This window comes from Simochromis diagramma, unplaced genomic scaffold (assembly GCF_900408965.1).
Source record: "Simochromis diagramma unplaced genomic scaffold, fSimDia1.1 OVJJ01000413.1, whole genome shotgun sequence".
Classification (NCBI taxonomy): Eukaryota; Metazoa; Chordata; class Actinopteri; order Cichliformes; family Cichlidae; genus Simochromis; species Simochromis diagramma.
The window spans coordinates 3,594,383-3,653,545 of record NW_024386948.1 but is presented as its reverse complement, the minus strand read 5'-3'; the positions used below and the strand labels follow the sequence as shown (position 1 = coordinate 3,653,545).

Genomic DNA, 59,163 nt, shown 5'->3' with positions numbered 1-59,163 from the left:
CAGTGACACGTCTGAAAACTTCTACAACTTTCTGTAAAGACAGCGAGTGAAGCAACAGCACAGCAGATACCAAAGAGCTGTGAAGACCACAAACACTTTTTATAAGTTTTTGCTTCCTTCCTTTTACACAGACAAAGAAACAAGATCTGACCACAACATACTGTCACATGTTTATTGTCTCCTGCTGCTGCAGAGACATGTTAGGCAGATTTTTTTTATGAGGAGATCACAAGTTAAAGTTAAATGTGAAGTCCTTTATTTTACACCCAGAAACACAACAAGAACAGAGCTCTGGCTGCACCTTCACATAACATAACATACTCCCTCTTGCCTCAAATACCGGGAACATTTTGGTTCTACAAGTTAATTGTTTATTTCATAATTACTTTGTGTAGTATGAATGATCATACGGGAGGTTTTTATCAGTAGGAAAAAGTGTAAAACCTGTGAAAATATAAATAAAAGTCCAAAAAAAATTTCTACTTGCTTGTTTGTGGTGAGCAGCAGATCAAATTGAGTAAGAATTATAAATGGCTTCATGCCACATTCAGGCCAGTGACTCATTTATGCACTCAGACACGAGCAATACCTCTGTGCTACATGCACACATTTCTGCATCTCTGCCATTCAAAGACACTTTGTACATAGTTTATTTTATGTAATATTCAATACTGAACTGTAAATTTAGTCTTTTTCAAGAAGAAATTTTTTATTCAGTGTTTTCATAAAAGCCTTGTTTTTATGCATTCACTGCTAATAGGGAGGACGCATGAGGTTTAAAGCCTGGAAAAGTTTGAAACCTTTTATTCTCCACAATGGAAAATGGCTAAAAAATAAAAATGCGTATCACATTATCCATCTCCTAATTTTATCAATCCTGCATTCAGCTTTGCAGTCTCCAACATCAGTGAAATGTAGTCAGATGCTGCTCATTTTATGTGTTCACTTGTTACTTTTTCTGACACGCTTGCATTTAAATGCGGCTCCCCGTCTCTCTGCATACCTGGCCTGTACCACCGTCTTCAGAACGTCTGCCCTTCTTTCACATAATGGTGTGATCTCAGTCTTTGCATGTGATTGGCCGATTGTGTGCCCATAAAAATGAAGTTCCACCTCTTCCTGCATGTATTCTCTGCAGGACTGAAGACTCAGCTCCCACACACCGACGGGCCAGACACATGAAGCCACTGTGGATGACTGTATTTTTTTGGGATAGACTAGAACATCTTACCAGAGTTATTGGAAAGGTTTTATCGTGGCTGAGATTCTACCTGTTCGGGTGATCTCAGACTGTTAGTTTTAAAAATGATCTCTCTCAGACCTGTGCTGTGAGGCATGGGGGAATAAATACAACAGAAAAACACTGGATAAGAAGGTTCAACATTCAGAAAGTTATTTTATTGTAGACAGAACACATGCCTCCATAAACACAGATTAGGAGAGATGGCTATCGTATAACAATATGGTGACCAAATGAAAACATGAGAGTCACTACAAAGTAATGGAGCAGTCTGGTTGCAGCTATAAATATGTTTGGTTTTTTTTCTACTGACTGAAAGAAGCAGAAAAAAATTTTCTTCACACAATTGTTTTTTAAAAATTGAAAGTCTTTTCAAAATAAAGCACTTAGATGCCATGTCCAAAGCACTGTAATGCAAAGTTTTCAAAGCTTGAAAGTGATTTGCATCTATTATAAGCACTTTGATTTTGAGTTCATATTATTACAATATTTAATGTTATGTTGCATAGGTTCTTCTTCCCACCCATAGTTACAATATTATGACCAAAAACCTTAGGGGGAAAATGAGGACAAGATCTACTGTTTTAATTACACTCTTAAAGTAAGTAAAAGTTTAATTTACTTAATAACTTAGGTTAGAATCTACATCAGCTGTTATGAACTACACAAGTATAGGGTAAATAAATTTGCTGGGGAACGCAACAATCTTTAAATAATCTGTTTCCATCCATCAGCTCTACAAACCACTATAACCACTAATGTTGCAGTAAAACGACATTGGCACTTCTGCACTCAGCATCCTGTAAAGAGAGGAAAAAACTTTTCACTGATTGTTTGTTTGTTCTTTTACTAAATTACTTTGCACAAAATGATTGGTATGTTTCGAATTAAGGTTAGCATGATATATGCTCCCTGTACGGAGGCCTCTCGTACCCGTGTTCTCAGTGGTCTTCAACTGAGGTTGAAATACACGTTTATATTTAAGTTGGACATCAGTCACCCCTTGATCTCTCAGGATTGTTTCCAACTAAAAGAAAAATACAATCAAAGAAAAAGAATTGTTTGACATACTCTCCAGATTTAGCACACAGCTTCATACCTGTCTGTGTAACATTAAGATAACTATAATAATTAAACCATTTTTAAATCATCAGTTGGACTTTGAGGAGATACTTAAGTGTTGAATTTAAATATTTTTATTTAGTTTCTATTACTTTCAAAAACAAATGCACACAGACCATAATGTATTATGTATAAAAATAGAATTGACAGTCTTGCTAGACCTCAGGGATGAGTTCATGATGTCATAAATAACAAAGTGCTTCAGATGTGCTTCACTGAAAAATTACTCTTTTTATATTTTTGACTCTACTCAAGACTTTTTGCATACTGGTATTATTTTTTTCTGTAGGTAGTTTTTGGTTGATGTTCTGTTTACTGTAATTTTATGAACTCTTGCAGTATAACCAGTTTCCCCTGGTGGACCCTTGAAGCTATGTTTGTACCTTCTGTAGGAATAGGCTGGAAGTAGTAGAGTCAGTGAGATCCACATCAGACTGCACCTTCATCTTTATGACCATCTTCTTTAGCTTGAGACCTGCAGAATACAAACCCAGAAATATAATCTCAGCCATTATTTCGACTGTCTTGATGAATGCTCTTACATCTAGGAAAGGAAGAAGAAAGTTGTTTTGGTTCATCTGAGCGTTGTGTTGATTGCGATCCTTATTATGAATATTATTATTTTTCTATCCGAGTTTTGACATCACACTTTTTCCAAGAAATGACTTATTACTTGTGTATTTCAGGAACTTACCTCCTTGACACATGAATGTTGCTTTCTGGTTACAGTCAGCTGGTATCCAGCGTCCCTGCTGTGATGCTTCCACAGAAACGCATTTTCCACTATAACTTCCGCCTCTTTTCCAGTACCTGAAGGAGGTCTTTGTTCCATCTGACCAGTACCAGGAATCTTTAAACAGACCGAACCACACTACGTTTGTAACTGCAGCAATCGCTAAATTTTCCTGTGCTGTATGCACACATGCCAGATCAGTGTGCTTCTGCCTGCACAGATCTTGACTGTTTGGCCAGGTTTGTCCCTGTGTGTAAACCACATACTTCTTGCTGCCATCCTGCTGAACTAAAAACATACAAGGAGAGAGGAATAAAGGGAAGTTAGACATCTTTTTTCTTCCAAGAAAAGTAGAAATCAGGTAAGATTTTTAGAGCCAGATTTACATTTAGGAGGGCCATAGTGTGGCTAAATGCCTTAAACCATTGTAATTGTGTATTGATTCATATATGTGCACACATTTAAAAGAATCACACCTGGGCTATCATTTTGTGTGCTACCCAGCTAATGATTTTTCTTTCTTTGTTTTAGATATAAGAAATATAAATTTATATTTATCTTCACCATTAAATAATTCATATCAAAATCCTGAAGGTTTTATTTCAACTTAATCAGTGTATGTAATTGCATCAGTTTACATTTGCTTTAAAGATCACTGTGTCATTTACTCACTTTCATAACACACATAAGCCATGGCTAATCCACACTGAGCATCATTCCAGAGGCCGTTATCATACATCTGTCCACATGCCTCAACCCCTCCAGAGTTGCTTGGTTCACCAGGGCTCCATTGGGTGAAGCTCGTTACACCGCTGCCATCAGACCAAAGCCACCTGTTGGTCTGTCCATTGTAAAGTCCAATCCATGATGATGTCACGTCCAGTGTGTTGATCAGCTGGTTTTCATCATCCATGTTATTTATGGTTGCTAAGTCGGTGTACTTTAATCTGCAGAAGCTCTGAGCCTCATACCAGGTCAGGGATTTATTGATGAAGTGATACTGCTGAAGCACTTAAAAAAACCCAGCAGATTAGCCTTTCTTTCTTCAATTAAAAACAGACAAACTGCATCACCAAAGAGCATTAACTTTCTCATGCATAAATACACATCTGATTACTCAAGTTAAACCTACCAACCAAAAATATATTTTGTTTCCCATCTCATAACTGTTTTATTCTAAAATACATTTTTTTCAGTGAGTTTGTTCCAATGAATAATCTGTCTCGTGAAATCAAGAAATATGAAATAAGGAATTTAAGAAACAAGCTGGTTTTAAGAGATGAAAAAAGTCTGCAACTTTAAAATATTAATTGGTTGGTAAATCTGATAAACACGTCAAGGTCTCAGGAATATTCAGTCAGAAACAGATCTGCAATAAATGCTGGCCAAGAATTCAGTTCAGATATGGTTCGAAACCCAACCGTGTCTGGCTTGAAAAAAACAAACAAAACAAAAAACTGGAAATTATTAGATTAAGCTGATCTTACTACTTTTGTCTACTTTTAGTTTTCCCTTTAAGTATGACAATGTATTAATGCACTGTCATTACAATCACCAAAAAATCTCCTCAATTTTAGTAAAATCCAGCTGGGTTTATCATTGCTCAAAAAATATAAAAATGTATTTGAAAGAACTAAAAGACGGACTCTCCTCTCCAGCACCCTGGCATAGACTTTCCCAGAGAGGCTGAGGAGTGTGATTCCCCTGTAGTTGGAACACACCCTCCGGTCCCCTTTCTTAAAGCAAACCACGACTATTATGACAAGTTACTCTATATATGTTACAAATTATGTCCCCTACATAAAAACATACTTGAGAATAACTACAATTTTTTTGTTATTCATTAAATGTTTGTTGTTTAAAACTATTTTGGAGCCATGGGAGAGGCCATGTTTTTTCGCACACAACGTATTCTGGGACGATGACGTGTATTGGTTGTCGGCTGTATAGGTGCTCTCATTCAGCTAACCTGTTTTGTTTTTTATAGTGTAGCAACCGTATTAATTAACTTGCCTATTAGTGACCTGGTGACGACTTGGTAGACCCGCACTATCCGGTATTTGAGTCTGACGTTATTAGCCATGTCTGGGCCCAAACTCTGCTGCAAAAGTCAAATGACCGCTGCAGCATTACTGACAGTTCTAAAACTGTCTCAGATTGTTAATTTGTAATAAAATGGTCAGTGTGGCTGCTCTGCCAGGTGTAACAATTAAGTTTGATTGTTAATTAAGTGTAACATCCAGGCATCCATGAAAACGGAATTTATGACATTTAACGGAGTTAGAAGTTAGCAGGGAGTTAGCTCGCTAGCTTCCATCTAAATATAATATACCATGTTCTGACTGAGAGATTTATTAAACAAATTAAAATGTACAGCTCTGCTATCACTTCCAACATAAATGATGGCAGGAAAGTAAAAAGCAGCGACGTTTGTAGGGTTACTGAAGTTGGGCAAGCTGGTATATAATGATGTGCTACGTGATCTCTAGCGCGACAAGCTATGTTAGCATAACATAAACAGTAAAGCTGGAGGGCGAACACTAACGAACGGAGGAATTTTTCCACTCGATAAAAGTTAATGTGAGGGTCCCCACGTTAGGGGCCAATGCAATCGCATGGCAGGATGCTGTAAACGGACGAAACGTCAGTCAGGAGAACCACCGAGATAATCCATCCACAATACAAGGTTAGTCATTAACATACTGCTGCATGGGCTGGGCTGTAGTTACATCGTAAGGGTTTAAAAACTGAGCTTTAAAATGATTAGCAGTAATAAAAACCGTGAGAAGCCGACAGTGATCACTGACTGTTTTTAGGGACTTGTTGAGATTAAATCGAACAATATACAAAGCATTAAAATATGTTGAAAACACAACACTCTTATTAAATGAGAATACTTAGGGCCCAGAAACAGGATTCATCACGTTATCACTTAAAGACTGGATACTGGTCATGGAGGCTAACAAGGGCTGCACAAAGAACATCTGGATTAAGACATACGGCTTCAAAAAGTTATGTGTTATTGAAAGCACAGTACATATTTTAGCGCAAGAATGTCTTAATAGCCGGGGTTCCCTTTAAAGATGGGAACCACCAACCCGGTCTGCCAATCAAGGGGTACTGCCCCTGATTTCCACGCAACACTGTAGAGGAGTGTCAACCAAGACAGCCCTACAACATCCAGAGCATTAAGGAACTTGGGGCAGAACTCATCCACCCCAGGGGTTCTGCAACCAAGAAGTTGCTTAACTACTTCAGTGACCTCGCCCCCAGAGATTGGTGGGTCATCCCCTTCATCCCCAGACTCTGCTTCCTCCACGGAAGATGTGTCAGTGGGATTAAGGAGGTCCTTGAAGTATTCCTTCCAGCGCCCGAAAATTTTCTCAGTCAAAGTCAGCTGCGCTCCACCTGCAAAAAATACAGAGTGCAGGTAGAGCATCGCTTTCCCTTCCTGAGTCGCCTGACTGTTTGCCAGAATCTCTTTGAGGCAGTACGAAAGTCTTTTTTCAGCTTGGTGTCTCCCCTCACCTCTGGTGTCCACCATTAGCTGGTACCAGAGCCCAAGCCATGCGTTGAATTCAGCCCAACTATATCTAGCCGGTACCTCTCAAACTCACGCACTAACTCAGGCTCCTTCCGCACCAGAGAGGTGACATTCCATGTCCCAATTGCCAGTCTTGGTAGCCGGGGATCGGTCTGCCAGGACCTCCTCTCCTGGCCACCGCCCGGCTCAAAGTGCCCCTACAGTGCCTCCTGCGGGTGATGGGCCCGGCCAAGCCCCATGGACTAAGGCCTGGCCACCAGAAGCTCACCCTCGGGCACCCGCCACGGGCCTGTCTCCAGGGTGGGGCCCCGGTAACCCTATCCCAGGCATTGTGAACTGTTCCACCAATGGTCTTGTCATAGGGGACTTCTGAATCGCTCTCTGTCTGGTCCCTCACCCAGGACCAATTTACCATAGGAGACCCTACCGGTGGGGCAAAGGCCCCCAGACAACCAGGTCCCCTGGGATCCCTGGGAAATACAAACCTCTCCACCAAAATAAGATAGCGATTCACGGAGTTAGTTAGTTGAACCTCGGATACAGGAGGAACAATGCAGGTTTTGTCCTGGTCGTGGAACACTGGATCAGCTCTTCATCCTCTCAAGGATACTTGAGGGTGCATGGGAGTTTGCCCAAAAAGTCTAAATGTGTTTTGTGGACTTGGAGAAGACATTCGACCGTGTCCCTCGGGGGATGCTGTGGCGGGTGCTCCGGGAGTAATGGGTGTCTGGCCTATTGTTACGGGCCATTCAGTCCTTACACAACCGTTGCAAGAGCTTGGTCCGCATCGCCGGCAACAGGCCAGACTCGTTCCTGGTGGGTGCTCCGCCAGTGTCCACTCCGGGTCAGGGACGAGTTCCTGTCCCAAGTGGAGGAGTTTAAGTACCTCTGGGTCTTGTTCACAAGTGACGGGAGAAGGGAATGGGAGATCGACAGACGGATTGGTGCTGTGGCCGCAGTGATGCGGACACTGTACCGGTCTGTTGTGGTGAAGACAGGGCTGAGTGTAAAGATGAAACTCTCAATTTACCAGTCGATCTACGTCCCTACCCTCACCTATGGTCACAAGCTGTGAGTAGTGACCAAAAGAACAAAATCGCGGATACAAGTGGTGGAAATGGGTTTCCTCCAAAGGGTGGCTTGCATCTCCCTTAGAGATAGGGTAAGAAGTTCAACCTTTCGGGAGGGGCCCAGAGTAGAGCCGCTGCTCCTTCACATCGAAAGGAGCCAGTTGAGGTGGTTCGGGCATCTGACAAGGATGCCTCCTAGGCGCCTCCTGGATGAGGTGTTCCGGGCATGTCCCACAGGAAGGAGGCCCCGGGGCAGACCCAGGACACGCTGGAGAGATTATATCTCTCAGCTTGCCTGGGAACGCCTGGGTGTTCCCCCGGACAAGCTGGAGGAGGTGGTTGGGGAGAGGGAGATCTGGGCTTCTCTGCTTGGGCTGCTGCCCCCACAACCCGGCCCCGGACAAGCAGAAGAAAATGGATGGATGGATGGATGAAAAAAACTAAACAAAACACTGACTGAGCTACTGCAGTGCATGCTTGTTTACCTGTTATATTGGACCCTGCTGAAAGCAGTGCAGTTCTGGTGGTGGTCATCAAATGCATTATGAAAATTCCTGCAAACCAAAGAAGAATGACTAGCACTCATCTACTGAATATTGCCATATTCAGTTGATGATATATCCAAACTGAATGTATAAATATATCATCTTTTTTGTTATTTTCTATGACGTTACAGAAAGAGTAAAAAGAGTAACAATTGTTTTACACATGTATGATAATTAATTAATTTAAAACTGAACACATATCTTGACATATAGTCTTTGAATCACCTAACTAAATTCTAAGTAATTCATTATTCAATGATGCAGTAGGTAGTAAACATGAATAATAAAAAGAATTGTTCATATCTAATGTATTGTAAAATGGAAAGTTACAAAAATCCTAACTTTGACATAATAATTTACCATCCATTTTTTTTCTTCTTCTTTCTTCCCCATTTGTACAGGACGGCTAAATCTTTCTATAACGATTACACACAATAACTCTCCTTTGATGTCGATGACACCAATTAACTGAGCAAGCTTAACATTTCCTATAAATTGTTTTATACTGTTTTTTTATTTAGGCTTGCAAAAACCTTGGTGTTAGATTTGTTATAAATGCAGAGAATCGTATCACATTTGGTCTCTTGACATGTCTTTTTAATGGGGGTTTTTAGAGTTCTCTAAATACCGTTTTCAAATCTTGGCTCGTGTGATTTGGCATTTATCAATAGTTGGTCCACGATCCTGTCAGGGACACTTCCAATAGGGCTTAAAATCTGGGACACTCCACCAATTCTTCTCAGAATGGAAGAAGCTTCTCAGATGATAGATGAAACATCGTCAAGAAACTTAAAGAAGTCCAGACTCTTTCCAAACTCCTTAGATTGCACTGTACTCTGTCATAACACAGTTAAACTCTATTATTCTTGTGGAGTTTCAATGACACTGTGGGAATTGTATGTAAAATGATGCAAATGAGTCACTGGATGAAAAGATCTCTCTGACTGTGACAGAAATTGCTTCTTAAAACTCTGAAAAGATGAAGTTTGCAAAATTTCAGTGTTTATAGACCAAGCTCACTGTTTGTTTCAAAAGTTTGGTAGCGTATTGTATCACCAAGCTAAACTCTACCATTGTTATTGAGTTTCTATGATACTGTGGACTTGCATGTAAAGCAATACAAATGAATCAATGAATATAAAAATCTCTGTGACCAGATGTCACCCACTGTTCCAACCCTGAAAAGATGTTTCTAGGTTTTGCAACATGTTTATAGACCCATATCATTGTTAGTTTCAAAAAGCTTTCAGTCATAATATTTTCACTAGTGATATTCGATGCAGTTTTTCAGCTTCTTTACCACGAAACTGTTTTTCATTCTCAGTTAAAAAATAAGTAAAAAATTTATTTCATTTATGAAATCTTGTGTTTTTTTCCCTCTTTAATGAGTTTATAAGACTAAATTTGCAACAAAATTTTTAAAAGAGTTTGCTTTGATTTATTTCATAGTTAACTCTTTTTTATTTTCATCATTACTTCACAAAAAAATGTTTTTACTGTTTGGATTTACCTGCACAAATGAGAGTTTTATGACCCATGGTTCAGAAGAAGTAGTCTAGAAAAAAAAGCAAAACAGCAACTTAATACTCAGTTTTCTCAACTACAGCATACAACACCACATACACCATTTAAATATTTTGCAACCAGTACAGCAACAAGTACCAACAAGCAAAGAAAGTTAACGGTTGATCTATAAATAATTTATACTCAGATATATACAAGTACCTGATGCGATTCAATGATTTGATTTGCTTCTGAAACCTTCTGTGAATCTGAAGGTCTTTTGAATTACACACTATGCAAAGAAATTATGCAGACACTGAAACTTATTTGGTTATAGGTGTGCCAAAAGAGATTTAAAGAGCCAGTGACAGTCATTAGGCTAGTCTAACCGGAGCATCTGACATTAAGAAAATGAAGTAAGATTACATTTTAATATTTTGCTGTCTGCAATTATACATTAACACTACACTCGTGCAAAATCATTAAGTGATTCAGAAACAGCTAACATGACATTATAGCATTAAAGCCTGCACGTTGGTGTTACATGCTTATCCAATGTATACATGTCTAGATGAGTCAGATAACACACACCAATTAGTTAAACTGCAGGAATGTCTGAAATATATAAAGACCTGGATGGCCGCTAATTTTATGCTTCTAAATTCAGATAAAACTGAGGTTATTGTACTCAGCCCTGAGAATCTAGATATATGGTATCTAACCAGATTCTTTCTCTGGATGGTTTTACCTTGGCCTCCAGTAACACTGTGAGGAACCTTGGAGTCATTTTTGACCAGGATATGTCTTTCAATGCACATATTAAACAAATATCTAAGACTGCTTTCTTTCCATTTGCACAATATCTCTAAAATTAGAAATATCCTGTCTCAGAGTGATGATGAAAAACCAGTTCATGCATTTTTACTTCTAGGTTGGACGACTGTAATTCGTTGTTATCAGGAAGTCCTAAAAACTCCCTGAAAAGCCTTCAGTTAACCCTCTGTGGTCGCCGGACGCACCGGCACGTCAAAATCAAATGACCAATTTAAGACGACACAGCTACAAGATGCAGCGATTCAGAGTCTCCATTTCAACTTGGGTTGAAAGGGCGGACCTCAAACTACATACCAGTTTTTGAATTGTATCGATGGGCCACGTAAAACAGAGGTATGATAAAAACTACACGTGATGTTTTTTTCTGAACAAAACAGTGGTGTTTACAGCGGGAAGAATGGTAAAAACTGCGTTTTCTACAGACATCGCTAGCAAACACTCTTCCTTTGCAAGTGAAAAAAGAAAAAGAAAAAACACCCCTTCCCGATAGAGATTGACAGACCACAAGACTTTCGCGCGTTGCATGCCAGGAACTCGTGGCAAAACAATCCAAGTACCGCATCAAATGCAAGCATTTGCAGCACTGCAAAACGTTCATTCTCCGGTTCCAATACCTTCTTGCTTTCAACATATTTTAAAGGTGAAATATAGAGGTAAGATCAAAAGTAGTCAAAAACGGCCAATTATACCCTGGACCCCAGAGGGTTAATGCAAAATGCTGCAACAAGAGTACTGACAGGGACTAGAAAGAGAGAGCAGATTTCTCCTATATTGGCTTCCCTTCAGTGGCTCCCTGTTAAATCCAGAATTGAATTCAAAATCCTGCTCCTCACATACAAGGTCTTAAATAATCAGGCCCCATCTTACCTTAATGACCTTATAGTACCATATCACCCCATTAGATCACTTCAGGTTTCTGCCTGTTAAAAGAGAGTTTTTTCTTTCCACTGTCACCAAAGTGCTTGCTCATGGGGGGGAGCTCATATGATTGTTAAGTTTTGCCTTTATGTATTATTGTAGACCCTAGGGTCTACCTTAAAATTCAAAAAATGTGTCTGTTGTTGTGATTTGGTGTTGTATAAATAAAACTCTATGTTTAGATCCCAGGGACCCATCCCTGTTTCCCGGTGAAGATCCCCAGTATTGGATTATTGGAGAATAGCTGGAAGCAAGCAGTGAGTGAGTGAAGAAGAACGAATGCTTTCCCCCGTCCTCTCCACCTTGGATTCCCTGGAGTCCTGACCCCTGTCACACGTGTATATAGCACAGTTCCCTGCACTGTCTGTAAATACACCTGGTGAATGTGAAATAAACCCCACTGTGTCTCCTCAAACCGAAGAGTTCCATGTGTGAGTCCTCGGTGAACCGTGACAGTCACACATTGTACAGGAATTTTCACCCACTTAGCTGTCAGTCTCACATTTTTAGCCCTTAATGGCTAGAGAAAGTGTAAACAGACAGGAAAGTGGAAAGAGAAGGGAAAACATTTAGCAAAGGGTCACAGGTCAGACTCGAATAAAAAAAACATATTTTGGTGTTCATAAATAATAATTCAACTAGAGCTTTTAATTTTACTTAGAAATTATATTTTGAAATTTCTTATATGAGTGAGCTTGGAGGAGTTAATATGTTCTCCCTCCTTCAGCTATCTGAGCATGTAAACACATGAGCATTTTGGTGTGGCTGATTCAAGTATTGCACTTGTTAAATCTGTCAGAATTAATGCACAATGATACAATAATAATAAAACCAAAAAAACCAAACAAAACCCATATATCATAAAAAAAATTAAATTCATAAGTAAAGCTTTATCCACCAGAACTGAAACTGTCACCTTATTTGTAATTCACATCAATAAAACAGGGTTTACTAAGGGCCAACAAGCTAATAATAAACATATATTGTTTAATAAAATTCATCAAACAAATCACATCTACAAAGAAACGATAGTAACTACACTGGGGGCAGCAACGTTTTTGATGGTGTCAGCTGTAAATTACTTCTACATTACAAAATTTGGATTTGGAAAAGTCTGTTACCATGGATCAAAACACTAAAACTCACCACAGACTGTAGTCACAATCACTGGGTTAACATCTTCAAGCACCGCACTTCACAGGGGAACAAGACAAGGGTGCCAACTTTCTTCTGCCCTTTTTCCTATCTAGACTGCACTACATAACCCACTGAACCCACAAGTATGGACTGATCTTTATATCATAAGTCCTGCACGAGAAAAAAAAACTTAATTTGAGCAAATCATTTCGTTTTAAGGGTGCAACTGAATTCCTTGTGTGCAAATTGAACAATCCGTATGGGTAGAAGTCACCAACAAAACACTGCGCCCATCAGAGTTTCTCCTTTGCTCGCACTGCAGTAGTTTTACAGTGGATGTGGGCAGTTTATCTGCTCATGAAACTCAACTTTACTCGCACAGATCACTTTGACTTTTGACAGTTTGGAGGCGAAGCCCAAAGAAGGCCAGGGTCCTAATGTGATTGGTCACTTTGATGGACCCTTCAGGTTACTGGGTTAAAATGAGTTACACTGTGACAGCGACAGAAACGCTGTTTTAACCCTCTGGGGATATAAACATATAGTTCACCAGGGAAGACACAAAAGATAACAGTTTGCCATTTTTGGAGTGTGGCATGTGCATTGAGGAGAATGGAAACCTCAACACTGAAGTTTACCGGAAACCCACACACACGGACTAGTACCTCCTCTTTGACTCCCACCACCCTCTAGAACACAAACTTGGAGTAATCAGGACCTTACAACACCTGGCAGAAAATGTTCCCTCGAAGATAAGAAGGGAAAACACACGCAAAGGAAGCATGTGGTTATCCTAATTGGGGTTTCATCAAATCAGCAAAGATGCACAGAAAAGAAGATCAGACACCAACTGTCAGAAAGACAAGCGCAGCAATACTGTCCTCCCCTTTGTAGCAGATTTGTCAGAGAAAACTTCCTACACTTCTTTATTGATAAAGTGCTATCTGTGAAAGCGCAGATTCCCAGTCCATTATCGACCCTTCTACCCCTGTCCCTAGCTCTGCTGTCTTTGACAGGTTTGAGCCAGTTTCTTTGCTCTGCCTGCAGGAGTTGGTTTCTCGCCTGAAGCCCTCAGGTTCCTCTTATGATGCTCTTCGTCCTCGATTGTTCAAAGAGGTTTTTCTAACTATAGCGCTAGTTGTACAATCCATTGTAAATAGCAGTCTTTCCTCTGGTGTTGTACCTGTCAATCTTAAACATGCAGTGATTCAGCCTCTACTCAAGAAACCTGCTCTTGATCCTGATATTATTGCAAATTACAGACCTATTTCCAAACTGAATTTATAACAAAAATTCTCGAAAAGGTAGTTTACAAGCAATTAATGTCCTTCCTAGAAGAACACGGTATTTTAGAAGTTTTCCAATCTGGTTTTAAAGCTCTACATAGTACCGAATCTGCCCTTTTAAGAGTTTTTAATGATGTGTTTTTAGCAACTGACTCAGGTGACTGTGTTATTATCGTGCTTTTAGATTTAACTGCTGCTTTTGATACAGTGGATCATAATATTTTAATTTCCCGTTTAGAGCAGTTGGTGGGTGTTAGGAGTACCGCACTGCAGTGGCTCAGATCCTATTTGGCAGAGCGAACTTTCTCTGTGAACTCGGTGAGTTTGTATCCTCTGCTGCTTCTCTTCAGTGTGGGGTCCCACAGGGTTCAGTTTTAGGCCCGCTTCTTTTTTCCCTATATCTCCTACCCCTTGGGTCTATTTTCAGGAAACATGGGATTTCTTTCCACTGTTATGCTGATGACTCCCAGATTTATTTCCCACTTAAAAAGATAAATGGCTTCTCAGTAGACCCGCTGCTCAGATGCCTTGATGAAATAAGGGCCTGGATGGCTTTGAACTTTTTACATTTTAATGAGCAGAAAACAGAAGTGATGGTTCTTGGTGGCGCTTCTGAGGCCACTATTATAGATCTTGGTTCGCTGGCACAGAATGTTAAACCAGTCATCACTAATCTGGGAGTTAAAATGGAGGCAGATCTTAAACTTGAAAGCCAGGTCAGAGCTGTTGTAAGATCTTTTTTCATTTGAGGCAATTAGCCAAAATAAAGCCCATCTTATCGAAACAGCATCTTGAGACAGTAATCCATGCCTTTGTTACTTCTAGGCTGGATTATTGTAACGCACTTTATTGTGGGGTTAGTGATGCGTCCATTAGGCGCCTGCAGGTTTTGCAAAATGTTGCAGCTCGTCTTTTAACTGGAACAAAAAAGTTTGAGCACATTACCCCCATTTTAATTTCATTCCACTGGCTACCTGTACATTTTAGGATTGTTTTTAAAATTCTCTTATTTGTTTTTAAATCTCTTAATGGCCTGCCCCCCACCCCCTTCCCGTCTCTGAGCTACTACAACCATATACACCTGCCCGTTCCCTTAGGTCCGCCAATCAGCAGCTCCTTTAGGTACCGAAACTAAGTATAAATTTAAAGGTGATCGTGCTTTTGCTGTAGCTGCTCCAAAGTTGTGGAATGATCTGCCCTTGTACGTTAGGCAGGCCTCTTCTCTTCCTGAGTTTTCTTAAAACATATTTATTCGCTGAAGCCTTTGGCACTGATTAAAGGGATTGACTCAATTTGTTTTAACATGTTTTCATTTATTTTAGTGATTTAATCTATTTTATCTTAATTTTATTCACTTTACTTATGCTATTTGCATGTACAGCACTTTGTGAACTCTGGTTTTATGTTAAAGTGCTTTATAAATAAAGGCAGTATGGTAATGTTCTCTAACAAACCACCAAGGTCTTCACAGAGCAGGTGTATTTATAATGAGACTAAATTACACACAGGTGAACTCTATTATCTAATTTGGTGACTTCTGAAGGCAACTGATTGCACTGGGTTTTATTTAGATGTATCAAAGTAGAGGCGGCTGAATATAAATGCACACTTTTCAGATTTTGATTTGCTTAAAATTTAGAAAACCCATGTATCACTTTTGTACCTCTTCACAATCATGTGCTACTTTGTGTTGGTCTATCACAGAAAATCTCAACAAACATTTAAGTGACAAAATGTGTAAAAGCTCAAGGGGTATAAATACTTTAAGGCACGTACAAAGATTCAGTAGCAGGAGAGCCACTTCCACTACCTATTTTATTAAAAACACACTGTGCCTCATGCAGAGATATGCCAAGTGTTTAGCCAACAGTTCATTAAGAACCACTAAAGATTTTTTTTCCAAAAAAAACAAAAAAAATTCACTATTTTGTCTATCAAACTGTTCTTTGGTATTTTTCACATAAAACAACATGAAATGGGAACAAATCACATATTTACATCAGGCTGCTAGTAACTAAATGACTAAAGATACAATTTTTAAAAAAAATGGTTCTCTGTGAAGTCGTCTCTCACGTAGGAAACACTTGTTCACCCTTTGAGTTAGGCTAGTTTTTGTGTTTGAATGACTCACAAGTCAGCATTTTCTTAAGTGGCTTAAGAAACATGTTTCTCTGAAAACGGTCGGGTACAAGGACTGGAGTGAAAATGAGTTTATAAAAGCAGCCTATGTCCCTCCAGAAGCCTGGAGAACTAATGCTCAAGAGCACTGCTCTTAGCCCACGACTGAAACGAGGCAGTGGTCTACGACACCGGCAGTAAGTACACAACGACTAATCTGCAAAACTGAAAGTGTGTGAAAGAGAGAAGAGTGAAAACAAACTACAGTTCCTTTTAATTTTATTACAAAAACAAAAACAGGATTTTCAGAATTAACAGTACAACATATCTACTCAGACTGACCAAAAAAAAAAAAAAAAAAAAAGGAGGGGACAGAGAGGAGGATAAGTGCGAGGGTGAAGTGTGTCTGTGTCCAAATCCATTTATAAATCCCACTTTAAAAAAAAAAGATAAAATAATTAGAAAACGTGCATCTGCCCCCTCCCATCCCTAAAAAATAAAGGACATTTCCCCCATCTTATTACCACAATTTAACAAACATTGACAAAAATAAGAGGGAGAAAAAAAAAAAAAAAAAAAAAAAAAAGTGGACATGGTGGGGAAGACGAGAGGAAAAAAAATCAGATTTCTGTTTATATAAAACACTTGGCAGAGGAGATGTCAAGTCTTTTTATTTATTATCCATTAGTTAAGAAACTCAGCTTTCTTTAACAGAAAATAAACAATGCTTGCAATAAAAACCCATTTAACCACACTCGCACGCACTCGCAGACACACACACACACAGACAATAAACCCTGATGGATGGATGAACGAAGGTGGGAAAACGAAGGTAACGAATGAAGTGTGGCTGTCCTGCTGGTTCTGCAACATGACACTTCACCGACAACAACTAAAAAATAAACAAAGGGGGCGGTGTCTACGTCTATGTACACGGTGTGTGTCTGAGCGCAGGTGTGTGTCTGTGTGAAGTGTGGGGAGCCGGCCGTGGTGGGAGGGAGGGTCAGGTTTGGCAGTATGAATGGATGTTTGGGACGTTTAGTGCCGTCGCTTCTTCTTGCTCGGCGGGGCTGATGACCGCACCTTCCTCTTCCTGTTGGAGGTGTCCTCGTCCTCATAGTGGCTCTCTCTGTCAGCTGCAGGGGAGGAAACAGAAACAACCATGAAACAGCCCTGTGCTGTGATCAACCCTCGTGGCTGATACTGCAGATTCCTCCACCACATCCCAACATGTGCGTTCAGAGATGCTCGTCTGCATAACGTCTGCAGCCTTCAAGCAGTCTGACCAACAAGGCAGTTTCTCTCAGAACTGCCGCTCACTGGATATTTTCTCTTTTATTTTTATATATAATTCTCTGTAAACTCCAGAGATATTTACGTGGGAAACAACAAACACTTTTCTTCCTCATTCTGATGCTCAGTCTGAATTTCGGCAGGTAGTGTTCACGCCTGATTGCATCGAGTTGCTGCCATGCGATTAACAGAAATATTTAAGTAGCCAATGGCCAACTAAAGAGGTGTGACTATTGAAGTGAGTTAACAGCCATATTTAAATCTGTGATTCCTGAAGAGACCGTTTGTATTCAGTCACATGACAGTTAGGTGCTGCAGATGTGAAAAGTTTGCTTTTAGATGAGTACTGTGGGGTTTGTGTGCATTTGGTGCCCTCTAGTGGCTGATGCCAGGTTTATTTTGAGTATGTGGACACTGACAGCGAGCCCTGAACGCTCTTCAAGTGCAAGTTTTGAAAAACCAGAGTCTACAAATACAAACCTTTCCTGGCTTCTTCCTCCAGTTCATCCCAGTCTTTCCCGCTCTCCTCCTCACTGCCCAGTGACGCGCTGTAATCTGTATCACACACCCAAAAAAAGAAAATCTGGTTCATCAGTGTGTACAAGTGTGAGTTCAAGGCAAAGAGCTGCTCGGGTACAAATCATTTTCTCAAGCTTTTATTGATCTTTTCATTCATCAGAGGTTCAAACTGGCCCATGGAAATCATACCAGAGTCCTCCGTCTCTGAGCTGTAATCCTCATCACTGTCTTCCTCTTCCTCTTCTTCTTCATCTGCAGATGGGTTGAACGTCTCATCCTCCATTTCTGACTCTGAATCTTCCTCGGCGCCGCTTCCCTGAGGCAAAACATGGCACGCAGAGAGGCGTGTAATCACAAAACTAGCCGCTATTTTATTCTCAGCACTGTGTTACGACGTGAAAGGAGTTCTTGAAAGGAAAAACTGGGAACATGGACCATTTTAAAACTGTAAATGTCTGCTTAGGTTATGAAACCATGAACTCACCTCGCTCTCTGGATCCAAGAAAGACCAGCCCCCCTGCTCGAAGAACCCCTCTGGGTCGTCAACGATGGTCTTCATGATCTTGGTCCAGTTCAGAGACTGGACGCCCTCTGTGTACTTGATGTCACAAGAGCTAAAAAAGGAGAAAATGGAGAAGAGAAAAAAGTATTAATAATTCATCTGAGATATTCTTTTAGATGCATTAAAAATTAAGTCACTGATTAAATCGACTGGCCTTACTTGAGCCACTCTTTGATAGGGGTCAAGGGAGTTCACGGGCACAGCGTTGATCATGGTGACCTTCTTGTTGTAGTCCTTGTAAACGATGACCACGTCAAAGTTCTTCAGGTGGAACTGCACGCGCTCAAAGTGAACCAGCTCCACCTCGTCTAGAGTAACTACAAACGGCGGCTGCAGACGGAGGAAACAGATTTTTAACAGACTGAACTGCCGGCAGGTCACTGCACACATTTCAGCTTTCTTCTTCACAGATTAAACCTTTGAACCGTCTGCAGCTCAGTGCCAGCTGCTCACTCACCCATTCAGTAACATTGACAAGAGAACTGGACGTGGGTTGTAGCAGGCAGGTACTCCTGTAGGGGGCGCCCTGGAACCTGTAAACAAAAGAAGCATGGGCCACGAGCTCACAGGGGTGTCCACATTGTCCTCGCACGTTTGCGTTCCCGACGGCCTCGTTTACTCACCCCAGGTCTCTGAAGGGCACCTCGAACTCCAACTCCTCTTTAGTCAACGTCTCCACCTTCTCGATGAAGTTCTTAAAGGCCGACTTGAGCTTGTGCCTCATCTCCCGCTCCATCTGCTCGGCGTACAGGTCGTCTCGGTCGTGCATGTGTTGGTGTTTGCCCAAGTCTGTGGTGATCTCGCCCACCTCTGTGTAGAACTGGACGTCCGTGTGGCGTCTCTTACCAAACATGATGGCGTTCTGGAGAGAAACGCAACAGTTTTTAGACCATTTTCAGAATATTTAAAGGGAATCGCTTAAAAACAATGAGAGACAGCCGATGAGTGAATACACTGAAGAATTATAGATCACTGAGACACTTATTTAGAGTTCACATGAAGCTCCACCCAGCAGAGTGCTCAAGGTTATAAAGGGGAATGTGGGGGTGGAGTCCCCTAACCCTGCTCAGATGAAAGGGAACAAGCCCGCCTTCAGCTACTCTGAACCAAAGGGGGGGGGGTCACCGACCGGTGTCTAGGCCTGTGCGACTGAGGCCTAATACAATAAAAGATCAATTAAGCGCAATCTCAAAAAATGCCAGACTTTTACAAGCCTCTTTTTTATTGCAAAGTGTTAAGTCTCTGCAAAGTACTGCAACTTAAGAAAATATCAGCAAATAAAAGTAAATAAATAAATAAATAAATAAATAAATAAATAAATAAATAAATAAATAAATAAATAATGCTGCAAAAGCTCACAAAACACACATTTCTATGTTGAAGAACCATGTGTGTTTCAATAACATTAGTCATAAATGACTGTAGATGCATGTTTGCCCTCAGTAGTTCACCACAGCTGTTCCATCTTTTTATTGTATCCATCTAAATCACTTCAGTTCTCTTTTGTTTGCAATTTTTTGGGGAGCTTTGCCAACATTTTGTTTTCTGTTTTCTTTTGTTGTGCTCTGCATGTTTTTTGCAGTGTGTTTACCCTCTTACGGCCACCATAGTTACTGCAGGTCTCAAAAAGTTAAACTCCTTCATAAGAGGTGAAATTAACATCAGCAACACTCCCACAGGGCTCAAATCTGGGACTCTCCACCATTTGACCCTAAACTGAAGAAGCTTCTCGGATGAGAGCTGAAATGTCTTCAAGCAACTTAAAGTTCAGACGCTTTTCTTTCCAAGCTCCTTAGATCAACAACTAACCTGACACTGTAAACCATTTTATTTGTCATCACAGCTCAACTCTAAGCTCTGATGATATTACATCACTGAGCGTTTGGGTTTGTAATATTGATTTTACACAAATATACTTATATATACACACACAATGTTAAAATAAATTAAAGGAGCACATGACCATCACAGTGTGGAACAGAGTCTGTGAAAGTTCAGTCTGTCGAGTGAGGAAGCAGAGAGCGCTGTCAATACACTTCAGTTGCTTTGGTGCAAATCAAACTGACAGGAGAGGAAAACAGACCTCCTAGCATAGTTGTTGCTACAGTCTCGTGCTGCCATCAGTGATAAGGACACAAACAAAAACTAAAGAAAACTCAGTCAGCAGGTCTGAGCAGAGAGCTCTGCGGACACCTGCTGCCCCTGTGATGATCGAGCCTTGCCCTAACCACAGATGAAAGTGAAGTCTCCAGATATTTTAAGGGTGTATTTTTGAATAAGCATACCTTGAGGTGGAAGTGCAGTACGATGATCATCTCACCGTCACACGGCTGGAAGATGGCGTGTTTGATGTTGTTGTAAAGAATGTCCACTTTATCACCTCGGACTGACGTGAAACGGAAACCTGCGCAGGGGAAGGAGGGGAGGGGGAGAGAGAGATTCCCAGTTTTAACGACAACATTTCCGAGATTTGGGCATCCTCGTTTCCCAGCATTCCCACTGACTGCTGTCCTCACCATTAGTATGAGCCTCCAGCGAGCCCTGCATCCTCTTCTGTGCGATGTTGGGTCTGATGTAGAGGTCTTTGAGTTTGGGGTTGCTGCGGTTGAGGTTGATGACCAGCGAGTCTTGCTTGACGATGCCCTCCTTCTCCTTCTCTTCGGCCTCTCGTGTTTTGTAGCGCTTCTGCACCTCCTTGATGATGCGGAAGGCGTTCTGCAGGTTGGTGGAGGGCACCGATGTGTCGCCGGGAGCCTTCAGGTTGGACGCCCGGTACGTGCTGAGAGGCGAGCGAGGGAAAGAAAAGGATTATTGGAACATCTGCTCCTTCAAACACTGCAGCACAACAAACACACACAGTGACCTGCCAAGGTGCGAGCAGAGAAATCTACACGCATGCTGATAGAAAGAGCTGGACAGACTCACATTTCTTTGACGAATGTGGCTTCAGGGTTGGGGAAGATGTTTCCCTCCTGTCGGCCCAGTGAGCTGCCAGGGACGTAGAAGTTGATCCTCAGGTAGGTGTAGTCTCCTTCTACAGACATACTGATGTTCTAAAAAGGCACAAACGCAAGAAAAATGTCTGTAATTAAAACCAAAAAGGTAACACAGACTCTTGGTGTACGTAAGTGCAACTGGTTTGGATGTAGTTGTGGTAGACCCCCCCCATAGAAGGCATAAGCTAAGAGTACCTTGATGGTGGCGATGTGAAATGGTGTGGCGATGCCAAAGACAGGCATGACGACAGTCTCATACTTCTTGTCGATGAAGATCTTCATGTCCCGGATGTCCTTTTCTCTGGGCATCTGAGACACGTTCTTATAGGAGACGTTAGATTTCCTGGCCCTGAGAGGAAGCAGAGTGGAGTCGCTTAATCAGGAGAAACTTAATTAAAAGTCAGAATTTACAGTTCTGCTGCCAACTTCTCTGTCCTGGGTTTATTTATTTAAAAACAAAAAAAAAAAAAAAAAAAGAACACAAATCTAGGCACTTATTAAAGTTTCTTGTGTGGCGTGCAAAAAACAAATAAAGCTAAACACCCCACACATCTTTTCGCTCACACTCAGCTGATGCCGACATCGATCAAAGCAGCAATGAGACAGCCTGTCGCGCATCACTTCAGAGCAGTTCATAACACGTCTTGCACAAAAGCGGACCGGCACGTTGTAAAAGGCACAACTTTTATTTTGATGGCAAAAGGGTCCCACTTCCTGCTTGTTTTGCACTTTAGTTTCACTGAAGCTCGAAGAGTAACAAATCAGACTGCAGAGCAACACTATAAGCGATTTTGCCAGCTGATCAGGGAATGCAGGATTTTTTTCCCCCCCTAGCAACAGGTGGGGTGCGAGAGGAGAAAAAATAATAATAATAATAAGAGTCACAAACACAATCAAGGCTTTTGTGACTTTGCTCTTATTCACATGATCCAATTCAGACACCAAAAAGGTCCACAGGTTATTAATGTCACACAGGACCAAAGTCTTTTACTACCGCCCCTGCTGGCCTTTAAACACTTTTCCCTAAAGGTTTCCACTTTTCAGCTTTTACTTCATCTTTGGCAGGAGCCTTCAGCTCAAACTTAAGGAGGTCCAGTTAGAAAAGTAAAATTAAGATGAGTTCAACACTATTTATTATTAATTATCACAATGACCTCGAGGGTCCGCCGATAATAAAATATTTATCATTTCAAGTTAAATAAAGTTTACATTAAAAAATAAATTTACGCCATTTGAAAAAAAGGTCTAGTTTGAGTTTCTTTCACACGTAAACCATCTCAGCTTCACAACTTCTTCCTCCCGTTTCCTCGATTTATCGCGTCTCCTCGCAGAGTTTTCTGTTTTCGCAAATGCTCTGAATAAACGATTTGATTGGTTGAGCAGCATCGTGTGGGATGAGTTACAATGTAAGTGATTGGTCTGTGCGTTTCCTCTGTACAGACCAGTCTGGGTCCAGATTTGGACTGCGCTACACCTACTGGTGACCTACAACCTACAGCAAGCATTTGCGTGGTTGAGCACTACATTGACTCACCCCACTCTAGTTTAACCGGAGTGGATCTCTTTAACACATTCATGCCGTTTCTTCACCTGATAGCTTCAGTTCATTATGGATGGTGAGAGTACCGACTCACTTCTGGATCTGCTGCTCTCCTTTCTGCTCCGTCAGACGGCGCTTCGCTTCTTCATTCAAGTGATTGGCCAACTCCTTCTGGTGAGCCCGCCTCTTCTCCTCCGCCGTCATCTCGTTCTAAGTTTGACAAAAGACACAACTGAGTGACCACACGGAGACACCAGGACCACGTTTTGTTTTAAAAACTATTTTTAAAAAATAAGGTGGAAAAACACAACACACATGCAGAGAACAGATGTGTTAAAGCTTTGGATGGACAACAAACAGAAACAAACACAAAAGTGTCACTCAAATAAAAATGACAACTTCATTCCCATCAGCAAAGGGATTTTTGAGACTAAACCAGTTCAGCTGATGAGATTTTAGGAAAAAACAATGAATACTTACCTTCCCAAGTAGCTGATAGAGTACAAAGACATTCACACTCTTAGTTATCAAAACTCCGTCAAGGCGGCAAAAATCACAAAAAAAACCAAAACACCAGTCACACACTGAGCAACGCACGCGCCCGCACTTACCCTGGTTCTGTCTGCGAGCAGAGCGGCGCTGCGCGCGCCTTTCCCCAGCAGCTCCTCTGCGTCGTCGACCTCTTCCTCCTCATCCTCTTCGTCATCATTCTAAAAGAAGCGAAAACAACGTTCACTTCCTGCTCTCCGTCTTATTCAAATCAGATTCACAAGAAATCCACCACACTAACACTTAAAACATAGATGGTGAAAGAAAAGGTGAAGCACCACAGAAAGCATCTGTAACCATGTAAATGTCAAACATATCTATGAAAAGTCGAGAGCTGCATCTCAGGTGCTGCTGCTGAGAATGCACAATATACAAACTATGAATATGAAAGGATAAAACCCTAACATCTGGATGGCACATCAGCATTTCCCCACTTCACTCTGCTAAACTGCCCAGGTGTATTTTGTCCTTGTTTTAGCATTTTTCCACACACTTTTGAACCCCTCCCTCTTATTTTGAAAGTCCAGTTGCTGCTCCTTCCCACGTTCCCTCCAACAAAGAAATCCTCTGCAAGCCTCACGGTCTCCTTTAACAACAACCTGCAGCATGTTGATGTTGCTCTACCACGAAGCTCTCAAAGGGGCAACAAACTGCATTTCCAGAGCTGGAGTCCACACAACAACAACAAACTGACCAGAGTGAAAGCTCAGCACTGACAAATTAAATATTATCACATATGCTGTTTATAAACTGAAAGCAGGGCTGTACTACAGGCATCACCAACCCAATCACACACGTACAGTGCTTTTAAAGTGCACCGGGAGTGTCCAAACACTTTCCAAAAGTACCGCATTTATTAATGGGGAAGAAAAACCCCACTTCGTTTTCAGTAACACAAGAACTGTCATGATGGCGATCACTTGTGTTCAAGCCTAAACACAATAAATCTACTTTTTCGCTCAAATGTGGAGAATAAAATAATAACGACAAAGCGGTCAGCAATACGTGAAACTTCAGTGAAGCTGCTGAACATCAGCGTCTCAGGCTCATGTTAAATGTGAGTTACTATTGTGTGTATTGTAAGTCTTATCCTTATTTTGGTTGCAACATGGATCAGATGGTGCTGCCACCATGAGGTGAACAGAGAAATTACACTTTATTAAAATCTGTGGTGGCAAGCCATAAATATATGGCTTAATAAATAATACACAGGCAGGAGTACCATTCAGTCAACCACCAGGGCCACAGCAACCCTGAGAGGTGTGGCCCAAACACCTCTGTCCATATAATACGTGATTATAAATGTATAAGGACGCAAATACTCCTCTTCAGCTCCTGACTCTCATAGAAAGCGGACACAGTGACCACGCACCTTTAGGAAGATTCCCACGTTTTTGATCTTTTTCTTCACCGGTGTGAGGACTGTGGCGGCCTCCTCCTGTGATACACACACACACACCAGGACATCAAAAAGATTGACCATCATGCTTCAGCATCAGCATGAAGACAGCAACTTAACCAGATGCACACGTATGTGTTTAACAGTGTGTACAGACCAGTCATTACCGTTTTTTTTAAATAAACATTTATATTTTTGTTGCTTGTCTGACAAAGTCTGACAAAGACGTTTGCTGGGATCTACTCCAACAGGGCTGCTTACCTCATTGATCTGTATAGTGTCACCAAGAAACAAGGCGTACTTCTTCTGCTCTTCTTTCTTCGCATCTTTATTCACCAAGTCAGAAAAACCCAAACTGACGCTGAGCACTATCCCTGAAGGACACAACGTCTCCTTTAAGAAACTTTCACTAATGCATAAAACCACCCGTGTGCTTAACACAGTCGACAGTCTCACCTTTTTTTAGTCTGTACTGATTTTTGGCGTTCAAAACCAGCGACCCTTCTCTGAACTCGATCCCCATCGCAAAACTACAACAAGGAAACAGACATAAGTGCTCTGAATTTGAGGACGTCCGAGAGAAGAAAGCCCCTGTGGGTACTTACCCGAGGTTTTTGGTCAGCTTCTGCGCGAGCTCCGGCTTCTCTTTCTTCACGTACTCCATGACTGCATTGTATGCGTCACAGATTTTGACTCCTGTGGAGGACATGCAGGAGGTTTACACACAGACAGCACTGACACACTTCCCTCCTGCAGCCTAAAACTCATTAACAAGTTACAGTTCAGGTTCAGTTAAAATGTAAAATATGTGATACTGATTTTCATAATGCAAGACAGCCTGATTTTATTTATTTTTTTATAAAAAAAACAAAACAAAAGCACAGCTCCCCCCAAAGAGCCAGCACTAAACCAATGTCTGACCTTTGACCTTGAAGCATTGCATACGCATTTCTCTGACCTTTGGCGCTGTCAATGAAGGTTAATAAATATCCTCATCCAGTGTTAGCAACTTGAGCTGTTATATGCAAAACTTGAACATCTTAGACTGTGAGCACTAGACTGCTAACAAACAAATCCACCAATGGAACAGATCACATCCCTCCAAGAAGCAGCAATGAGCATTTTTTAAAGATGCTACTCAGGTGACCTGAGTTTTTGCATTTGCACAAAGACTTTATTCCCAGTGCTTCAAACTCCGAAGCCCTGCACTGCGCAAAGATTACAGAACAGAGCACAAACCAGCTCGCTCCCAGTTATTCCACTGCCATTCTCCTAAACTCACCGTGCTTGAGCTCCTTGAGCAGCTCCTCTTCCACCTGCAGCAGGAAGTTGTAGTTGTCCTGCATCTCCTGAGAGGGGTCCACCATGAGTGTGCGCACCAGGTTGGAGCAGTACGACTTGTAGCGGATCCCCATGGCACACGTGATGGCACCAAAGTGCATGTGGTTCTTATCGCTGCGCAGAGAGGGAACGATAGAGGGTCATTGATAACTGGTCTCTGCTCCTCATCTTGTCCTGTTGACTGAATCTATAATCTGTGAGCTGTACTTAGGCAGCATTTAATAAATCCTAGTGTTTTCCTACCCCATTTAAAACAAACAAAATGTTCAAGAGCAGCATATTCCCATTTTAGGGAATATGCTGCTTTGTTTCTGAGTTTAGAGATGATTAGCACAACTCGTCTATCTGGGTGCTAAACAGGTGTGTCGCCAGGTATGTTAGCTCTGCACTGAGATCCACCTGAAAGCATCTCTGAAGCTCATTAACACTCGAATACTTTAATTCACATCAAAGATTAAACCGTAAAAAACATCAAGCTGTGGCTAAAGACTCATAAATCTACTCATCTAATGCTGCACTACATGTTTCCCATAAAATGTAAACTTTCTTTTTTTAATATTAAAGGCTGCTGGATTTCTGCAAAAATCCTGATTTTGGATTTCTTTAAGTTTTTACTCCTTGAAAATCAACTAGGACCAACCCTGAAGCTCTTGTGAACGTGAATCTTAAAGAGAGCTTTGTTTAAAAAATTAATTTTAAAAAACAAAACAATAAATTAATACATTTCCAGCACTACCAAAACCAATTTATTTAATTGTGACAAAACCAGCTGCAAATGCCTCCTGGCTTTAAGTGAGACTGGACCTGCACACACCTGACCACGCTGAACTTGAGACTGTAGTTCCCGCCGCTCTGGATGATGGGAGGATAACACATTTCCACGGTGGACGGATCCGCACCGCCCAGGTACTTCTTTTCCTCGATGGCCTTCTCCACCGACTCCGCCAGCTTGCTGTGACGCACTTTCTGTTGGAGAGGATCAAAAGATACAAATAAAGACGTGTGGCGGCTGCTCCAGTATTAGTTACACCTTCAGGGACAGAGTCTCCAAAACTAATCTGAGAGTGTTTGTGCGTTATTACAAACTGTGCTACACTGGACCGTCATAATCTACAGATATACTGATGACCGAAAAGTGATGCAAACGCTATGATATGACATGGATAAATTGTGTCTTAAGCTGTTCTGAGCACTGAAAGCAGACAGCGACACACAGCAGAAAACACAAAATGACACCAAGTCCAGCTGCTCCTCCCCCCTCACCTCATCAGCATCAACAATCTCCATCACGCGCTCCTTGAAAAACTTTGAGTAAACCTCGCTGGTAATGGCTGCCGCTTTCTTCATCAGGGCCAGCTCTCCGTCTTCCTTCACCGCCATCGTGTAGGCGACCACAGCACTGATGTCCACCTGCAGACATAAGCAGAGTACATCTGATCACGACTGAAACGGGAGCGTAACATTCGCAGAGCTGGCCGATGTGTTGGGATCGCGCCTCACCTTCTCCAGTCCCTCAGCAGAAAGCGTGTCATTCCAGCTCTTCATGTACTCTCCTGGGAATTTGTCTTTGCTGAACACACCCACCGTCTTGCCCTCTTTGCTACCTCTGATCGCCTCGATCATCTTGTCAAAGTTGGCCTTGTTGCTCTCGTTCTGAAAGACAAGTAATACACTAATAAAAGGATGAAAGGAAAGAGAAAATCATTTTTAGCACACTCCGCCTTCCCCTCCTCCAAGGCTGTTCGATTCATAACCTTTTAAATCCCACACAAGGCATGTGTTGACCACCGACGAGGTAGAACACAGGCGCTAATGTTCCTGTTTAACGTTCAGCACATTCACAGAAACTTTGATTCCTGCCAATCCCAACATAGTGCTCTCTGCAAGAAACCTGCCTCTCCCATCTCCACCCGAGTGCAAAACCATCACATCTGAGTCATCCTCCTCTCCACACGACCATCTCCTCTGTGCCGGCTGCATCTGGTGTGGTCTCTCGTCTCCAGCTACAGCCTGACAATTAACCACAGTCCTTTCGTGGAAGTGGCAGCCACGTGCATGAGAAGGATGCAGTTTTTGAAGTATGACTACTCCACCCTCTACAACCCTTGCTTTTCTCTGCAGGAGGCCCTCCTGAGCAGTTCGAGCATGCAGGGGGTGTCCAAAGAGGAGGAAGGACGTCAGATAACAGCGTCAACCCAAGATGTTGACGTGACAGTTTGTGCAAAACCTCACTGGACTGCACCTCTTTAGAGCAGTCACAGTGTAGTCAAAGTGCAGAAAAAGGTAGAAGAGGAAAAAGTGCTATATGAAAAAAGGCTTGTGCTAAAAAGCTCAAAATAGAAAACTGATACAAGACCAGTCCATCTGCAGGATCACGACCGCTGCCTGAGTCCTGCTCTGCTCCTCTCATGGAGTCTTTTATCACCTATGAGTACGACTCTGTTACAAAATAAACTGCCTTGAAATTACTGCTGTTGTAAATTAAAGCAAGTAATAATAACAACGCACATGCAATGAAACTAGATTTGAAGATGAAGTCAGCAGATACATACGTGGCTAAAAATCTTCACACCCTCCAAACTGAACCAGCTATTAGTTATTATCAATCTCTGGGTCTCTTCTTCCTTTCACCACCAAATATTCATGGCAGATCGCTGCCCCTCCCTTTGCCTGGTTCTGCCAGAAGTTCTTCCTGTTACAAGGAAGTTTTGCCTTCCCACTGTCGCCAAATGCTTGTCATGCAATTGTTGGGGTTTTCCCTGTAGTACTGCAGGAGCTTTACCTTACAATAAAAACCACTTTGAGATGACAGATGAGAAACAAAACTGCATTGGATTGAACAACATGTGACTTATAAAGAAAAAAAAAAAAAAAGTCTGAAGAACTCAAACCACAAAAGAGGAAGCTTTCGATTTTTCTCAAGCACTCGATAACAAATCAGATTCCTCTTTTTGGATAAACCTAACCATTAACAAAAAAAACAAACAAAAAAAACATCACACTCTCTCACCAACTTCCATGTGTGTGTATATGAGGCGACTTCACGTGCGTTACCTTTTCTCTGGTGAGCAGGGTAATGGGCGGGACACCATTGGCATTCTCGTTGCCTTTAGTTATAGCCACCTGCTTGAGGAAATCCACCTTTTTCTTGCTGGCGAGGAAGATGATTTTGGTGTCACAGAACACCATGATGGTGTCGGTCAACTCGTAGCCAAACAGCCACGTCTGAGAAAGAGGAAAAAAAAAAAGGGGGGGGGGGGGGGAATCCCAGTACAAATTTAAACATGGACTCACTGGAGAAGCTTGAGGGCTATTTTTTATTTATTTTTTTTATTTTGGGGGGGATTGGGGAGGAGGGAGTAAATTCCTGCATTTGGTGGCGTTTTACTGTTTTGGAGCTAAATAATAATTTTCTACTTGAATAACCCTCAAGGACAGCTGGTTGTAGATGCATATTGCATTTGCTTTTCTGGAGGCACAGGATGCAACAGCTCTGTAAAATGTTTATCTAAGATATAACAGATACAACGTGCTTGAGGACTTTAGGGAACTACAAAAGAGATTTAAGCCACACCCAAGGTCAATTTTGTTAAATTAAGTTTCAAATACTCAATGGCAGCTGAGATTCTTGCAAAAAACAAAAAATAAAAATAACAACTCATTAAAGTCATTTGAATAGCTCAAACTGACTGCAGTCACTCTGCAACAACCATTTCCCTTCCTAAATGCACAGAGAGAAAGGTGTTGCCTTCCTTTCACGTGCTGCTCCACACTTACCTGTATGGCTGTGGATTTGGCATACACAATTTCCTCATCAACCCCCACAGACACCACGATAGCGTCGACTTTGCCAAACTCATCTTCTCCCTTCTGCAAAACACAAACATACACACAGTTTGATGTCACGCATGAGATGATAAAGAGCATATAATGAGGTCCACAGTGAGGTGCTCCTACTCCATCTGGACTTGTTCTTTGGGGAAGTAGTGGCACAACCACACAACTCAAAGCTAATCCAGTTTATCATTCAGGATATCTGGCGATATTATATTAAGTCCCATTAAAGGTGCTTCAGAGGCTTTAAATGGCAGTTACAATGCACATGAAACAGTTAAGCAGCCTGAAAGCGTGACATGGGGTCAAATATGAGCTGAAAAGTCAGCAACAAGAGCCAGCAGCTCTTAAAATGTACTTCAACCTATGAAAAGAGTGTACTTAAGATTAAAATAATTCACGCAGGAATCTTTAAACAAAGGTGAGAGCGGTAATAAAGAAAGCAGCTCTGGACGTCTTGCACATGTCACCAGGATGCTGGCGTTACTTTCATGCTAACTAGCCAGCTAATGTTAGCATGCAGCCAAGTGCGAAGTGGCAGTAAATGTAAACAAGTGGTGCAGTTAGCCACCTGTCAGGCACATCTATGTGCCTGACGATCGTCACAGCACGGCTTCATCTCAGTTTAAGTGTTAAATCAGAAGTGGCTGGTTTATTACACAGTTAGCCGCTCGGCTAATAAGTTAGCTTGGAGTAAAGTTAACATGCTAGCACGCTAGTTAGCGTGGTGAATGGGGCGATTTTGGTGCGCTAACCAGAGGCAACCAGCCTGCCAGTAGAGACAAGAACAAAACAAAATAAGGGTGGTGCAAAGGTTGGATTCGTGTGTGAAATAAAAAGGAATAAAAGAGCTCAGGTGGCGACCAGTGTTCGCCCTGGTATTGAGCGAGGGACACATCACCGCTCATCCTAACAACAGTGCGCTCGCTCGGGCAAGAAAAACGCGGCTAACTAGTCGCCAGCAGCTGCACTTTTCTCCACTAAAGCACACCGAGCGGACACACGCCTCACATCAACTCCCCCTTTACTATATTTTATTTATTTTACCTTCCAGTTGCTGTATAGTCTCTTGATCCGGCGGTAGTATGCGTCCTTATCCAGGTTTACCGCCATTGTGAGCGCTCCGTTTCAAACTCCAGCTCCCGGCTTCGCTTCGCAGCAGGCCGGATGAGGATGAGGATGATGAGCAGTGTCAACTAACAACAACGCACTTTCTTTCCACGCCTGCTGGGCTCCAAATACCACCACGAGATGCTGCTGCTTCCCTTATAATTATACAACAGCGGCCCTCTGAGCTGAGGAGACATGTAAAAACACAGCGCACGCTAACCTTACAGCCCGCTTTCACCTGCTTTAAAACTCGCGAAATTATTAAAATTGTATTTTTTCCCACCTCCTACTCGACACACACGACCACGTACACACCAATCTGTTATAATTAAGTCCACAGCACCCCCCTCCCCTCCAGTCTTTTTTTCCTCCCTCCCCCCTCTGAGACTTCACACATCAGATTTTATAAAACCGTAAAACATAACATAACGCTTCATTATATTTTCACACCAACCGAAACATAATAGAAAAAACAATCGCGTTATTTCACCTCGATTCAATTTTTACTTTCTTATTTTTTATTTATTTTATTTTATTTTAGTATTATTTTTTGTGGCGCATTTCACACATTATCTGCACAACAGCACCCCCTGTCTAGTGTTGACCACGCTGCATTGCCCGCCACCGCGGTTTTCCCGCCACCGTCATCAAACGACTCATTTGACGTAATTCTCGCGATACCAGCAGTGGTTACGTATGGCCCGTGATGCTCTCCCAGTTTAATTGTTTTTCTCTGCAGGGTGATGTTTTATATGACATTCTTTGTCGGGTTTTCATTGACGTATGAAAAGTACATCAATACAAAATAATAAATTGCATCGATATAGGAAATCTTCCTTTTCAGTGACTGAAAGAGCAAAATACCCCAATAAATTATTATTGGGATAACATGTTCATCAACGTTAATTGAACAATTCAAGAGCAATGTGATGTTACGGTATAGAAAGTTGTGCATGTGTGGCATGGTGGCCAAGTGGAAAGGCGTTGGTCTCGTAAACCAAAGATCATGGGTTCAATCCCCATCCGTGCCTTTAGTACAGAACCTGTTTGGTTCTGTACTTTGGTGATCAAGTTGCTTTGAGTGGTGCAAACACTCTACTCCCAATAACCAGAAACATTAAACATGACTGTGGTGCAACAACATCACTATTGTTGGCGCTTTACTCAGTGTGAATATCAGTTTCCTTTACTCACAGGTTTAGATATTTAACAGAATATAACTCACGTTGTGAAGAGTCAAAGTGGACGATCCAAACAGGATATCTGACAACAGGAGACATTCACAAATGCATATTTACACCGATGATTCATATTAATGTTAATAATGACAAATTAAATAATTGGTTGAAACAATAAAGGGAAAGGAGAGTCTTCTAGTACGACAATCATTTTTGCAATTGTTCATCCAAACACTTTTTTCTCTGTTTCCAACAAACCCACAAAAAAAAAAAAAAAACCCACAAACACACTCATCTAAAAGAAATTCATTGGATTAAAGTTTTAATGCGCCTGCAACATGTTTATTAAAATTGTCTAATGTCTGCGACGGCATCTTCTCCCACGTCAGCGGACACCGGAGGCCTTGTGGGGTCTCCTGCGTCTGCGAACGGGGCGAGTAGACCTCGCATGTTTGCGTCAATACCTGCGTTGTGGCATTGTCCGAAACAGCGGTACCTGCTCCGTCTCATGGGTTCTATTTCACCTGACAACATCAGTGATGTCACTGATGTTGTCACTATTGGTGATGCTATACCTTGTTTATAGCATAATATCTGAACTGTGATGTCATTGTGAAGTCACCCTGCAATGTGATATCAACTGAAAGCTCATAACCGAAGCAGAGCAGTCATTTTGTTGTGACCATGTAACCAAGAATGGATGCAACCCTTTCTCCACGGCGACTTTGGTAGAATAAGAAAAATCTTCTCTGTTAATTTAATCTTCTGTTTAATCTTCTGATCAGAAGCAAAGCAGTGTATAAACACACATCCATGCAGAGTGTGGTCATTAACAGATTAAAGTTTTCCATCACATTTTAAGTCAATATTATCATTTCAGAATAAACTTTGTCCAAACTAAATTCAAACCTAAATAAAGAGGAGGATTCTCACTCTTGGTCTCAGACTCTCAGGGCTCCACTGTCAGAAAAGATGTTATACCTCCTTCAGCACACTGATATGACAAATTCAGCTGATGTTTCATCAGAAAGAGTCTTTCTACAATAAAAACCTCCAGGAAGTATCGGATCAGTATTTAAACTCAACTTAACATCATGGAAGCAGTAAAGCAGAGGGAATAGGAATGAATGGCACATAACAAGAGAGGAGATGCTTCAAATGAAGTGAAAGGTTTTCAAAGAAGGTCAAGATTCATTCATTACTGAATCATTAAATACTACACATGAATCAGAATCAGAATACTTTATTGATCCCTAAGAACATTTGTCATAGTCAACACAATACCCGTCATAATCACAAACAGAGAGCAACAGAATTATCATAAATCCAGTAACTCCAAAAACATTAATAACCTCCGGCCTCTTCAAAAATATCAACATCCATTCAACTCTATTGTCAAAAATCCACCAGTCTCAATCAGTATGGCACTTTTAAATGTACGCTCTCTGTCAAACAAGTCTTTTATTATTAATGATTTAATTTTAGATAATAAACTTGACTGTTTATTTTTAACTGAAACATGGCTGGGCTCGGATGCACCAGTTGTTCTCACTGAGGCCTCCCCACCAAATTTTAATTTCTCTTTTTCTATTAGAAGTGGTAAGAGAGGTGGTGGGACTGCATCTTTAGCCAACAACACACTCACCTCCAAACAAATTTTATTTGATCATTTTACCACTTTTGAATTCCATGCTATTGTTTTCAGCAGCCCTCCAGTTTTATCTGTCACAATTTACAGACCACCTAAAGACAGTGCTGCTTTTATCAAGGAATTCTCAGAATTTTTAACAAACATACATTCAAAATATAATATGATAATTTTAACCGGTGATTTTAACCTGCACATAGATAATCCTTCTGACCCTGCAACAAAAGAATTCTTAAACATTCTTCACTGTTTGGATTTTACCCAGCACGTCACGCAGCCGACTCACAACAGAGGACACACTCTGGACCTGGTCATCACCCATGGGCTGTCCACCAGCGTGTCCTCTGTTGTTGACTTGGCTGTCTCTGACCACTACTGTGTGTTTTTAACATCACCGGTTTTATTCAGCAGAAGACCTCAGTGTGAACTGTGAGGAGGCGCTATCTAACCTCTGAAGTGGCTGCAAATTTTACCAGGGTTTTAGTCAAATGCCCCCCTGTGATTTTACCTGCACCCTGCGATTTGATTTTTAATCATTTCAACAGCAAACTGAAGAAAAGCCTTGACTCCGTTGCTCCACTCACCACCAAAAAGATTAACGTAAAATATGCATCACCCTGGAGAAACGAAGAAGTCAAAAAACTGAAAAGAAATTGCAGGGCAGCAGAAAGGAGGTGGAGGAAAAATAAAAATACTATCAACCATCAAATATTTTGCGAGCAACTTAAAATGTACAATAATACATTAAGGAACTCAAGAAATTCATACTTTGCCAAAATAATCAGTAATAACAAAAATAATCCCAAGGTCCTCTTTTCCACCATAGATCATTTATTTAACCCTGATTTTAAAAGCTCCAAAAGAACCCCCACAGACTCGCTCTGTGAGCAGTTTGCAGACCACTTCAGGGGAAAAGTCAGCGCCATCAGACCTGATATTTTATCTAATCGCGATATGATTGTAAACACATCTGAGGGCTCGATTGTACCTGAGGAGACACTGGACAGCTTTGTCCTGGTTAATGCTGAGAACCTTCAGAAAGTTTTCTCCACAGTGAGACCCACCACATGTCTTTTAGATCCAATCCCTTCTTCACTCTTTAAAACACTTTATGGATTTTTTGAGGCTGAGCTTTTATACATGATGAATTGCTCTCTTCAGTTGGGTGTCTTCCCTGCTGCCTTTAAAACGGCGGTGGTGAGGCCCCTTCTGAAGAAGAGCAATTTGGATTGTAATGATTTTAATAACTACAGACCTGTATCCAACTTACCATTTTTAAGTAAAATCTTAGAAAAACTTGTTTTTACTCAGATTACTGATTTTCTCAATGATAGACAGATCCTGGAGATATTCCAGTCTGGATTTAGGGTGAACTACAGCACAGAGACGGCTCTCCTAAAGGTTTTAAATGATCTTAGATGTAACTGGGACGCCCAAAAGCTCTCAGTCCTGGTGCTACTGGATCTAAGCACAGCCTTTGATACAGTAGACCACGCTATTCTTTTAAACAGACTGAAACACATGGTGGGCCTCTCTGGTGCTGTACATAACTGGTTCACTTCCTATCTCTCTGACAGAACTTTTATGGTGAGTATGGATACATGCTCCTCTAAGATCCATAAAATGACATGTGGTGTGCCTCAAGGGTCGGTTCTAGGCCCTGTACTTTTTAATTTGTATATGCTCCCTCTCGGCAGTGTCATCAGGAGGCATGGAGTGAACTTCCACAGTTACGCTGATGACACGCAGCTGTACATCTCCGTGTCTCCTGATGACACCAGACCAATGGATGCCCTTTTTAACTGTATCTTAGATATACGATCTTGGATGGCAGAAAACTTTTTACAGCTTAACCAGGACAAAACTGAAGTTTTAATTGTCAGTCCCGAGGCTCAGAGAGAGAAACTCTTGTCTAAATTAGAGGCATTTTCACTATGTCCTTCGCTACAAGTGAAAAACCTGGGTGTTATTTTTGACTCTGAGCTTGGTTTTATCCCACATGTTAAACATGTAACCAAAATTGGATTTTATCATCTAAAAAATATAGCCAGAGTCCGCCCTATTCTCTCTCGGGCCAACACGGAGATGCTGATGCATGCTTTTATTACCAGTCGCATTGATTACTGTAATGCCCTGCTCTCTGGTCTTCCTAAGAAGAATATTTCAACTTTACAACTTTTGCAAAACTCGGCAGCTCGTGTGCTGACGAAGACCAGAGGGCGGGCCCACATTACACCGGTTTTAGAATCGCTGCATTGGCTCCCCGTGTGTTTCAGGATCGATTTTAAAGTTCTTTTATTGGTTTTTAAATGTCTTAATGGTCTTGGGCCTTCTTATGTCTCAGATCTGCTTTTACCATACGAACCCTCGCGGACCCTGAGGTCCTCTGGTGCTGGCCTTTTGATTGTCCCTAAAGTCAGGACACATACTCACGGAGAGGCAGCTTTTCAGTGGTACGGTCCTCGTCTGTGGAACAGCCTGCCGGAGGAGCTCAGGGCCGCAGAGAACGTGCATGTTTTTAAGAACAGGCTCAAGACCCACCTTTTTAATTTAGCTTTTACTTAGCGTTTATTTATTTTATGCTTATTTATTCTATCCTGTTATTCTATTATTAATTTAGACTTTACCTAATATTTATTGATTTTATTATTATTCATTTTTTAATCTTCTTACTCTATTTATATTTATATTGTATCCTGTTCTTATTTATTTTATCATTTTACCCTGTATATATCCTATTGTGTCATATCTCCAGTGTTTCCTCAGAGGGCGCTCTCTGCACCGGGGCTGTGATCGACCGTGGCTGCTGGGGCTCTGGGGGTCCTCTCAGCCTGGTTGGGGGGCTCCTTGGCCTCCCTCCTGCTGTGTGCCCAGCCTGGAGGCTGCGGTCTGTGACCGGCTCCCGGTGCAGACGGCTCTCTGTTATAGTGTTTCCTCACTTGGCTCATGCGAGCCCAGCCCAATTTTTACTCTTTAAGTGTGCGCGTGTGTGTATGTGTGTGTGTGTGGGGGGGGATATGTGTGTATTCACATCATTTATGTTAATGAGAGTGTGGGGAGTGAGTTGGAGGGTGGGGTGGGCTGCTTTTAACTATGTAAAGCACTTTGTGCTACATTTTTTTTGTATGAAAAGTGCTTTATAAATAAAGATTGATTGATTGATTGATGCAGCCAAGTTACTTACACTGGAAACAACATCAGCAAGAAGAGATATAAGGCTGTGTATAACTGTAAAATAAAATTACTATGATTTATGTGCAATAAAATAATATAAATCACACACCAAAGTACACACAGGACGTTTTATTAGTAACTTACAATGCAGACACATGCACTGCCAAGGACATTTAAAAAATAATGCAATGACATTTCATCATGTTTCATTTAAACAAGTTAAGAATCAAGCAGTGAATTGAGAAAACATTTGTTCTGTTTATAACAATTACAAAATGTATGACTGAACACAGATGATGCACTTTACTGCACATAGAAAATAAACCTAACTGTAGAAAAACATACCCTTTTCTTTTGACAAACACTTGATGATACAAATGTGTTTGCAGTGACTGACTCGCCTGAGCCACAGGTTAAAAGGTTAAAGGATGTTTATCGTCTCACACAGCATGCTCTTTGGAAACTTTTTCAGCGCAGCAGTTTGAGAAAATATCATAAGCTGTCTGGATATCACCGGTGAGTGTGTGAGTCAGCGGTGATATCCAGTTCTCTACCATCTCCAGATATCTGTTGGTGTGCTCCAGACATTTTCATTCAGGTAAGTTCTAAATAAGTTCATATTACTCTTTATAGCCTGTTAGTTTTATTTGCGATGCGCTCTGAGGTCATAGCAAATTAGAACAAACATGCTAATGAGTGATTTTGTAGATATACGTTCTGTTTATGGAGTTGCTAATTGTTTTTCATTATTGCAGGCAAACCAGCCTGTGAAATGGATGAAACACATCGTGACTGGGCTCCAACACTACACATGGGGCACTCCGAAATCCCTGCTTCAAACTACATGCTACATACCACCCCGCCAATCAGATTACTTCTTCCATGTGAGGGTGAAGAGCTGACCCTTCTGGATAAGATGGTGAAGGTTTGCTGCCGTTTTGGTGAACATGTTCCCCAGTGTGGTAGTAAAACCAGGGAAAAATGCTCTCGTTAAATACTCTTAAAGGTCTTGTGCTGTATATGTAGTGATACGTTTTCAAAAGAGACAGTAAATGACAGAATGCTAGTAGCAGATGATATTATTTAAATGCTGTCATGATTTTATGTGAACATTTTGTCATTTGTAAACTATAAACAACATGGATTCTACATTGTAACTGATGTGATGTTCTACAAAGTGCTTTTGATAATAAAAAAAAAAGGCAAACATTAGTTTCTTTATTCAACTTTTTGAACAGTGGTACTTAGTAAGTACATATTCAGTAAATGCAAATTATTTACATGCCCCCCTAAATACAACATTATGGGTTATTCAGAACAGAACTCTGCTTGGAGAAATATTTTCCCATCAGTTGATCCAACTCCTCCACAGTAGCAGGTGGAATTTTTCTGTTTTGAGGACGGCTTCTTGTACCTGTCACTACGGATGGTCTGCTTATGTTTTGATTGAGAGCCTTTTTTTGGGCAGCTGAAGAGAAGAAGTCTATCTTATGGCCAACCTCTGGCTGTATCTTGGTCATATCACCCAGCAAAACCCAGTATGCAGGTTCATCCGTAACACTCCTTGTGCCACGGATCAACACTGTTGCTTCTACATTATACAGAAGAGCAGCGACACGGCTGCAGGTCTCCACGACTCCGGCCATACAGGTGCAGTTCAACCTTCCCTGTGATGCTCACTATGACCCACGCCCACAATGCTGGTTCATTCAGTCTTTGAGAGTGCAGTACCTGAAACACACAAAGTTAATTTAAGACAACAACTTTAATGAGCCAAGACCGACACAAATGTATTTGATCTACTTTCAAATCCATTTATCATAAATGTAACAAATAAAGTGTTTAGAAAGTTGCCACATACATGTAATTTTTTAAATCTTTTTATGTATCCATCTATAGAACGCTGCATGTTATATTCTAAATCTGCCTGTTTTGTTTTTGTCTTGTTTTTTTTTAACCTGCCAGCAAAAAACGAATCTAAAGTATGTAATGCAAGGATGTAATCACTTTCAAGAGGGAGCATAAAGTTTGACTTTAAGTGACAATTATGAATCACAGATTCTGCAGGTCATTAATCAATGTAAAAAACTAAAACAATGTATTTTTAGTGACACAGCACACAAATATGGAAGCAAGATGTGTAATTAGGATTTATTTAAAATAAATATGAATTAATTAGTGCAATATCTTTAACCATAGAGAGAATGACAAAATCCTTCAGGACATTGTCACATCAATGCACTGAACTCACTATGTTATCCATCTAACAGAGCCTCAACATGTTCTCACTGTAATTTCCCCTCACGAATGAATTTATGCTCTAGAGGTGGGAATCACCATACATCCCACAATACGATATTATCACAATACTTAACGCACGATACGATATTATTGCAATTTTTAAAAATATTTTGTGATATTCAGATTCTGTACATAAAGGTAAACGTTATCAATATTCATTTTATCTAATATCAAAGTCTCACACTCAGTCTTTCTCTCATTTAAGTTTTATTGTTGACAAACTGAACGGTTTGTATTACAGTCTAGTCCAACTTAACTGAATGCAACCATCTGGTACAATTATAGCTATTCTGAACTATGCAATATGAAAACCATGCAGCCCCTTCAGCAACTGAAGAAAGAAAATATAATTTTACATTAAATAAAAAAGTTTTAAACTTAATTAAAATAAAACATGTCTTAAATTAAAATAAGTAAACTGTCGTGTTTATTGCTGCCAAAAACAAGTTAAACACATTTGGACAGTGAAGGAGTGTCAGGATTCTTGCTCAGAAAAAGGATCAACATGCTCTGAAGTCAGAGCACAAAAACCTTTTTTGTAACAAAATATCGATTTCTGCTGTCCCTGTATCGATACATTATTAGCAAACAAAATATCACGATACTACACAGTATCGATTTTTTCCCCCATCCCTATTATGCTCGCACTAATCTGAATGTTTGGAGGGAAATCAAACGCATTTTACTCGCTGTACTCAAGCTGACTTACCTTTGTTTGAATGACGGCGTACTCACAACGTGGTCTAAAAATAGCCAAATTTTGTACCCAACCATTGGTGAATTGCATGTGCGCCTACAGAGATTTATAAACTGGTGCGCCGTGTATGCGCTGACTCCACAGACAAGGTACGAGAATATATCAGGCTCAGTCAATACCGGTTGTTCTTCAGGGTTTCTACTCCACTGCCGTATTTCATACGGGTCCACATTTCCAAAGCAGGCTATTTTTTGCAAGTACCGTCTCTTTGCATCTGGATGCAATCTGGCTCTATAAAGTCCTTTTTCTTTTGAGCTGCTTTTAAGTATGGTTCGTAGCGGTCTTCTTTCCAACACAGTGTGTTTGTTTTGATTCGTGGCCTGCTAAAATGGTGCCACTCTCCCACAATGCATTGCGGTGTGACAACTCCAAAGCCCTATGGCAACCATTGAGCGTAATGCTTCCCAGTCATTCATAATCCGAGCTCCGCGTTCGTGACATAATTGAAGGAATCCCTGCTCACACCGCTGACTCACACACTCACCGGTGATATCCAGACAGCTTATGATATTTTCTCAAACTGCTGCGCTGAAAAAGTTTCCAAAGAGCATGCTGTGTGAGACGATAAACATCCTTTAACCTTTTAACCTGTGGCTTCCACATATTTGTGAAACAGAAAATGATGACATCGCTCAAATAATCAGAACATGGAACAGTTGTCCAATAGTCAAGTTTCTTTTCTGCACTAGTGTACACATGGATTAGTGTGTGCATACTCATACCTGTACACACAGACACATTTCCTGTACTGTGCACAGGTCATGCTAGTCTTACAATCATCATAGCACCACCACCCTCACCCTCCAAGCCTGGTTTCTTCCTGTTAAAGGGAGTTTTTCCTTGTGCTTGCTCAAAGAGCACCATATGATTATCGTTGGGTTGGGTTTTTTTTAATTATTACTATAGGATCTTTGCCTTACAGCATAAAGCAGCTTGAGGTGATTGTTACTGTGACTTGCTGCTATAATATACATTGTTTGTTTACATTGTACAGTGTGCCAACTTTTTGTAATCAAGGGAGCTTGCAAAGAAAAGCGTCTGGACTTTTTTAAGTCGCTTGAAGACGTTTCACCTCTCATCCGAGAAGCTTCTTCAGTTCTAAGGTCAAATGGTGGAGAGTCCCAGATTTAAACCTAGTGGGAGTATCCCCTCACAGAGGGACATAGTTATTGCACTTATTGAGCTATAATACACAAACAACTAAAGCTTTAAAATAAGTGTCAGTGAGCTGAAAAAACAATATTGATACCCAAAATGTAGCAAAGCAGAATCTAGTATAACATGGAAACACAGACTTTAAGTACTTGAGTAAATGTTCCCACTACTATCTACACTCACTTCCGAAGATATTTAGAATAGTGAGAGAACTGAGCTCCTCCGCTTCATGTGAGATTCACTTTCTGCTGTTTTTTTTGTTTGTTTTTTTAATTCAATTTTATTTATATAGCGCCAAATCACAACAGCAGTTGCCTCAAGGCGCCTGCTTCATTGCATTAATGTCTGGAAATACCAGGAAACCAAACGTCTGCATCTGGAGACTTGATTCAAAAGGCAATAAAAACCAAAACAAATGTTAAAAAAAAAAAAAAAAAAAAAAAAAAAATGAATAAAGGAAAAATTACAATTTCACAAATGTCAAACATTTTTTAATTAAAATTCCTTTTTTTTTTCCCTATTAAAAAGTTGTAAAAATGAGTCCAAGGCCTTGATGCCGTAGCATCTAGCTTTGTTATTTTTTGTGTCATACAGTCTGTGTATTTATTTACTTATATTTTCTGAACGGCGCACAAACTTTTTCTTTAAATTAATATAAAAACAACAACAAAGTCAGACATTCAGCAGCAAATCTAACCTTGTTACATGAGAAGAAAAATCATAAACAGAAAATAAAAGTCTGTATTCTTGTTACTACAGCCGTAAAACGTGAGGCCAAACTGTCACCAGGAGTGTACTGAAACATAAAATATTTTTATTTCATGATTAAAAACATTTCCAGTACATCCGCATTGCAGGATCTCATCACACTGGGAAGCGTTGTTTGTTTTTTGGAAGCAGCCATCATTCTTCCGTTTCACCTGAAACAATGTCCCGGTTAAAAAATAAAGCTTTAACACCAATTTCCCTTTACAGTAAGTAGTGTTTGTCAGAGCTGGTGTGTTATTTTGCTGCGATACACATCTCTTATTTTTGTTTCTCTTTCCTCAAACAGAAATTTTTACCTCATTAAGAAAAACCCAGCACACATTTAAAAAGCTCTCAGGACACAGGGCCTTCCAGCAGGAAGAGAGAACGACAGACAGAGATACTTTTCCTGAATCTTAGCACCTTATGTAAGTTGGAAGTAACCTTGTTTGTTTCTTTTCCCCTCAGGCGGCTTGTAAAAGGTGACAAACAGCATTTAGCAGACAGCAGATCACCGGGTCTCTGAATGGCTTCAGACCTTTCAACCTCTTCACGACTCCAAAGTAGCTTTAAGACCATTTGTGCTTTTGCCTGCGTGTTGCTCCCCCACCCAACCCCCTTTCTCTTTTAAAAAAAAAAAAAAAAAAAAAAAAAAAAAAACAAAAACCAGCCCCACTTTACTCAAGAACAGACGACTCAAAACTCAATTCGTTCACATTGATCGCTCCTCACCGTGACGAGTAAAGGGAATAGCAAACACACTTAAAGATTCATTTTTCTGAAATGAATAAACTGAATACGTCTGTGATGATTTTCTTTTCTCTCCATCTTTTCAAAACAATTAAAAACACCATAAGCCTGTATAAAACGTTACTTTTTTATCAAGTCTGTGTTTTAAATTCACAATCAATGATCGAGAGCAGGAAATGTCTGGAGCAGCAGAGCCAAGCCTCTGTGGTTTCTTCGCCGTCCACGCGATCGTGGTAGTCGCAGATGACTCAAGAGTTTGTTTTATTCTGCTAGAGAAGCTTCTTGTGGGAGGTACAACACAGGGACTTCTTTTTTTTCCTTTCTTTCTTTTTGTGTGTCCACAAGATGACATGAGCACGATAAAACAAACCATTATGTGCCAATACCTGAGTCTATTATTCAGTCTTTTCTCTGTCCGTTTGCATTTCATGTGGTATTCTCATCCTTTTCCGTCTCCGAGCATCACTCCTCCCCTCAGGTGTGTCCGGTCCTATGTTACTGTGGTGGAGTTCTGCCCTCGGATAGCGCACCAGGCCATGAAAACGTCTCTGTGGAGAAAAGAGGATGATGAAAACATTAGGTTCACGCAGGTCTGAGTAAGATGCACTTGTAATCCAATTTTAGGGGTTTGAAGACAGAGATCCATACTGGTCACATTCCAATAATTTGTTTCGAAGCTTGTCTCTATACTTTTCTGTCAAAACTACACAATGCAAACCAAAAGTTTATTTCAAGAGCTTGTTGTGAGAACACACTAAATAAATAAATAAATAAATAAATAAATAAATAAATGGTTGGTATACCTGTGATCAGAACTAGAAAATGTTACATTGTATCATCATCTCTTCTAAAAAAAACAAAACAAAACAGATTATAAGAGGCTTTTGGACGAACAAGCAATTAGTTTTTCAACTATTGAGAGGACATAAAGGGCCCCCCCATTGCCCCCTGTAGATCCACCCCTGCCTCTGATACCAGCCTTCATCGGGTATTTAAAGAAACACAATGGAAACACCCAGGCAATTGTTTCAGTCTCTGACAAAATTATTTTTTTTAATTTCTTTCTTTTTAAACTGTAACTTTAATCAAAGAGCACCATGAAGTTCTTTGATTTTAAAACTAAATATGTTCTCAGAGCTGAAAACTGAACATTTTTGTATCTGAAATATTTGAGGGTGGGGCATCTTTATGTCATACAGTGCCATGTTGGTCTTTCAAACAGGAATCTCGGTCAAATGTTTAAATTTCTGTGTTTTGGTGAATTTTTATGCACGAGTTGAGCGGACGATCAAGATTTTATTTTCATGTTTTTTTAAACCAACTTTGACATCTGGTGATCCGATACAGTCTAAGTGTTTCTCTCGTCTCTTATTTAGCTTTGTTGAATTTTCATGTAATCAGCCCGTGGTGGGGCGTGGTCTGCAGCACGGCTGCGAGGGAGGTGGATGCATCTGAGAGCCACCTACAATCGCACCTCGCCGACTTAAAAGACAATGAGCTAGAGTCCTGTGAATCCTGTGGTTGTTGTTGTGGATGTGTAGGTGCAGCTAAAAAGCTGTGACTGAGTGCTGTAGAAGAAAACTAATAAAAGAGTGCTGAAAAGCGTTGAAACGTGGTCGGGTCTGTGGTGGGTTTGTTACACAGCCATTATAAATGTCAAATATATTATACTGATATATTGCTAATTTTAGCCATCACTTACACACCAGTAAGACTCTAATCTAGAGGAAGTAAAACTGAAGGTTTCAGTAGGTGAACCTGTGGATTATTAACCGTCTTTTCCAACCGATCTCAGAGTCACTATGCTTTGACTCTGTGTTTCTTTGTTAAACAGCATCTTTACCGCCACCTAAAGTACTTCACAAACCTCTGGAAGTGAAGCAGAGCACGCTGTGGAAACATTTAAAGTACTGACGCACACTCCAGGAGTCGAGTTTAGGTCTGTCTGTACGCACCTGCAGTGTGTGGCGACACACTCGTTGCTACAGTACTCTTTGTCCCAGTCTTTGCTCTCCACGGCGGGGTTTGTGCAGCCGGCGCGCACGCAAATGTTCGGGCTGGCGGTGGGAGTCACACTCGGGCCGGGAGCAACATTAACCTCCACCTCCATCTGAGAGGGCGGACAAAAAGAAATACCGAAATTTATGTGAATGTGTATTCATCCAAACACTTAACAGTAAATGTTCGACATGTTCGAAGTTCAGCGGCTCACCCCTTCCTCGCCTTCAGCCACTTCCTCTCCTCCCGTCACCTCACCCGTGTGTCCAACCTCCACCGCCAGAGCAGAGGTGGTGGCAGACACTGTCGTGGGGGTTTCCCCCGTTGACGTCACAATGATCGAGGCGCTTGAATCTGACTGGCGTGCTGAAGGCACTACCTTAAGCGGCGGCGGAGCAGTGGTGGCTGCCGCCGCCCCTCCTCCTCCTCCACCACGCGGTTTGGCCTGGAGAGGCGGGGGCGCCTGGGCGTGCACCATTTGCTGCAGCCGGGGTGGAGGAGGGGTGCTCTGCATCTGCTGCAGCGGCGGAGGCTGGCGGGGCGAGGAGGCGGTCGTCACCGTAGCTGACATGCCGCCGGAGGGTAGCGGTGTCTGCTTGATGATGATTTTGGTGACGGGGGCAGTGTTGAGGGCAGTGCTCGCTGGTGGAGGCTGCGGTTTGATGGCCCCGGTGCGGGACCGGGTGGTGACCTGAGGCAGGTCCAGGATGATGTTGGAGGTACAGATGTTGGTGATGGTGTTCTCCTCTGGGTTGTAGTGCTGCGACCTAGTTGGCCGGGTGGGCGGGGTGGGGGCGGGGATGGGGATGGGCGTAGGCATGGCTGTGACCACAGGAGCTGGGGCTGGAGGTGGGGGTGATGGTGTGGTTTCCATGACCTCAATAGGTGCCTGAAGAGAGGAAGAAGAAGAGAAACGTTTAGGTGGATATTTGTGTTGCTCTGGTGTGTCCGCACCAGGACAGCAGAATGTATCCCAAACTTTACGATGCAGAACATCAGAACTACCAGATTTACAGCTGGAGTTCCAAAGCATCAGGATAGAAACTGTTTCTCGATGAGACGAGACATTTTTAAAACTGTAAGAAAACCATTCTCATGGTAGGCAAAGCTCTTTGATAAATCATCAGAAAAAAACCAGAAAAACAACAAACCCAAAACATCCAGTGTGTACTCAGTGCTCAAGGTTTACATGATTTAAATCATAGAACTTCAACTTCAGCTCTCGTGGTGAGAGCAGCTCCCTCTCTCCTCCAACTGTGGGATGTGAGTGCCTGCTGTAATGAGGACACCTTATGTTCACTGAGGTATACTGCAATGAGCTCGGAGATGCAGTTCTTAAACTCCTCCATCAGCATTAATTCACGTATCGACGCCAGGTCAGTAGCTTTGCTGGACACACACCACCGATCAAAAAGCACACTTTTCTTCCTTGCAAAATCTCGGTAGGATTGACCCTGTCCCCTTTTTAATCCCCGGAAACGCTGCCTATAAGCTTCTGGGACTAGCTCATAAGCTAGCAGGATGGCATTTTTCAGCTTGTCATAATTCAGACTGTCCTGAGCTGACAATGAGGAACAAACGTCCTGAGCCTTACCTACCAGCTTACATCGTAGCAAAATAGCCCACGAATCCCGTGGCCAGTGCAAGGCTGTGGCTATATGCTCGAAGGACTCAAAATAACTGTCAACCTCAGTGTCGCGAAACACTGGAATCAGACGAATGTTTTTCCCCACATCAAATGGTGCCTCTGCCTGCAGAATAGAGGCAGTCGGAGGAAGGGGAGCCTGCTGGAGTTCCAACTGCCACAACTTAACAGCTGTCTCCGCCTCCACCTTTTTCAATTCAACCGCCCTGGCTCTGGCAAGCTCTGCGTCTAAACGCTTAAGCTCCAACTCCTTCTTTAGCTGGAACTCCCTCTCACGATCCTCCCTTTCCAACTGAAGACGAGCCAGGCGGACACGTAGCTTGGCATCGTGCTTTAAACCTACAGATGACTCTATGGAGAGTGGTTCAAAGTGAGGCAGTGTCATTGGCTTGTCCTCAGGCAGCCCCTGAACAACAGGCGTAGACACTGATGTAGCTACACCTTGACCTGGCACCTGCAGAACAGGCTGAGACGTTACACCATGCTCAGGTAGACTGGCAGACACTGGCAGGGCCACTATCCCTTTCTCCACCAAGCCAAACACAAGAGCAGCCTTCAGCTCAGCCTTACGCAGAGCTGTGGAGACACAAATGCCATAAAATGATGCCACCTCATGCAGATCCCTCTTCCTACAGGCGTCCAGCTGGACAAGCGAAGGATTTTCCTTGAACACGGCAATATCAAAGGTAGCCATTAAAACTAAAACAAAAACTACCTGAGGCTAATAATAACAACAAAGAAGAACCACCTCCAATACACAAATCAAAAACAGGTGGGAAATATATGTGGCCACAGGGTTAACCAATAAATAAAATTAACACCGACCCTCTCCTCAGACCTGCCTACTAAAATCTTAGCCTGCTTAGCTTCTGGAGTGTACCAGGCTCGAGGCAACTTTAAAGGCTAAGCATCAAGTGCACAAAGCACAGACAAGCCTACCCCCGACAGGGAACTAAGCCCCACCCAGGATTACTCCGAAATTAAAAAAGGCAAAATAAAAAAATGAGTGCCTGAAGGAGGAGCTTACGCTCAGCTAGACACTCCCCTTTGCTAACTGGAGAGAGAGCGCAGCAGATACAATACAACTAAACAAGCCACCGGCAAACAACTCACTAACACTCAATTGCTGTTCCTTCCATTCAGATCCCGGACGAGCCCCCACATTGTTACGTTCCCCCCGAAAGGGTCTAGGCATGCGAGTGAGGGGACCAGTAACAAATGAGTCCAGAACAGAATGAAAGGAAAACAGACAGGTGTTTTTAGTAAATAAAATAGTCTTTATTATAGATAATCTTAACATAAAGAGCCAGCAACGCCGTTTTACCAATAACACTTGGAAAAAGGAAAAAAGGTTGCAACGACAAAGAACACGAGCCAGGTGCAATATATCAGCCACCTTTCATGTTCAGGCAGACACACACTGCAGTAACATGGCAGCAGCTGGCTCTTCACTTCCTTTCTGGGGCAGTGAACATGGTACATAATATCTGTAGAAAAGTTGGACTGAAGGTCAGAGCTATGCAGACTGATCATTGAATCACCGCAGTCACTCCCCACTGCCACCACACCTGAGCACAGAGCACATCTTCTTATATACAGAAACTCTTCATGGTTTAAGTTTCTCATCATGTTGCATTACGTGTAACCATTTCCTTTTAATAAAATCCAGATATGAGTTATTGAACCACATGTCCTCATAACAACTGCATAATGAGTGAAAGATGTTACAACTCATCCACATGGACACAGCTGAAAGTTACAGTATTAATCTGAACTGGTCTGGTGTTGGTGCCTTTGAGATTTTTCTTATCTAAAATATTTTAGGTGTATGTGCAGAACACTGAGAGGTCTGCTTCTTGTCAATTATTAGTAGAAATGCATGCCTGTGCACAGCACCTGCACAGTTTATGAATGCAGCTGCATCAGCACTCATCTAGTCCAGTCTCTGCAAACTTTATTCATCTGTGGTGCCACATTAAAGTCATGGGTGCTGATACTGAGTAAGCAATAGTAAATTCATCCTGTCATCCCTAACCCCTCACTGATATACACCGAGGTGTAGAAAACCGTCGTCAAATGTCGTCTTTATGAGGGAACGATTAAAGAGTTAAACCCTGTGTGATCAGGACATCATGCTAGCATACCTGTGGTTTGTCTGCTTCAAACTATCAAGGTTTGACTCACCTGAGAAATGAGACTGGCTCTGTACTCTGCCAGCGCTTTCAAGTAATCCTTCTTTGCTGCTTCGTTTTTCCTCTTGTAAACCTAAAAATGATAAATATTAAATGACTACACAAGCACACTTACAATCTTAAAAACCTTGAAGGAACCAAAGAAACCCTCTTACTTGTTTCTGCTCCTCCCCCAGACTGTCCCACATGGACGCCACGATCTTGGAGACCTCTCCGAAAGTCGCGTTGGGGTTTTGTCCCTTAATAGCTGCCTGTGTGTCCCTGAAGAACAGAGCGTAGGCCGACACAGGTTTCTGGGGCTCGTTGGGATCCTTCTTCTTCTTCCCCTTCTTCCCCCCTCCTGCTCCTCCTTTCCTTCCCGTAGCAGAGGAGACGCTGGAGGTCGGCGCAGACAGCGGGGATTCAGACGGGGAGGGATCGAGGGAGATGACTCCAGGGGAGACGGCCAGAGAGACCGGAGATTCGACTAGGACGCTCTGATGGAGGATGAGGAGGCAAAAGGGCACGTTGGAGTAAATAAATGAGATGCATTTTCAAACAGATGAGTGCCAGACGCTGGTTATATTTAAGACTCACCCTTCTGAAGTCGTCCATGTCATCATCCTGGAGCGAGCTGGTGGGCGAGGCTGTGGCCGACAGCGGGTTTTCGGGCGACTGCGGCCGCTGAAGTATGTTCCCGCCGCCCAAGCCGAGCCCCAGTTGAGCGCTGAGCTCTGATTGGTCTATAGTGGTGAGCTGATTGGACCCCAGTAAACCCTGGCCCATGTCACCTAGAGGGACGTCGATGGTTACCGGGGACGAGCTGCTGAACTGAGAGCCAATGGGATGACCGAGATCCTGGGATAGGGAGGAGGAGAAAAGGGGCGTTACTTAAAGAGGAGACTGAAGGTGGGTAAAGGTTAAAATGTCACGTATTCCTTACCATTCCCAGTGACGACCCTAACAAAGTATTCCCTCCTGACTGGGTCATGACTCCAAGAGTCAGGTGCTCCAGTCCCTGAGAGGCCGCACTAACAAAAGTGGACGCGAACGAGGGGTCGTCACCTTCAACGACGGCGTTCCCAGGTACCACCACGCTGTCCGAGGGTCCAGTTTCTGACAGCTCCCCGAAATGGGACACGACATCTGACACGGAGAGGGCAGAGTCCGGGTCCAGAGAGATGGGAGGGATCTCGAATTCCTCATCGCCAAGGCTGGGAGTGTGGAACGTCTGGTGAGCACGGGGAAGACAGAGGAGAGGAAGAAGAAGTAGTAGTTAGGATCTAACATCACTCCGACACTTGGTGAATAAACTCTCATATGTTGTGAAGATCACACTAAACCAACTCCAAACTTTTATCACTTCTAAGCCTCCCCGAGCCCCCACCCCTACCAAAGTTTTCTCTGACACTGATTTCATACTGTGTTTTCCATTTACAAGTTCTGACGATGATGGATTGTTCAGGCCTGGGAACAGGAAGCTCTTTGACAAGAACTTTCTAATAGCTGGAGTGGAAAACCAACAGAGGCAGCTGATCTTTGTTCAGTTAACCTATCAGAGGGAGTAAAGCTCAGTTCTATCAGGGTTTTTCCCTTTAATAAACAAAAAACTCACAGCTTTAGCATAGAAACTGTTAAAGCAGATTTAAAACCGGCTAAAACCAGGTGCTTGTTGAGATGTTTTACCTGATGATGCCATAGTCAGCTAAGCAGCTGCTTGCACATTTACATAATGACTGTTCCACAAAGTGCAGCCTGCTTCAGCTTTTAGGTTCCCGTCTATCCTGACGGGAGAGCAGCAGCGAAAAGATGTCAACGTAAACTCTGACTGGCCTCAAACTAAACGTCCATATTCATCATGTGTCTGCAGCTGCATCACTGAAAGCCCCCATCGTTTGACTCACACGCTAGATGAGTCAGTTTTGCAGCTTTTTAAATAGTGTCTCATGACTCAGTCTCAATAAAAAGCCTGTTTTCTACAGGACAGAATTATAAAAAAGGTGCCTGGATTTGAGGCGGTGGGGTGTGACACTTTAAAGCCTTTTTATAAACAGTTCACATCCCACAGGCTCAGGTGGACAGCAGGTTGAAATGACATGAACGTGGTTTAAATGAATCCAGCCTGTCTCCAGGAGAGTGGAACCAGAAAGGGTGCAGTGCCCACTCTGAGTCTGGGACAAGTTGTTGATCCAAGTGGAGAAAGTTTCAGGGTCTTCTTCATGAGCAGGAGAATGGAGCGGTGCACAGGCGATTCACCAGTCCATCTATGCTCCCACCCTCACCTGTGACCACGAGCTCTGGGACATGAATGAAGTTTCTGAGATGCAGGGGGGGGAAACAAGCTTCCTCCAAAGGCACCTCAAAATGCCCCGTAACATTCTGGAGAGATTACATGTCTCAGCTGGCCTGGTGTCTAAGCACTGAGCCCCAGAGCTGGAGGAGATAGGCAGGAGAGGGAGGTCTGGGTTTCTGTGCAGCAGAAGATGGATTGTTTAAGTAAATGCTAGAAAACTGCTGCTACTTAACGTGGCAAGATTGTAAACTGCTATCAAGTTGAGCTTCATTTGTGCTCTGTCGTAAAGGCTCAAGTTAAATTTACTTGCTTACGGTATCAAAACCTCCTCACAGAGAGCATCACTGTCACCTTAAGCTTACTGTCACAGAGGTGCTGTATTAATCATTGTAATCATCGTGAAAACCAGAGAACAGAGAAGGATATGGAAAGGATGCCTTTCTTCCTGCTCTATAAAAATATACCATCTCAAAATGAACAACTCAAACATGCACACAACACAACACAGCCTGTTCCCCTACAGCACAGCAGATTTCAACATAAGCCATCTATTATTTAAAGCAGCAGCACTACAACCCAGCTCAGTGTATTCATCAGCAGAAATATCTTATTTTAATCGTTTTTAAATAGAGTGTTCGACGGCTTCTTGTGTCATTTTTCTCAGTATTAACTTTAGTTCCTCCTCCTTTTTATTTTGGGTAGTATAAAACTTTCTCAGGCAGCCTGTCTGATGGAACAATGATGACTCTCTAAAGTTAGATGTACATTTCTCTACACTCAATCTTTGTCCCAATAATATATCTGATGAATGGCAGTAAAGGGTAGAGTTATTTCTGATTATTTATGCCCTGTTACAGTTTCTCTGATGCTGCCTGATTTTGCACCTGGTTTGGCTGCTGAACGGCTCTTTGGCATCTTTGCATTATGGCACTCTCCTACAGCTTTCCATTGAGGCTCTTCAGAGCTTTTTTTAAGACCACTCCTGCAACGCACATGTCAAGCCTCACCTTTTAGTACCGGCTCAGCTTTTTGGGAAAGCCAATAATAGTGAGTTGTTTTTGTTTTGTTTTTTAAAAAAAAAAAAAAGGGATCTATCTTCAAAGACAAAAAACCAACTGGTGTGAAGTTGAGCCAGACCATCAAGTGCAAAGAGGACTTTAGCTCCGTGCTGGATCAAACCCTCCCTGTAAACTTGTCCAGCCCCAGCTTGCGCTACAAATAACTCTCACAGCTAAGTGCCCGTTTTCTCAAAAATAAACAGACTATAAACGTCTGGAAAACTCACAGGGTCACTTACAGTCGCTTATCAATGTTCTCCAGATGTTTTCTTAACAGTCTCTTTGAAACATCTGGATAAGAGATTTTACAGTGTGCCCTGTGGAAAAATTCTAACTGATGGCAAAGTGTGCAGTCTTTGAGAATGTTTGAAAATTTTCTTGAATTATTGGATATTAAATCTCTTCAGGTCTCCACACATTTTTCAAACTTAAATATATACATATATAATTAGCAAAAATACCCAAAACATTTGATTAAACTGATGCAAAATCAATGACAAGGGTTTCCAAAAGACCTTTTACCATGTGGAACAGCAGCTCTGCTTCTCTACTGTACAGTGCAGCTTCTGCTGATAAACAGTCTTACAAATGCTGGATGCTCACATTAAATGCAGCTACCAAATGACCTTTGAATATGTGCAAGTATCCAAAAAAAGGACTAAATATTTATACTCCTGGATCTTTATGACATCAAAAAAAAGGGGATGGCCCTAATATATAGTCATCTACTACGCTCAAGCCCCACCCACCTACCGTTCAAACCTCACATTTGCAGGAGGCAGCCAATCAGAAAGAAGCTGGCTTAAAGGTGGGAGGAACTGAAACAGCTCGTTTCAAAGGGCAGTAGAAGATAAACAAGGATTATTTTTGAACCGTTAATCATCAGAGTCCAAAAGTAAGACTTGGTCTTTTACAATCTTTCTAGGTGACCTATCGCCAAAATAAAAAACAGGAAGGTAAACTGTGCAGCAGGTGGTGAGATAAGAAAGAGCTTTTCAGTGACTTTTACAGTGGTCGGTTTTTCTTTTACATGCCTTTATAATGTCATTAAAGCCTATCACTTAAAATATTATGCACTGGCAGTTTAATACCATATTTAAAAAAAAAAAAAAATTGGTTTCTACTAAAGAAAAATCAAGTCTTCAGCAGATACATTTTTAGACAGTATTTTTTGGGGGGGAGCAGAGTTTAATTTAAATCAGCTTAAACCCAGTTCTGTCAATAAAATGGCCAAAAATAACAGAACAGAGGCCAAATTTCACTTAACTAAAGCAACAAAGACTGTTTGCCTCAACTACATATGGACCAAATATGCATATGTCCACAGATGCCCTATCTGAGCCAGGAAAAAGCCTGTGTATCTATAAAATATATGAAGAATTGACACAAAATTTTATCTATGCATTCCTTATTTTTGTCCTCTTTAGCACTCTTAGAGACTTCTAATGCCTTTAACTCTGGCAGGATCTGCTGAGAGGTGGGACCTCTGCAGAAACAGACCGATGCTCGTGTCTCAAGTATAAAGGCTTACCTCTGAAGAGGAGAGGAAGGGGTGGCCGGAACCAGGAATCGTCAGGTAGTTGTCGCTGCCTCCAGGGAACTGAAACGCAGGGGAAGAGAGAATAACAGTAAGGGAGGAGGGGCGACACCATCATCACAGCAACACAAAGAGCTACCTAAACGCACCGCCAACAGGGGCACACCATAAAACACACATTTACCAGCAAATCTAGCTTAAACTGAGAGTCACAGAGGAGGCTGCCTCTTTACACCTGGTTAGTAAAGAAGACATAGTTTGAATATATTGAAAAATCTGCAATTGACACTCTGAGATGCATTTGACTTTAGTAAGAGTAAATATGTTTGTGCAGGTAAAAACAGGACTTCCTGTGGTGCCAGAGGCAAATCCAAAATGCGGTTTTTAAATGACGACTTCATTTATTAAGAGAAAGAGGTTATTCAAACCTATCTGCCCTGTGGGGAAGTAACTGCCCCCTAAGCCTAATAACTGTTTGTGCCACTCCTAGCAGCAACAACTGCAACAAGTCTTTCACGTCACTGGAGGAGTTTTGGCCCCCTCTTCTTACCAGAATTGTTTTGATTCAGTCGCATTGGTGAGTTTTTGAGCATGAACAGTCTGTCTAAGGTCAGGCCAAAATGTCTCAATCTGGTTCAAGTCCGGACTTTGAACAGACCACTTCAAAACCTTCATTCTGGTTTTTGGCCTTGCTGGTGTGTTTTTGATCGTTGTCCTGCTGCACAAACTGAGCGCTCTTGAGCTTCCGGACATGAACTGATGGTCGGACGTTCTCCTTTATGGTTAGTCGTCCAAGTCCTGAAGAGGTAAAGCAACCGGAGACCATCACACTATCACCACCATGTGTGATGTTCTTTTTAATGCTGTGTTAGTTTTTTGTAGATGTAATGGGACCTAAACCTTCCAAATTCAGCTTCTATCTCGTCAGTCCACAGAATATTTGCATAAATTCTTGGGGATCACCAAGATGTTATTTGGTAAATATAAGACGAGATTTTGTGTTCTTCTTGGTCCGTGGTGGTTTGCTCCTTGACCTCTCCTCCCATGGATGCTATTTTCATCCAGTCTCTTTCTTACTGTTGAATCACTGACTCTGGCCTTAATAGAGGCAAGTGAGTTGTTGACGTGCTCTTCGAGTAGTTTTGGTAGGTCGGACACTCCCGGACAGGTTCACCACTGATCCAAGGTTTCTTCGTTTGTGGATAATGGCTCTCACCATGGTTCAGACAGTCCCAACGCTTTAGAAATGGCAGGGTAACAGTTTTCCAGATTGATAGATGTCAATGACTTTGTTTCTCATTTGCTTCTTTAGATCGTGGCATGTGTTGCTTTCTGAGATCTTTTAGCCTCCTTTACTTTGTCAGACAGCTTCTACTGAAGTGGTGTCTTCATTCATCAGGCCTGGCAGTAATCAGGGCTGGGTGTGGTTACTGAAACTGAACTCTGCCTTCTAAAAAAAAATGTGATTAATCACTGTTAATTCATGATTTGACAAAGAGGGCAATTACCTTTGTACACAAGGTCAAACAGGTAGGCACGAAAAACAAATAAACCATCACTGGAGATCAGAGGGTTAAACAGAAGATATGGTTTCAAACAGCCTTATTTCAACACATGAGAGGAGCATACACTCACATGTTGGCTCCTTAAGTCCAACATGCGTCTTTATCGATTTGTTTTAAGGATGATTTTTAGTCGCACAGATAGGTTAAAGGTTTCTAACCTAAGCTGAAACTATAACTCTCTCTAAAACGGAAATACTCCATTACTCAAGGGTCCAGTACTCGAATAAGCATGCACGGAGCGGCTGTTCAGTCACCTTGTTGTCGGAGTCGAACCCATTGAAAGACTGCGGATCCAGGAACTCCGGATCCCCGTCGTGCTGCCCGGTACCGTCCGTTAAATCCGAGTAAAAATTCAGATCCATCCTTTCAGCTGGGCCTCATGTGTGAGCTGTGAGGCCCCCCTTCTTCGCTGCGATACGACGTCAGGCTATTAACCGGATCTCCTTTCCCCTGATTTTTCCGCCCCTTGTCAGCGTGCGATTGACGGATAGGCTGGTTACCGACCAGCTCCGCCGTTAGCCCGGGTTCTCCTTTAAAAACCCGCCGACAGTGACAGCCGTGGCTGGCAGCCAGCTAAACTGAGCATGTGTGTGTGCGCGTGCCAAAAATAGCCCGGCCCGTGAGCTGGCCGGCTCTCTGACGAGGTAACGTGGCCGTTTAACCGTCTTTCTCGCTGACTTTGTCCTATCACGGTTTAGCGTTAGCTGGCTTTGACGCAAGCCTGCAGAGGCGCTCACATTTCAGCCCCCCTCCGCCAGACAGCCCGGTGCTCGTTTGTCTGTCTACCTGCCTGTTACTCCTCCGACGTCTCAGTGACCGTTTAAACGGCAAACCGACCGCGGTCGTGTCAAGGTGTCTGACAGCCAAGGGAAACACACAGAGTCCCCGATTTTTAAGCTTCGCTTTGGCTCGGGCCAGGATCCTCAATGGATCCCGAGAAACAGATCGTGGGTTGGATAAACAGGCAGCGGTCAAGCTACACTGGTGCAAAGCCGGATGTAGGGCGAAGCGGATTTCAAAATAATCGTGGACAAATAAAATCATTACTGGAGCTTCATGTCCTCTTTTACAACATCCATGGATCGTCTCTGTGGTCTTCCTCTTTTTCCTCCTCCCTGGCAACATCTTTTATCCAATATATCAATCACCCTCAACATGTCCTGTCTCCAAACTGCTCAACCTCTTCTGTTACAAATCACCTGTCACACTTGTCTCCACCCTGCTTGCACTCTTCTTTACCTCTCTTTGCACTGTCCGTTGCTTTGTAAGTTTGCCCCCAGGTAGCAAAAACTCCTGCACTTCACCCCTTCACTACCTCTAGTCTTTGCAAATGACTTTTCCCACACATGTATTCTGCCTCGCACCTACGGATTTGCGTTCACCTTCTCAACAGATCATACAGCCGCCTGCTCCTCCACCTGCTCCCTACTCTCACCATAGATCACGTTGTCTGGGACAGACTACCACCTCCTGCCTGACCTCATCTGTCAGCCTGTCCATCACCCTTGCAAGTATCAAGAGACTTGCACCTTAATAATGTCTCACTGTCCTCAAACACATTCTGCACTGCCCTCACATACTTCTCTACCACTCCTGACTTCCTAATGCAGTACAGGCACTGGAATTCGACTGGCTTGTTCCAGGTTTTTGATTTACCTCCCCTTATAAATCTAAAACCCTATACATAAAAACATTTCTATGGCAAACAGTAACTACATCTTATTTTGAAATGTCAACTATAAAGAAATGAAGCATGGCTGAAAACGTTTACACAGTACTACTGTACTACTAACTATACAGTGCTCCGTGCATCACGTTTACCTTCATTTTAAAGTATGCTTTTTTTGCTTATGGTATCTAAGACAAGGATGTCAAACTAGTTTGACATCATGGGCCACATAAAGCCAATACTGATCTTAAGTGGGCAGCAAGAACAGCAAGATGTTTAACTTCACATTTAATCCCTGGCATATCTAAATATAAGAAAAACAAGTGCAAGTGCAAGAATATGTTATAGTTTTTCTATGTGATAAATGTGCACAATAACAGAACAACTTCTGGTAGCTAATTGCCCAAACTGTCTAGTATTTTTAATGACGTTCTTTTTTCCTAAAACAGAATATTTCTACAGCAGATATTGAAAAAAAACACTTTTATGTCATTTAATTGTTTATCTCTTGGGTAATTATTTGGTGTAGCATGAATATCAATAGGAAAAGCTAGAAAACTTGAGAGAATATCACTGAAAGTTTCAAATCTATTCACTCCTTCAAATTCTCCACAGCATTCCAGTGGCCTGGACTGGAGTCTTTGTCGGGCTGATTATGGTTCCCGGCCCTTATGTTTAATACACCTGATATAACATGTCTAGATTCTAGAGAATTAATATTATGGTGCAGTAATGTCTCCTTTATTTTGAAAGGTTTAAAGGGAAGCTGGCTGCTACTGCTGTTCGGCATCAATTAACCCGGTTAGCACTCATATGTTATCTAAATTAAGTCCTTTAACAGAAAGTTTCCTGTCTGACATGGACTAACACCCCACATTAGACTGGTTCTTACTGGATGGGGATGTTAGACTGTTTGTTGGCGTTTAACAGCCACCTTCAGCTGATTTAACTGCTCTGTCCTGTGGCTCCTTCCTGGATACACGAGCGGCATATTTTTTGTTGTTTAAACCGATTAAAGTTCACTAACATTGAGACTGCCTCAGGTCCGCCTGCTCGGACAGACAGCTGGGTTAAAACGAGGCTGAACATGTTAGCAGAAGTTAACGTGAAGTCCGTGAACAGAGGAACAATGATCAGTGAGGTCAGCGCGTACAGCAGGCCGCCAATGATGTCTGACAGCCAGACTGCGCGTGCTATATTTTGTCATCTTGTGTGCGTGCGCAGCAGTTTATTTTGTTAACACCAGCCACTCTTACCTCCATGCTCACCCCGAAACCTGTTTAACTGTGTTTGTTTGTTTGTTTTTAATCCCACTTTTGCCAGGGAACTTCACCCAGAAGTGATTTCCTCAAATATCACAACATGGCACCGGCTTCCGGATTGTACGTGCAGAATCACGTGACCTCAGCAAGCACAAGTTGGAAGCTTGGCTTTCAAAATAAGACGTAGAAATTTATAGCATTGATAACAGAAAAGCAATTAAAAAGGAAGTTCTAAAAAGGAGCTATGTTTTTTATTCGTTTAAAAAACGAAATTGGGTCACGGAAAACTAGTTTATAAGGCAAAAACAGTGTTTGTATCATTTTAATGAGCTTGAAAGTCAATATTTGTCTTTATTCTTCAGTACAACCTGAACTCTTAGACGAGGTTTCTTGGATTGGATCAAAGACACATTTAAAACCTGCAGGAGACCGGCCCTTGAGGCCTGGAGTTCAACACCTGTGCTGAGTTCTTCTGTACATTTTGAACCACAAATTTTACATTTGGATTCATCACTCCATAAATCCTGTTGTCACTGAATTTAAGTTCAGTTCTAGTGTAATTTGGAATAGCTCAGCCTTTTCCCCATTTCCTTTCCTAATAATGGCCTCTTGACAACTTAATGAAGCTTCAGTTAACGGTACATGCATCAGCTGAAGGTTCAGATGCATCTGTCAGGTCTTTGTTGGAGTGTTTTAGGGCATTTTTATTCACTTGTCCAGTTTCCTCAGATTCTTTTTGGGGTACACTGCAGGGTATGTCCTTGATCTCTGCAGACCACTCACATCCCGGACACAAACTGTTCAAGCTGCTGCCCTTAGCCAGGTGCTACAGAGCTCTTTACTAAAACCAGCCGCCACAGACTTTCTTGCCCCGGGCTGTCACTCTGTTGAACACTACCCACTGTTATGTCATTCAGGTCATATGCACATTGCACTATCCAGTTTGCACTGGTTCATGCTGGTTGCACTACACTCAGCCTATTTAAATATATCATTCACGCCCAGTTGTAGTTTTGTATAAGTTGTATAGTTTAAAAAACATGTCAAACTGTTAAATTTGGT

At 42.0% G+C, this 59,163-nt stretch overlaps 3 protein-coding genes and 1 non-coding gene across 6 annotated transcripts; 1 reads left to right on the top strand and 3 right to left on the bottom strand.

Annotated features, from left to right (window-relative positions):
- Positions 1–789: 789 nt before the first annotated feature.
- LOC120737616 (macrophage mannose receptor 1-like) lies at positions 790–11,236 on the bottom strand. Of its 2 annotated transcripts, none has more exons than XM_040038426.1 (8): positions 11,206–11,236; positions 9,765–9,809; positions 8,195–8,263; positions 3,768–4,106; positions 3,057–3,383; positions 2,746–2,837; positions 2,174–2,267; positions 790–2,040 (listed from the first exon to the last, which is right to left on the bottom strand). In XM_040038426.1, the coding sequence occupies exons 2-8, from the start codon at positions 9,790–9,792 to the stop codon at positions 2,033–2,035; spliced, it is 957 nt and encodes a 318-aa protein (XP_039894360.1). In that variant the 5' UTR covers positions 9,793–9,809; positions 11,206–11,236; the 3' UTR covers positions 790–2,032. The 2 variants fall into 2 exon arrangements, with proteins under 2 accessions (XP_039894360.1, XP_039894361.1); XM_040038427.1 differs by lacking the exon at positions 11,206–11,236 and adding an exon at positions 9,980–10,357.
- Positions 11,237–16,681: 5,445 nt separating this feature from the next.
- On the bottom strand, positions 16,682–31,507 carry supt16h (SPT16 homolog, facilitates chromatin remodeling subunit). The gene is given in 25 exon segments (XM_040038356.1): positions 16,682–17,186; positions 17,824–17,898; positions 18,052–18,178; positions 18,347–18,476; positions 18,584–18,603; positions 18,605–18,754; positions 18,882–18,957; positions 19,048–19,286; positions 20,710–20,828; positions 20,941–21,203; positions 21,350–21,477; positions 21,616–21,769; positions 23,055–23,170; positions 23,572–23,670; positions 24,882–24,947; positions 25,170–25,282; positions 25,365–25,438; positions 25,514–25,604; positions 26,191–26,363; positions 27,064–27,215; positions 27,513–27,659; positions 27,750–27,902; positions 29,304–29,474; positions 30,027–30,119; positions 31,131–31,507. Coding segments are annotated over 25 exon segments (3,093 nt in total). The 5' UTR covers positions 31,197–31,507; the 3' UTR covers positions 16,682–17,088.
- Positions 31,508–32,152: 645 nt separating this feature from the next.
- On the top strand, positions 32,153–32,224 carry trnat-cgu. The gene has a single exon. It is a non-coding gene; the product is annotated as a tRNA-Thr (tRNA).
- A 9,665-nt stretch (positions 32,225–41,889) lies between these two features.
- Positions 41,890–58,237, bottom strand: tox4b (TOX high mobility group box family member 4 b). 2 transcript variants are annotated; one of them, XM_040038259.1, is made up of 9 exons: positions 58,096–58,237; positions 53,600–53,668; positions 49,661–49,948; positions 49,315–49,575; positions 48,894–49,214; positions 48,731–48,811; positions 45,116–45,790; positions 44,859–45,013; positions 41,890–43,451 (listed from the first exon to the last, which is right to left on the bottom strand). In XM_040038259.1, exons 1-9 carry the CDS (start codon positions 58,099–58,101, stop codon positions 43,394–43,396), a joined length of 1,914 nt encoding a protein of 637 aa, XP_039894193.1. In that variant the 5' UTR covers positions 58,102–58,237; the 3' UTR covers positions 41,890–43,393. The 2 variants fall into 2 exon arrangements, with proteins under 2 accessions (XP_039894193.1, XP_039894192.1); XM_040038258.1 differs by lacking the exon at positions 58,096–58,237 and adding an exon at positions 55,425–58,089.
- Positions 58,238–59,163: the final 926 nt, after the last annotated feature.

What these genes read in the sequence shown, in the direction of transcription:
- LOC120737616 (XM_040038426.1), bottom strand. Translation starts at nt 9,792, where the DNA reads ATGGGTCATAAAACTCTCATTTGTGCAG. An exon ending in TAAAACTCTCATTTGTGCAG is followed by an intron (nt 8,264 to 9,764) that starts GTAAATCCAAAC and finishes TTTGGTTTGCAG; the next exon opens with GAATTTTCATAATGCATTTG. An exon ending in AGCAGGGTCCAATATAACAG is followed by an intron (nt 4,107 to 8,194) that starts GTAAACAAGCAT and finishes GGTTTTTTTAAG; the next exon opens with TGCTTCAGCAGTATCACTTC.
- tox4b (XM_040038258.1), bottom strand. Translation starts at nt 55,532, where the DNA reads ATGGATCTGAATTTTTACTCGGATTTAACGGACGGTACCGGGCAGCAC. An exon ending in GAGCCAGTCTCATTTCTCAG is followed by an intron (nt 45,791 to 48,730) that starts GTGAGTCAAACC and finishes TCCTCTCTTCAG; the next exon opens with GCACCTATTGAGGTCATGGA. An exon ending in TGTGTCGCCACACACTGCAG is followed by an intron (nt 43,452 to 44,858) that starts GTGCGTACAGAC and finishes TTTTCTCCACAG; the next exon opens with AGACGTTTTCATGGCCTGGT.